The following is a 71,893-nucleotide window of genomic DNA, read 5'->3' as shown; positions in this document are numbered from 1 at the left end:
TTAGGGGGTCTAGGATGCCTGTAAACCCCTTTTTTGGGCCTCCAAAGTTTTCAACATTTTTGAAGGCCTAACATGTGCTTTAAGGCCTTTTCTTGAGCTGCCAACATTTTCTCAACTTTCAGGGGTGTAGGATGCATTTTTCGTGCCAAAAATATTTTTGGGAATTTCAGTGGCTGCAAATGTTTTTGGGACATGCAGAGCTCTCTGACACCATTTTTGGTCCAACAACATTTTCTGGACTTTAGGGGGTCTAGGATGCCTGTAAACCCCTTTTTTGGGCCTCCAAAGTTTTCTAAATGTTTGCAGGCCTAAAATGCATTTTAATGCCTTTTTTGGGCTGCTAACATTTTATGAACGTTCAGGGGTGTAGGATGCATTTTTAGTGGCAAAATATTTTTGGGAATTTCAGTGGTCTAGGATGCGGGTTAATACCCCTTTCAGGTTGCACATGTTTTTGGGACATTCGGAGTTCTCTGACACCATTTTTAGTCCCACAACATTTTCTGGACTTTAGGGGGTCCAGGATGCCTGTAAACGCCTTTTTTGGGCCTCCAAAGTTTTCTAAATTTTTGTAAGCCTAAAATGCATTTTAAGGCCTTCTTTGGGCTGCTAACATATTCTGAGTTTCAGGGGTATAGGATACATTTTTTGTGCACAAAATATTTTTGGGAATTTCAGAGGTCTAGGATGCGGGTTAATGCCCCTTTCAGGCTGCAAATGTTTTTGGGACATTCAGAGCTCTCTGACACCATTTTTGGTCCAACAACATTTTCTGGACTTTAGGGGGTCTAGGATGCCTGTAAACTCCTTTTTTGGGCCTCCAAATTTTTCTAAATTTTTTTAGACCTAAAATGCATTTTAAGGCCTTCTTTGGGCTGCTAACATATTCTGAGTTTCAGGGGTATAGGATGCATTTTTCGTGCACAAAATATTTTTGGGAATTTCAGAGGTCTAGGATGCGGGTTAATGCCCCTTTCAGGCTGCAAATGTTTTTGGGACATTCAGAGCTCTCTGACACCATTTTTGGTCCAACAACATTTTCTGGACTTTAGGGGGTCTAGGATGCCTGTAAACCCCTTTTTTGGGCCTCCAAAGTTTTCTAATTTTTTGCAGGCCTAAAATGCATTTTAATGCCTTTTTTGGGCTGCTAACATATTCTGAATTTTCAGGGGTGTAGTATGAATTTTCTGTGCACAAAATATTTTTGGGAATTTCAGAGGTTTAGAATGCGGGTTAATGCCCCTTTCAGGCTGCAAATGTTTTTGGGACATTCAGAGCTTTCTGACACCGTTTTTGATCCAACAACATTTTCTGGACGTTAGGGGGTCTAGGATGCCTGTAAATCCCTTTTTTGGGCCTCCAAAGTTTTCAACGTTTTTGAAAGCCTAACATGCATTTTAAGGCCTTTTTTGGAGTTGCCAACATTTCTGAACCTGCAGGGGTGTAGGATGCATTTTTCAGGGCAAAAATATTTTTGGGCATTTCAGTGGTCTAGGATGTGGGTTAATGCCCCTTTCAGGCTTCAAATGTTTTTGGGACATTCAGAGCTCTCTGACACCGATTCTGGTCCAACAACATTTTCTGGACTTTAGGGGGTCTAGGATGCCTGTAAACCCCTTTTTTGGGCCTCCAAAGTTTTCAACATTTTTGAAGGCCGAACATGCATTTTAAGGCCTTTTCTTGAGCTGCAAACATTTTCTGAACTTTCAGGGGTGTAGGATGTATTTTTAGTGCCAAAAATATTTTTGGGAATTTCAGTGGTCTGGGATGCGAGTTAATGCCCCTTTCAGGTTGCACATGTTTTTGGGACATTCAGAGCTCTCTGACACCGTTTTTGGTCCAACAAGATTTTCTGGACCTTAGGGGGTCTAGAATGCCTGTAAACCCCTTTTTTGGGCCTCCAAAGTTTTCAACATTTTTGAAGGCCTAACATGTGTTTTAAGGCCTTTTCTTGAGCTGCCAACATTTTCTCAACTTTCAGGGGTGTAGGATGCATTTTTCGTGCCAAAAATATTTTTGGAATTTCAGTGGCTGCAAATGTTTTTGGGACATTCAGAGCTCTCTGACACCGTTTTTGATCCAACAACATTTTCTGGACTTTAGGAGGTCTAGGATGCCTGTAAACCCCTATTTTGTGCCTCCAAAGTTTTCAACATTTTTGAAGGCCTAACATGCATTTTAAGGCCTTTTCTTGAGCTGCCAACATTTTCTGAACTTGCAGGGGTGTAGGATGCATTTTTCATGGCAAATATATTTTTGGGAATTTCAGTGGTCTAGGATGCGGGTTAATGCCCCTTTCAGGTTGCACATGTTTTTGGGACATTCGGAGCTCTCTGACACCGATTTTGGTCCAACAACATTTTCTGGACTTTAGGGGATCTAGGATGCCTGTAAACCCCTTTTTTGGGCCTCCAAAGTTTTCTAAATTTTTGCAGGCCTAAAATGCATTTGAATGCATTTTTTGGGCTTCTAACATATTCTGAACTTTTAGGGGTAGTATGAATTTTTCGTGCACAAAATATTTTTTGGAATTTCAGAGGTCTAGGATGCATTGCAAGGCCTTTTTTGACTTGGCAACATTTCTGGGGTGTTTTCTGAACTTTCAGGGGTGTAGCATGCATTTTTCATGGCAAAAATATTTTGGGAAATTTCAGTGGTCTAGGATGCGTGTTAATGCCCCTTTCAGGCTGCAAATGTTTTTGGGACATTCAGAACTCTCTGACACCATTTTTGGTCCAACAACATTTTCTGGACTTTAGGGGGTCTAGGATGCCTGTAAACCCCTTTTTTGGGCCTCCAAAGTTTTCTAAATTTTTGCAGGCCTAAAATGCATTTTAATGCCTTTTTTGGGCTGCTAACATATTCTGAACTTTCAGGGGTGTAGTATGAATTTTTCATGCCAAAAATATTTTTGGGAATTTCAGTGGTCTAGGATGCGGGTTAATGCCCCTTTCAGGCTGCAAATGTTTTGGGGACAATCAGAGCTCTCTGACACCGATTTTGGTCCAACAACATTTTCTGGACTTTAGGGGGTCTAGGATGCCTGTAAACCCCTTTTTTGGGCCTCCAAAGTTTTCAACATTTTTGAAGGCCTAACATGCATTTTAAGGCCTTTACTTGAGCTGCCAACATTTCTGGGGTGTTTTCTGAACTTTCAGGGGTGTAGCATGCATTTTTCATGGCAAAAATATTTTGGGAAATTTCAGTGGTCTAGGATGCGGGTTAATGCCCCTTTCAGGTTGCAAATGTTTTTGGGACATTCAGAGCTCTCTGACACCGTTTTTGATCCAACAACATTTTCTGGACCTGAAGGGGTCTAGGATGCCTGTAAACCCCTTTTTTGGGCCTCCAAAGTTTTCTAAATTTTTGCAGGCCTAAAATGCATTTTAATGCCTTTTTTGGGCTGCTAACATATTCTGAACTTTCAAGGGTGTAGTATGAATTTTTCGTGCACAAAATATTTTTGGGAATTTCAGAGGTCTAGGATGTGGGTTAATGCCCCTTTCAGGCTGCAAATGTTTTTGGGACATTCAGAGCTCTCTGACACCGTTTTTGATCCAACAACATTTTCTGGACTTTAGGAGGTCTAGGATGCCTGTAAACCCCTATTTTGTGCCTCCAAAGTTTTCAACATTTTTGAAGGCCTAACATGCATTTTAAGGCCTTTTCTTGAGCTGCCAACATTTTCTGAACTTTCAGGGGTGTAGGATGCATTTTTAGTGGCAAAATATTTTTGGGAATTTCAGTGGTCTAGGATGCGGGTTAATGCCCCTTTCAGGTTGCACATGTTTTTGGGACATTCGGAGCTCTCTGACACCATTTTTGATCCACCAACATTTTCTGGTCTTTAGGGGGTCTAGGATGCCCGTAAACGCCTTTTTTGGGCCTCCAAAGTTTTCTAAATTTTTGCAGGCCTAAAATGCATTTTAATGCCTTTTTTGGGCTGCTAACATATTCTGAACTTTCAAGGGTGTAGTATGAATTTTTCGTGCACAAAATATTTTTGGGAATTTCAGAGGTCTAGGATGTGGGTTAATGCCCCTTTCAGGTTGCACATGTTTTTGGGACATTCGGAGCTCTCTGACACCGTTTTTGATCCACCAACATTTTCTGGACTTTAGGGGGTCTAGGATGCCTGTAAACCCCTTTTTTGGGTCTCCAAAGTTTTCAACATTTTTGCAGACCTAAGATGCATGTTAAGGCCTTTTTTGAGCTCACAACATTTCTTGGGTGTTTTCTGAACTTTCAGGGGTGTAGCATGCATTTTTCATGGTAAAAATATTTTGGGAAATTTCAGTGGTCTAGGATGCAGGTTAATGCCCCTTTCAGGCTGCAGATGTTTTTGGGACATTCAGAGCTCTCTGACACCATTTTTGGTCCAACAACATTTTCTGGACTTTAGGGGGTCTAGGATGCCTGTAAACGCCTTTTTTGGGCCTCCAAATTTTTCTAAATTTTTTTAGACCTAAAATGCATTTTAAGGCCTTCTTTGGGCTGCTAACATATTCTAAATTTCAGGGGTATAGGATGCATTTTTCGTGCACAAAATATTTTTGGGAATTTCAGAGGTCTAGGATGCGGGTTAATGCCCCTTTCAGGCTGCAAATGTTTTTGGGACATTCAGAGCTCTCTGACACCATTTTTGGTCCAACAACATTTTCTGGACTTTAGGGGGTCTAGGATGCCTGTAAACCCCTTTTTTGGGCCTCCAAAGTTTTCTAATTTTTTGCAGGCCTAAAATGCATTTTAATGCCTTTTTTGGGCTGCTAACATATTCTGAATTTTCAGGGGTGTAGTATGAATTTTCTGTGCACAAAATATTTTTGGGAATTTCAGAGGTCTAGAATGCGGGTTAATGCCCCTTTCAGGCTGCAAATGTTTTTGGGACATTCAGAGCTTTCTGACACCGTTTTTGATCCAACAACATTTTCTGGACGTTAGGGGGTCTAGGATGCCTGTAAATCCCTTTTTTGGGCCTCCAAAGTTTTCAACGTTTTTGAAGGCCTAACATGCATTTTAAGGCCTTTTTTGGAGTTGCCAACATTTTCTGAACCTGCAGGGGTGTAGGATGCATTTTTCAGGGCAAAAATATTTTTGGGCATTTCAGTGGTCTAGGATGTGGGTTAATGCCCCTTTCAGGCTGCAAATGTTTTTGGGACATTCAGAGCTCTCTGACACCGATTCTGGTCCAACAACATTTTCTGGACTTTAGGGGGTCTAGGATGCCTGTAAACCCCTTTTTTGGGCCTCCAAAGTTTTCAACATTTTTGAAGGCCGAACATGCATTTTAAGGCCTTTTCTTGAGCTGCAAACATTTTCTGAACTTTCAGGGGTGTAGGATGTATTTTTAGTGCCAAAAATATTTTTGGGAATTTCAGTGGTCTGGGATGCGAGTTAATGCCCCTTTCAGGTTGCACATGTTTTTGGGACATTCAGAGCTCTCTGACACCGTTTTTGGTCCAACAAGATTTTCTGGACCTTAGGGGGTCTAGAATGCCTGTAAACCCCTTTTTTGGGCCTCCAAAGTTTTCAACATTTTTGAAGGCCTAACATGTGTTTTAAGGCCTTTTCTTGAGCTGCCAACATTTTCTCAACTTTCAGGGGTGTAGGATGCATTTTTCGTGCCAAAAATATTTTTGGGAATTTCAGTGGCTGCAAATGTTTTTGGGACATTCAGAGCTCTCTGACACCGTTTTTGATCCAACAACATTTTCTGGACTTTAGGAGGTCTAGGATGCCTGTAAACCCCTATTTTGTGCCTCCAAAGTTTTCAACATTTTTGAAGGCCTAACATGCATTTTAAGGCCTTTTCTTGAGCTGCCAACATTTTCTGAACTTGCAGGGGTGTAGGATGCATTTTTCATGGCAAATATATTTTTGGGAATTTCAGTGGTCTAGGATGCGGGTTAATGCCCCTTTCAGGTTGCACATGTTTTTGGGACATTCGGAGCTCTCTGACACCGATTTTGGTCCAACAACATTTTCTGGACTTTAGGGGGTCTAGGATGCCTGTAAACCCCTTTTTTGGGCCTCCAAAGTTTTCTAAATTTTTGCAGGCCTAAAATGCATTTGAATGCATTTTTTGGGCTTCTAACATATTCTGAACTTTTAGGGGTAGTATACATTTTTCGTGCAAAAAATATTTTTGGGAATTTCAGAGGTCAAGGATGCCGGTTAATGCCCCTTTCAGGCTGCAAATGTTTTTGGGACATTCAAAGCTCTCTGACACTATTTTTGGTCCCACAACATTTTCTGGACTTTTGGGGGGTCTAGGATGCCCGTAAACTCCTTTTTTGGGCCTCCAAAGTTTTCTAAATTTTTGTAGGCCTAAAATGAATTTTAAGGCCTTCTTTGGGCTGCTAACATATTCTGAACTTTCAGGGGTGTAGTATGAATTTTTCGTGCACAAAATATTTTTGGGAATTTTAGAGGTCTAGGATGCGGGTTAATGACCCTTTCAGGCTGCAAATGTTTTTGGGACATTCAGAGCTCTCTGACACCGTTTTTGATCCAACAACATTTTCTGGACTTTAGGAGGTCTAGGATGCCTGTAAACCCCTATTTTGCGCCTCCAAAGTTTTCAACATTTTTGCAGGCATAAAATGCATTTTAATGCCTTTTTTGGGCTGCTAACATATTCTGAACTTTCAGGGGTGTAGTATGAATTTTTCGTGCACAAAATATTTTTTGGAATTTCAGAGGTCTAGGGTGCATTTCAAGGCCTTTTTTGACCTGGCAACATTTCTGGGGTGTTTTCTGAACTTTCAGGGGTGTAGCATGCATTTTTCATGGCAAAAATATTTTGGGAAATTTCAGTGGTCTAGGATGCGTGTTAATGCCCCTTTCAGGCTGCAAATGTTTTTGGTACATTCAGAGCTCTCTGACACCATTTTTGGTCCAACAACATTTTCTGGACTTTAGGGGGTCTAGGATGCCTGTAAACCCCTTTTTTGGGCCTCCAAAGTTTTCTAAATTTTTGCAGGCCTAAAATGCATTTTAATGCCCTTTTTGGGCTGCTAACATATTCTGAACTTTCAGGGGTGTAGTATGAAGTTTTCGTGCACAAAATATTTTTTGGAATTTCAGAGGTCTAGGATGTGGGTTAATGCCCCTTTCAGGCTGCAAATGTTTTTGGGACATTCAAAGCTCTCTGACACCGTTTTTGATCCAACAACATTTTCTGGACCTGAAGGGGTCTAGGATGCCTGTAAACCCCTTTTTTGGGCCTCCAAAGTTTTCTAAATTTTTGCAGGCCTAAATTGCATTTTAATGCCTTTTTTGGGCTGCTAACATATTCTGAACTTTCAAGGGTGTAGTATGAATTTTTCGTGCACAAAATATTTTTGGGAATTTCAGAGGTCTAGGATGTGGGTTAATGCCCCTTTCAGGCTGCAAATGTTTTTGGGACATTCAGAGCTCTCTGACACCGTTTTTGATCCAACAACATTTTCTGGACTTTAGGAGGTCCAGGATGCCTGTAAACCCCTATTTTGTGCCTCCAAAGTTTTCAACATTTTTGAAGGCCTAACATGCATTTTAAGGCCTTTTCTTGAGCTGCCAACATTTTCTGAACTTTCAGGGGTGTAGGATGCATTTTTATTGCCAAAAATATTTTTGGGAATTTCAGTGGTCTAGGATGCAGGTTAATGCCCCTTTCAGAGCTCCCTGACACCATTTTTGGTCCCACAACATTTTCTGGACTTTAGGCGGTCTAGGATGCCTGTAAACCCCTTTTTTGGGCCTCCAAAGTTTTCTAAATTTTTGTAGGCCTAAAATGCATTTTAAGGCCTTCTTTGGGCTGCTAATATATTCTGAGTTTCAGGGGTATAGGATGCATTTTTCGTGCACAAAATATTTTTAGGAATTTCAGAGGTCTAGGATGCGGGTTAATGCCCCTTTCAGGCTGCAGATGTTTTTGGGACATTCAGAGCTCTCTGACACCATTTTTGGTCCAACAACATTTTCTGGACTTTAGGGGGTCTAGGATGCCTGTAAACCCCTTTTTTGGGCCTCCAAAGTTTTCAACATTTTGAAGGCCTAACATGCATTTTAAGGCCTTTTCTTGAGATGCCAACATTTTCTGAACTTTCAGGGGTGTAGGATGCATTTTTCGTGCCAAAAATATGTTTGGGAATTTCAGTGGTCTAGGATGCGGGTTAATGCCCCTTTCAGAGCTCTCTGACACCGATTTTGGTCCAACAACATTTTCTGGACTTTAGGGGGTCTAGGATGCCTGTAAACCCCTTTTTTGGGTCTTCAAAGTTTTCAACATTTTTGCAGGTCTAAGATGCATTTTAAGGCCTTTTTTGAGCTGGCAACATTTCTGGGGTGTTTTCTGAACTTTCAGGGGTGTAGCATGCATTTTTCATGCCAAAAATATTTTGGGAAATTTCAGTGGTCTAGGATGCGGGTTAATGCCCCTTTCAGGCTGCAAATGTTTTTGGGACATTCATAGCTCTCTGACACCGATATTGGTCCAACAACATTTTCTGGACTTTAGGGGGTCTAGGATGCCTGTAAACCCCTTTTTTGGGCCTCCAAAGTTTTCAACATTTTTGAAGGCCTAACATGTGCTTTAAGGCCTTTTCTTGAGCTGCCAACATTTTCTCAACTTTCAGGGGTGTAGGATGCATTTTTCGTGCCAAAAATATTTTTGGGAATTTCAGTGGCTGCAAATGTTTTTGGGACATGCAGAGCTCTCTGACACCATTTTTGGTCCAACAACATTTTCTGGACTTTAGGGGGTCTAGGATGCCTGTAAACCCCTTTTTTGGGCCTCCAAAGTTTTCTAAATGTTTGCAGGCCTAAAATGCATTTTAATGCCTTTTTTGGGCTGCTAACATTTTATGAACGTTCAGGGGTGTAGGATGCATTTTTAGTGGCAAAATATTTTTGGGAATTTCAGTGGTCTAGGATGCGGGTTAATACCCCTTTCAGGTTGCACATGTTTTTGGGACATTCGGAGTTCTCTGACACCATTTTTAGTCCCACAACATTTTCTGGACTTTAGGGGGTCCAGGATGCCTGTAAACGCCTTTTTTGGGCCTCCAAAGTTTTCTAAATTTTTGTAAGCCTAAAATGCATTTTAAGGCCTTCTTTGGGCTGCTAACATATTCTGAGTTTCAGGGGTATAGGATACATTTTTTGTGCACAAAATATTTTTGGGAATTTCAGAGGTCTAGGATGCGGGTTAATGCCCCTTTCAGGCTGCAAATGTTTTTGGGACATTCAGAGCTCTCTGACACCATTTTTGGTCCAACAACATTTTCTGGACTTTAGGGGGTCTAGGATGCCTGTAAACTCCTTTTTTGGGCCTCCAAATTTTTCTAAATTTTTTTAGACCTAAAATGCATTTTAAGGCCTTCTTTGGGCTGCTAACATATTCTGAGTTTCAGGGGTATAGGATGCATTTTTCGTGCACAAAATATTTTTGGGAATTTCAGAGGTCTAGGATGCGGGTTAATGCCCCTTTCAGGCTGCAAATGTTTTTGGGACATTCAGAGCTCTCTGACACCATTTTTGGTCCAACAACATTTTCTGGACTTTAGGGGGTCTAGGATGCCTGTAAACCCCTTTTTTGGGCCTCCAAAGTTTTCTAATTTTTTGCAGGCCTAAAATGCATTTTAATGCCTTTTTTGGGCTGCTAACATATTCTGAATTTTCAGGGGTGTAGTATGAATTTTCTGTGCACAAAATATTTTTGGGAATTTCAGAGGTTTAGAATGCGGGTTAATGCCCCTTTCAGGCTGCAAATGTTTTTGGGACATTCAGAGCTTTCTGACACCGTTTTTGATCCAACAACATTTTCTGGACGTTAGGGGGTCTAGGATGCCTGTAAATCCCTTTTTTGGGCCTCCAAAGTTTTCAACGTTTTTGAAAGCCTAACATGCATTTTAAGGCCTTTTTTGGAGTTGCCAACATTTCTGAACCTGCAGGGGTGTAGGATGCATTTTTCAGGGCAAAAATATTTTTGGGCATTTCAGTGGTCTAGGATGTGGGTTAATGCCCCTTTCAGGCTTCAAATGTTTTTGGGACATTCAGAGCTCTCTGACACCGATTCTGGTCCAACAACATTTTCTGGACTTTAGGGGGTCTAGGATGCCTGTAAACCCCTTTTTTGGGCCTCCAAAGTTTTCAACATTTTTGAAGGCCGAACATGCATTTTAAGGCCTTTTCTTGAGCTGCAAACATTTTCTGAACTTTCAGGGGTGTAGGATGTATTTTTAGTGCCAAAAATATTTTTGGGAATTTCAGTGGTCTGGGATGCGAGTTAATGCCCCTTTCAGGTTGCACATGTTTTTGGGACATTCAGAGCTCTCTGACACCGTTTTTGGTCCAACAAGATTTTCTGGACCTTAGGGGGTCTAGAATGCCTGTAAACCCCTTTTTTGGGCCTCCAAAGTTTTCAACATTTTTGAAGGCCTAACATGTGTTTTAAGGCCTTTTCTTGAGCTGCCAACATTTTCTCAACTTTCAGGGGTGTAGGATGCATTTTTCGTGCCAAAAATATTTTTGGAATTTCAGTGGCTGCAAATGTTTTTGGGACATTCAGAGCTCTCTGACACCGTTTTTGATCCAACAACATTTTCTGGACTTTAGGAGGTCTAGGATGCCTGTAAACCCCTATTTTGTGCCTCCAAAGTTTTCAACATTTTTGAAGGCCTAACATGCATTTTAAGGCCTTTTCTTGAGCTGCCAACATTTTCTGAACTTGCAGGGGTGTAGGATGCATTTTTCATGGCAAATATATTTTTGGGAATTTCAGTGGTCTAGGATGCGGGTTAATGCCCCTTTCAGGTTGCACATGTTTTTGGGACATTCGGAGCTCTCTGACACCGATTTTGGTCCAACAACATTTTCTGGACTTTAGGGGATCTAGGATGCCTGTAAACCCCTTTTTTGGGCCTCCAAAGTTTTCTAAATTTTTGCAGGCCTAAAATGCATTTGAATGCATTTTTTGGGCTTCTAACATATTCTGAACTTTTAGGGGTAGTATGAATTTTTCGTGCACAAAATATTTTTTGGAATTTCAGAGGTCTAGGATGCATTGCAAGGCCTTTTTTGACTTGGCAACATTTCTGGGGTGTTTTCTGAACTTTCAGGGGTGTAGCATGCATTTTTCATGGCAAAAATATTTTGGGAAATTTCAGTGGTCTAGGATGCGTGTTAATGCCCCTTTCAGGCTGCAAATGTTTTTGGGACATTCAGAACTCTCTGACACCATTTTTGGTCCAACAACATTTTCTGGACTTTAGGGGGTCTAGGATGCCTGTAAACCCCTTTTTTGGGCCTCCAAAGTTTTCTAAATTTTTGCAGGCCTAAAATGCATTTTAATGCCTTTTTTGGGCTGCTAACATATTCTGAACTTTCAGGGGTGTAGTATGAATTTTTCGTGCACAAAATATTTTTTGGAATTTCAGAGGTCTAGGATGTGGGTTAATGCCCCTTTGAGGCTGCAAATGTTTTTGGGACATTCAAAGCTCTCTGACACCGTTTTTGATCCAACAACATTTTCTGGACTTTAGGAGGTCTAGGATGCCTGTAAACCCTATTTTTGGGCCTCCAAAGTTTTCAACATTTTTGAAGGCCTAACATGCATTTTAAGGCCTTTTTTAGAGTTACCAACATTTTCTGAACTTGCAGGGGTGTAGGATGCATTTTTCATGCCAAAAATATTTTTGGGAATTTCAGTGGTCTAGGATGCGGGGTAATGCCCCTTTCAGGCTGCAAATGTTTTGGGGACAATCAGAGCTCTCTGACACCGATTTTGGTCCAACAACATTTTCTGGACTTTAGGGGGTCTAGGATGCCTGTAAACCCCTTTTTTGGGCCTCCAAAGTTTTCAACATTTTTGAAAGCCTAACATGCATTTTAAGGCCTTTACTTGAGCTGCCAACATTTCTGGGGTGTTTTCTGAACTTTCAGGGGTGTAGCATGCATTTTTCATGGCAAAAATATTTTGGGAAATTTCAGTGGTCTAGGATGCGGGTTAATGCCCCTTTCAGGTTGCAAATGTTTTTGGGACATTCAGAGCTCTCTGACACCGTTTTTGATCCAACAACATTTTCTGGACCTGAAGGGGTCTAGGATGCCTGTAAACCCCTTTTTTGGGCCTCCAAAGTTTTCTAAATTTTTGCAGGCCTAAAATGCATTTTAATGCCTTTTTTGGGCTGCTAACATATTGTGAACTTTCAAGGGTGTAGTATGAATTTTTCGTGCACAAAATATTTTTGGGAATTTCAGCGGTCTAGGATGTGGGTTAATGCCCCTTTCAGGCTGCAAATGTTTTTGGGACATTCAGAGCTCTCTGACACCGTTTTTGATCCAACAACATTTTCTGGACTTTAGGAGGTCTAGGATGCCTGTAAACCCCTATTTTGTGCCTCCAAAGTTTTCAACATTTTTGAAGGCCTAACATGCATTTTAAGGCCTTTTCTTGAGCTGCCAACATTTTCTGAACCTTCAGGGGTGTAGGATGCATTTTTATTGCCAAAAATATTTTTGGGAATTTCAGTGGTCTAGGATGCAGGTTAATGCCCCTTTCAGAGCTCCCTGACACCATTTTTGGTCCCACAACATTTTCTGGACTTTAGGGGGTCTAGGATGCCTGTAAACCCCTTTTTTGGGCCTCCAAAGTTTTCTAAATTTTTGTAGGCCTAAAATGCATTTTAAGGCCTTCTTTGGGCTGCTAACATATTCTGAGTTTCAGGGGTATAGGATGCATTTTTCGTGCACAAAATATTTTTAGGAATTTCAGAGGTCTAGGATGCGGGTTAATGCCCCTTTCAGGCTGCAGATGTTTTTGGGACATTCAGAGCTCTCTGACACCATTTTTGGTCCAACAACATTTTCTGGACTTTAGGGGGTCTAGGATGCCTGTAAACCCCTTTTTTGGGCCTCCAAAGTTTTCAACATTTTGAAGGCCTAACATGCATTTTAAGGCCTTTTCTTGAGCTGCCAGCATTTTCTGAACTTTCAGGGGTGTAGGATGCATTTTTCGTGCCAAAAATATGTTTGGGAATTTCAGTGGTCTAGGATGCGGGTTAATGCCCCTTTCAGAGCTCTCTGACAACGATTTTGGTCCAACAACATTTTCTGGACTTTAGGGGGTCTAGGATGCCTGTAAACCCCTTTTTTGGGTCTTCAAAGTTTTCAACATTTTTGCAGGTCTAAGATGCATTTTAAGGCCTTTTTTGAGCTGGCAACATTTCTGGGGTGTTTTCTGAACTTTCAGGGGTGTAGCATGCATTTTTCGTGCCAAAAATATTTTTGGGAATTTCAGTGGCTGCAAATGTTTTTGGGACATTCAGAGCTCTCTGACACCATTTTTGGTCCAACAACATTTTCTGGACTTTAGGGGGTCTAGGATGCCTGTAAACCCCTTTTTGGGCCTCCAAAGTTTTCTAAATTTTTGCAGGCCTAAAATGCATTTTAATGCCTTTTTTGGGCTGCTAACATATTCTGAACTTTCAAGGGTGTAGTATGAATTTTTCGTGCACAAAATATTTTTGGGAATTTCAGAGGTCTAGGATGTGGGTTAATGCCCCTTTCAGGTTGCACATGTTTTTGGGACATTCGGAGCTCTCTGACACCGTTTTTGATCCACCAACATTTTCTGGTCTTTAGGGGGTCTAGGATGCCTGTAAACCCCTTTTTTGGGCCTCCAAAGTTTTCTAAATTTTTGCAGGCCTAAAATGCATTTTAATGCCTTTTTTGGGCTGCTAACATTTTATGAACGTTCAGGGGTGTAGGATGCATTTTTAGTGGCAAAATATTTTTGGGAATTTCAGTGGTCTAGGATGCGGGTTAATACCCCTTTCAGGTTGCACATGTTTTTGGGACATTCGGAGTTCTCTGACACCATTTTTAGTCCCACAACATTTTCTGGACTTTAGGGGGTCCAGGATGCCTGTAAACGCCTTTTTTGGGCCTCCAAAGTTTTCTAAATTTTTGTAAGCCTAAAATGCATTTTAAGGCCTTCTTTGGGCTGCTAACATATTCTGAGTTTCAGGGGTATAGGATACATTTTTTGTGCACAAAATATTTTTTGGAATTTCAGAGGTCTAGGATGCGGGTTAATGCCCCTTTCAGGCTGCAAATGTTTTTGGGACATTCAGAGCTCTCTGACACCATTTTTGGTCCAACAACATTTTCTGGACTTTAGGGGGTCTAGGATGCCTGTAAACTCCTTTTTTGGGCCTCCAAATTTTTCTAAATTTTTTTAGACCTAAAATGCATTTTAAGGCCTTCTTTGGGCTGCTAACATATTCTGAGTTTCAGGGGTATAGGATGCATTTTTCGTGCACAAAATATTTTTGGGAATTTCAGAGGTCTAGGATGCGGGTTAATGCCCCTTTCAGGCTGCAAATGTTTTTGGGACATTCAGAGCTCTCTGACACCATTTTTGGTCCAACAACATTTTCTGGACTTTAGGGGGTCTAGGATGCCTGTAAACCCCTTTTTTGGGCCTCCAAAGTTTTCTAATTTTTTGCAGGCCTAAAATGCATTTTAATGCCTTTTTTGGGCTGCTAACATATTCTGAATTTTCAGGGGTGTAGTATGAATTTTCTGTGCACAAAATATTTTTGGGAATTTCAGAGGTTTAGAATGCGGGTTAATGCCCCTTTCAGGCTGCAAATGTTTTTGGGACATTCAGAGCTTTCTGACACCGTTTTTGATCCAACAACATTTTCTGGACGTTAGGGGGTCTAGGATGCCTGTAAATCCCTTTTTTGGGCCTCCAAAGTTTTCAACGTTTTTGAAGGCCTAACATGCATTTTAAGGCCTTTTTTGGAGTTGCCAACATTTTCTGAACCTGCAGGGGTGTAGGATGCATTTTTCAGGGCAAAAATATTTTTGGGCATTTCAGTGGTCTAGGATGTGGGTTAATGCCCCTTTCAGGCTTCAAATGTTTTTGGGACATTCAGAGCTCTCTGACACCGATTCTGGTCCAACAACATTTTCTGGACTTTAGGGGGTCTAGGATGCCTGTAAACCCCTTTTTTGGGCCTCCAAAGTTTTCAACATTTTTGAAGGCCGAACATGCATTTTAAGGCCTTTTCTTGAGCTGCAAACATTTTCTGAACTTTCAGGGGTGTAGGATGTATTTTTAGTGCCAAAAATATTTTTGGGAATTTCAGTGGTCTGGGATGCGAGTTAATGCCCCTTTCAGGTTGCACATGTTTTTGGGACATTCAGAGCTCTCTGACACCGTTTTTGGTCCAACAAGATTTTCTGGACCTTAGGGGGTCTAGAATGCCTGTAAACCCCTTTTTTGGGCCTCCAAAGTTTTCAACATTTTTGAAGGCCTAACATGTGTTTTAAGGCCTTTTCTTGAGCTGCCAACATTTTCTCAACTTTCAGGGGTGTAGGATGCATTTTTCGTGCCAAAAATATTTTTGGGAATTTCAGTGGCTGCAAATGTTTTTGGGACATTCAGAGCTCTCTGACACCGTTTTTGATCCAACAACATTTTCTGGACTTTAGGAGGTCTAGGATGCCTGTAAACCCCTATTTTGTGCCTCCAAAGTTTTCAACATTTTTGAAGGCCTAACATGCATTTTAAGGCCTTTTCTTGAGCTGCCAACATTTTCTGAACTTGCAGGGGTGTAGGATGCATTTTTCATGGCAAATATATTTTTGGGAATTTCAGTGGTCTAGGATGCGGGTTAATGCCCCTTTCAGGTTGCACATGTTTTTGGGACATTCGGAGCTCTCTGACACCGATTTTGGTCCAACAACATTTTCTGGACTTTAGGGGATCTAGGATGCCTGTAAACCCCTTTTTTGGGCCTCCAAAGTTTTCTAAATTTTTGCAGGCCTAAAATGCATTTGAATGCATTTTTTGGGCTTCTAACATATTCTGAACTTTTAGGGGTAGTATGAATTTTTCGTGCACAAAATATTTTTTGGAATTTCAGAGGTCTAGGATGCATTGCAAGGCCTTTTTTGACCTGGCAACATTTCTGGGGTGTTTTCTGAACTTTCAGGGGTGTAGCATGCATTTTTCATGGCAAAAATATTTTGGGAAATTTCAGTGGTCTAGGATGCGGGTTAATGCCCCTTTCAGGTTGCAAATGTTTTTGGGACATTCAGAGCTCTCTGACACCGTTTTTGATCCAACAACATTTTCTGGACCTGAAGGGGTCTAGGATGCCTGTAAACCCCTTTTTTGGGCCTCCAAAGTTTTCTAAATTTTTGCAGGCCTAAAATGCATTTTAATGCCTTTTTTGGGCTGCTAACATATTCTGAACTTTCAAGGGTGTAGTATGAATTTTTCGTGCACAAAATATTTTTGGGAATTTCAGAGGTCTAGGATGTGGGTTAATGCCCCTTTCAGGCTGCAAATGTTTTTGGGACATTCAGAGCTCTCTGACACCGTTTTTGATCCAACAACATTTTCTGGACTTTAGGAGGTCTAGGATGCCTGTAAACCCCTATTTTGTGCCTCCAAAGTTTTCAACATTTTTGAAGGCCTAACATGCATTTTAAGGTCTTTTCTTGAGCTGCCAACATTTTCTGAACCTTCAGGGGTGTAGGATGCATTTTTATTGCCAAAAATATTTTTGGGAATTTCAGTGGTCTAGGATGCAGGTTAATGCCCCTTTCAGAGCTCCCTGACACCATTTTTGGTCCCACAACATTTTCTGGACTTTAGGGGGTCTAGGATGCCTGTAAACCCCTTTTTGGGCCTCCAAAGTTTTCTAAATTTTTGTAGGCCTAAAATGCATTTTAAGGCCTTCTTTGGGCTGCTAACATATTCTGAGTTTCAGGGGTATAGGATACATTTTTTGTGCACAAAATATTTTTTGGAATTTCAGAGGTCTAGGATGCGGGTTAATGCCCTTTCAGGCTGCAAATGTTTTTGGGACATTCAGAGCTCTCTGACACCATTTTTGGTCCAACAACATTTTCTGGACTTTAGGGGGTCTAGGATGCCTGTAAACCCCTTTTTTGGGCCTCCAAAGTTTTCAACATTTTTGAAGGCCTAACATGCATTTTAAGGCGTTTTCTTGAGCTGCCAACATTTTCTGAACTTTCAGGGGTGTAGGATGCATTTTTCGTGCCAAAAATATTTTTGTGAATTTCAGTGGTCTAGGATGCAGGTTAATGCCCCTTTCAGAGCTCCCTGACACCATTTTTGGTCCCACAACATTTTCTGGACTTTAGGGGGTCTAGGATGCCTGTAAACCCCTTTTTTGGGCCTCCAAAGTTTTCTAAATTTTTGCAGGCCTAAAATGCATTTTAATGCCTTTTTTGGGCTGCTAACATTTTATGAACGTTCAGGGGTGTAGGATGCATTTTTAGTGGCAAAATAATTTTGGGCATTTCAGTGGTCTAGGATGCGGGTTAATGCCCCTTTCAGGTTGCACATGTTTTTGGGACATTCGGAGCTCTCTGACACCATTTTTAGTCCCACAACATTTTCTGGACTTTAGGGGGTCTAGGATGCCTGTAAACGCCTTTTTTGGGCCTCCAAAGTTTTCTAAATTTTTGTAGGCCTAAAATGCATTTTAAGGCCTTCTTTGGGCTGCTAACATATTCTGAGTTTCAGGGGTATAGGATACATTTTTTGTGCACAAAATATTTTTTGGAATTTCAGAGGTCTAGGATGCGGGTTAATGCCCCTTTCAGGCTGCAAATGTTTTTGGGACATTCACAGCTCTCTGACACCATTTTTGGTCCAACAACATTTTCTGGACTTTAGGGGGTCTAGGATGCCTGTAAACCCCTTTTTTGGGCCTCCAAAGTTTTCAACATTTTTGAAGGCCTAACATGCACTTTAAGGCCTTTTCTTGAGCTGCCAACATTTTCTGAACTTTCAGGGGTGTAGGATGCATTTTTCGTGCCAAAAATATTTTTGTGAATTTCAGTGGTCTAGGATGCAGGTTAATGCCCCTTTCAGAGCTCCCTGACACCATTTTTGGTCCCACAACATTTTCTGGACTTTAGGGGGTCTAAGATGCCTGTAAACCCCTTTTTTGGGCCTCCAAAGTTTTCTAAATTTTTGTAGGCCTAAAATGCATTTAAAGGCCTTCTTTGGGCTGCTAACATATTCTGAGTTTCAGGGGTATAGGATGCATTTTTCGTGCACAAAATATTTTTAGGAATTTCAGAGGTCTAGGATGCGGGTTAATGCCCCTTTCAGGCTGCAGATGTTTTTGGGACATTCAGAGCTCTCTGACACCATTTTTGGTCCAACAACATTTTCTGGACTTTAGGGGGTCTAGGATACCTGTAAACCCCTTTTTTGGGCCTCCAAAGTTTTCTAAATTTTTGCACGCCTAAAATGCATTTTAATGCCTTTTTTGGGCTGCTAACATTTTATGAACGTTCAGGGGTGTAGGATGCATTTTTAGTGGCAAAATATTTTTGGGAATTTCAGTGGTCTAGGATGCGGGTTAATGCCCCTTTCAGGTTGCACATGTTTTTGGGACATTCGGAGCTCTCTGACACCATTTTTAGTCCCACAACATTTTCTGGACTTTAGGGGGTCTAGGATGCCTGTAAACGCCTTTTTTGGGCCTCCAAAGTTTTCTAAATTTTTGAAGGCCTAACATGCATTTTAAGGCCTTTTCTTGAGCTGCCAACATTTTCTGAACTTTCAGGGGTGTAGGATGCATTTTTCGTGCCAAAAATATTTTTGTGAATTTCAGTGGTCTAGGATGCAGGTTAATGCCCCTTTCAGAGCTCCCTGACACCATTTTTGGTCCCACAACATTTTCTGGACTTTAGGGGGTCTAGGATGCCTGTAAACCCCTTTTTTGGGCCTCCAAAGTTTTCTAAATTTTTGCAGGCCTAAAATGCATTTTAATGCCTTTTTTGGGCTGCTAACATTTTATGAACGTTCAGGGGTGTAGGATGCATTTTTAGTGGCAAAATATTTTTGGGAATTTCAGTGGTCTAGGATGCGGGTTAATGCCCCTTTCAGGATGCACATGTTTTTGGGACATTCGGAGCTCTCTGACACCATTTTTAGTCCCACAATATTTTCTGGACTTTAGGGGGTCTAGGATGCCTGTAAACGCCTTTTTTGGGCCTTCAAAGTTTTCTAAATTTTTGTAGGCCTAAAATGCATTTTAAGGCCTTCTTTGGGCTGCTAACATATTCTGAGTTTCAGGGGTATAGGATGCATTTTTAGTGCACAAAATATTTTTAGGAATTTCAGAGGTCTAGGATGCGGGTTAATGCCCCTTTCAGGCTGCAGATGTTTTTGGGACATTCAGAACTCTCTGACACCATTTTTGGTCCAACAATATTTTCTGGACTTTAGGGGGTCTAGGATGCCTGTAAACCCCTTTTTTGGGCCTCCAAAGTTTTCTAAATTTTTGCAGGCCTAAAATGCATTTTAATGCCTTTTTTGGGCTGCTAACATTTTATGAACGTTCAGGGGTGTAGGATGCATTTTTAGTGGCAAAATAATTTTGGGAATTTCAGTGGTCTAGGATGCGGGTTAATGCCCCTTTCAGGTTGCACATGTTTTTGGGACATTCGGAGCTCTCTGACACCATTTTTAGTCCCACAACATTTTCTGGACTTTAGGGGGTCTAGGAAGCCTGTAAACGCCTTTTTTGGGCCTCCAAAGTTTTCTAAATTTTTGTAGGCCTAAAATGCATTTTAAGGCCTTCTTTGGGCTGCTAACATATTCTGAGTTTCAGGGGTATAGGATACATTTTTTGTGCACAAAATATTTTTTGGAATTTCAGAGGTCTAGGATGCGGGTTAATGCCCCTTTCAGGCTGCAAATGTTTTTGGGACATTCAGAGCTCTCTGACACCATTTTTGGTCCAACAACATTTTCTGGACTTTAGGGGGTCTAGGATGCCTGTAAACCCCTTTTTTGGGCCTCCAAAGTTTTCTAAATTTTTGCAGGCCTAAAATGCATTTTAATGCCTTTTTTGGGCTGCTAACATTTTATGAACGTTCAGGGGTGTAGGATGCATTTTTAGTGGCAAAATATTTTTGGGAATTTCAGTGGTCTAGGATGCGGGTTAATGCCCCTTTCAGGTTGCACATGTTTTTGGGACATTCGGAGTTCTCTGACACCATTTTTAGTCCCACAACATTTTTGGACTTTAGGGGGTCTAGGATGCCTGTAAACGCCTTTTTTGGGCCTCCAAAGTTTTCTAAATTTTTGTAGGCCTAAAGTGCATTTTAAGGCCTTCTTTGGGCTGCTAACATATTCTGAGTTTCAGGGGTATAGGATACATTTTTTGTGCACAAAATATTTTTTGGAATTTCAGAGGTCTAGGATGCGGGTTAATGCCCCTTTCAGGCTGCAAATGTTTTTGGGACATTCAGAGCTCTCTGACACCATTTTTGGTCCAACAACATTTTCTGGACTTTAGGGGGTCTAGGATGCCTGTAAACCCCTTTTTTGGGCCTCCAAAGTTTTCAACATTTTTGAAGGCCTAACATGCATTTTAAGGCCTTTTCTTGAGCTGCCAACATTTTCTGAACTTTCAGGGGTGTAGGATGCATTTTTCGTGCCAAAAATATTTTTGTGAATTTCAGTGGTCTAGGATGCAGGTTAATGCCCCTTTCAGAGCTCCCTGACACCATTTTTGGTCCCACAACATTTTCTGGACTTTAGGGGGTCTAGGATGCCTGTAAACCCCTTTTTTGGGCCTCCAAAGTGTTCTAAATTTTTGTAGGCCTAAAATGCATTTTAAGGCCTTCTTTGGGCTGCTAACATATTCTGAGTTTCAGGGGTATAGGATGCATTTTTAGTGCACAAAATATTTTTAGGAATTTCAGAGGTCTAGGATGCGGGTTAATGCCCCTTTCAGGCTGCAGATGTTTTTGGGACATTCAGAACTCTCTGACACCATTTTTGGTCCAACAATATTTTCTGGACTTTAGGGGGTCTAGGATGCCTGTAAACCCCTTTTTTGGGCCTCCAAAGTTTTCTAAATTTTTGCAGGCCTAAAATGCATTTTAATGCCTTTTTTGGGCTGCTAACATTTTATGAACGTTCAGGGGTGTAGGATGCATTTTTAGTGGCAAAATAATTTTGGGAATTTCAGTGGTCTAGGATACGGGTTAATGCCCCTTTCAGGTTGCACATGTTTTTGGGACATTCGGAGCTCTCTGACACCATTTTTAGTCCCACAACATTTTCTGGACTTTAGGGGGTCTAGGAAGCCTGTAAACGCCTTTTTTGGGCCTCCAAAGTTTTCTAAATTTTTGTAGGCCTAAAATGCATTTTAAGGCCTTCTTTGGGCTGCTAACATATTCTGAGTTTCAGGGGTATAGGATACATTTTTTGTGCACAAAATATTTTTTGGAATTTCAGAGGTCTAGGATGCGGGTTAATGCCCCTTTCAGGCTGCAAATGTTTTTGGGACATTCAGAGCTCTCTGACACCATTTTTGGTCCAACAACATTTTCTGGACTTTAGGGGGTCTAGGATGCCTGTAAACCCCTTTTTTGGGCCTCCAAAGTTTTCTAAATTTTTGCAGGCCTAAAATGCATTTTAATGCCTTTTTTGGGCTGCTAACATTTTATGAACGTTCAGGGGTGTAGGATGCATTTTTAGTGGCAAAATATTTTTGGGAATTTCAGTGGTCTAGGATGCGGGTTAATGCCCCTTTCAGGTTGCACATGTTTTTGGGACATTCGGAGTTCTCTGACACCATTTTTAGTCCCACAACATTTTTGGACTTTAGGGGGTCTAGGATGCCTGTAAACGCCTTTTTTGGGCCTCCAAAGTTTTCTAAATTTTTGTAGGCCTAAAGTGCATTTTAAGGCCTTCTTTGGGCTGCTAACATATTCTGAGTTTCAGGGGTATAGGATACATTTTTTGTGCACAAAATATTTTTTGGAATTTCAGAGGTCTAGGATGCGGGTTAATGCCCCTTTCAGGCTGCAAATGTTTTTGGGACATTCAGAGCTCTCTGACACCATTTTTGGTCCAACAACATTTTCTGGACTTTAGGGGGTCTAGGATGCCTGTAAACCCCTTTTTTGGGCCTCCAAAGTTTTCAACATTTTTGAAGGCCTAACATGCATTTTAAGGCCTTTTCTTGAGCTGCCAACATTTTCTGAACTTTCAGGGGTGTAGGATGCATTTTTCGTGCCAAAAATATTTTTGTGAATTTCAGTGGTCTAGGATGCAGGTTAATGCCCCTTTCAGAGCTCCCTGACACCATTTTTGGTCCCACAACATTTTCTGGACTTTAGGGGGTCTAGGATGCCTGTAAACCCCTTTTTTGGGCCTCCAAAGTGTTCTAAATTTTTGTAGGCCTAAAATGCATTTTAAGGCCTTCTTTGGGCTACTAACATATTCTGAGTTTCAGGGGTATAGGATGCATTTTTCATGCACAATATATTTTTAGGAATTTCAGAGGTCTAGGATGCGGGTTAATGCCCCTTTCAGGCTGCAAATGTTTTTGGGACATTCAGAGCTCTCTGACACCATTTTTGGTCCAACAACATTTTCTGGACTTTAGGGGGTCTAGGATGCCTGTAAACCCCTTTTTTGGGCCTCCAAAGTTTTCTAAATTTTTGCAGGCCTAAAATGCATTTTAATGCCTTTTTTGGGCTGCTAACATTTTATGAACGTTCAGGGGTGTAGGATGCATTTTTAGTGGCAAAATATTTTTTGGAATTTCAGAGGTCTAGGATGCGGGTTAATGCCCCTTTCAGGCTGCAAATGTTTTTGGGACATTCAGAGCTCTCTGACACCATTTTTGGTCCAACAACATTTTCTGGACTTTAGGGGGTCTAGGATGCCTGTAAACCCCTTTTTTGGGCCTCCAAAGTTTTCTACATTTTTGCAGGCCTAAAATGCATTTTAATGCCTTTTTTGGGCTGCTAACATTTTATGAACGTTCAGGGGTGTAGGATGCATTTTTAGTGGCAAAATATTTTTGGGAATTTCAGTGGTCTAGGATGCGGGTTAATACCCCTTTCAGGTTGCACATGTTTTTGGGACATTCGGAGCTCTCTGACACCATTTTTAGTCCCACAACATTTTCTGGACTTTAGGGGGTCTAGGATGCCTGTAAACGCCTTTTTTGGGCCTCCAAAGTTTTCTAAATTTTTGAAGGCCTAACATGCATTTTAAGGCCTTTTCTTGAGCTGCCAACATTTTCTGAACTTTCAGGGGTGTAGGATGCATTTTTCGTGCCAAAAATATTTTTGTGAATTTCAGTGGTCTAGGATGCAGGTTAATGCCCCTTTCAGAGCTCCCTGACACCATTTTTGGTCCCACAACATTTTCTGGACTTTAGGGGGTCTAGGATGCCTGTAAACCCCTTTTTTGGGCCTCCAAAGTTTTCTAAATTTTTGCAGGCCTAAAATGCATTTTAATGCCTTTTTTGGGCTGCTAACATTTTATGAACGTTCAGGGGTGTAGGATGCATTTTTAGTGGCAAAATATTTTTGGGAATTTCAGTGGTCTAGGATGCGGGTTAATGCCCCTTTCAGGATGCACATGTTTTTGGGACATTCGGAGCTCTCTGACACCATTTTTAGTCCCACAATATTTTCTGGACTTTAGGGGGTCTAGGATGCCTGTAAACGCCTTTTTTGGGCCTTCAAAGTTTTCTAAATTTTTGTAGGCCTAAAATGCATTTTAAGGCCTTCTTTGGGCTGCTAACATATTCTGAGTTTCAGGGGTATAGGATGCATTTTTAGTGCACAAAATATTTTTAGGAATTTCAGAGGTCTAGGATGCGGGTTAATGCCCCTTTCAGGCTGCAGATGTTTTTGGGACATTCAGAACTCTCTGACACCATTTTTGGTCCAACAATATTTTCTGGACTTTAGGGGGTCTAGGATGCCTGTAAACCCCTTTTTTGGGCCTCCAAAGTTTTCTAAATTTTTGCAGGCCTAAAATGCATTTTAATGCCTTTTTTGGGCTGCTAACATTTTATGAACGTTCAGGGGTGTAGGATGCATTTTTAGTGGCAAAATAATTTTGGGAATTTCAGTGGTCTAGGATGCGGGTTAATGCCCCTTTCAGGTTGCACATGTTTTTGGGACATTCGGAGCTCTCTGACACCATTTTTAGTCCCACAACATTTTCTGGACTTTAGGGGGTCTAGGATGCCTGTAAACGCCTTTTTTGGGCCTCCAAAGTTTTCTAAATTTTTGTAGGCCTAAAATGCATTTTAAGGCCTTCTTTGGGCTGCTAACATATTCTGAGTTTCAGGGGTATAGGATACATTTTTTGTGCACAAAATATTTTTTGGAATTTCAGAGGTCTAGGATGCGGGTTAATGCCCCTTTCAGGCTGCAAATGTTTTTGGGACATTCAGAGCTCTCTGACACCATTTTTGGTCCAACAACATTTTCTGGACTTTAGGGGGTCTAGGATGCCTGTAAACCCCTTTTTTGGGCCTCCAAAGTTTTCTGAATTTTTGCAGGCCTAAAATGCATTTTAATGCCTTTTTTGGGCTGCTAACATTTTATGAACGTTCAGGGGTGTAGGATGCATTTTTAGTGGCAAAATATTTTTGGGAATTTCAGTGGTCTAGGATGCGGGTTAATGCCCCTTTCAGGTTGCACATGTTTTTGGGACATTCGGAGTTCTCTGACACCATTTTTAGTCCCACAACATTTTTGGACTTTAGGGGGTCTAGGATGCCTGTAAACGCCTTTTTTGGGCCTCCAAAGTTTTCTAAATTTTTGTAGGCCTAAAGTGCATTTTAAGGCCTTCTTTGGGCTGCTAACATATTCTGAGTTTCAGGGGTATAGGATACATTTTTTGTGCACAAAATATTTTTTGGAATTTCAGAGGTCTAGGATGCGGGTTAATGCCCCTTTCAGGCTGCAAATGTTTTTGGGACATTCAGAGCTCTCTGACACCATTTTTGGTCCAACAACATTTTCTGGACTTTAGGGGGTCTAGGATGCCTGTAAACCCCTTTTTTGGGCCTCCAAAGTTTTCAACATTTTTGAAGGCCTAACATGCATTTTAAGGCCTTTTCTTGAGCTGCCAACATTTTCTGAACTTTCAGGGGTGTAGGATGCATTTTTCGTGCCAAAAATATTTTTGTGAATTTCAGTGGTCTAGGATGCAGGTTAATGCCCCTTTCAGAGCTCCCTGACACCATTTTTGGTCCCACAACATTTTCTGGACTTTAGGGGGTCTAGGATGCCTGTAAACCCCTTTTTTGGGCCTCCAAAGTGTTCTAAATTTTTGTAGGCCTAAAATGCATTTTAAGGCCTTCTTTGGGCTACTAACATATTCTGAGTTTCAGGGGTATAGGATGCATTTTTCGTGCACAATATATTTTTAGGAATTTCAGAGGTCTAGGATGCGGGTTAATGCCCCTTTCAGGCTGCAGATGTTTTTGGGACATTCAGAGCTCTCTGACACCATTTTTGGTCCAACAACATTTTCTGGACTTTAGGGGGTCTAGGATGCCTGTAAACCCCTTTTTTGGGCCTCCAAAGTTTTCTAAATTTTTGCAGGCCTAAAATGCATTTTAATGCCTTTTTTGGGCTGCTAACATTTTATGAACGTTCAGGGGTGTAGGATGCATTTTTAGTGGCAAAATATTTTTGGGAATTTCAGTGGTCTAGGATGCGGGTTAATGCCCCTTTCAGGTTGCACATGTTTTTGGGATATTCGGAGCTCTCTGACACCATTTTTAGTCCCACAACATTTTCTGGACTTTAGGGGGTCTAGGATGCCTGTAAACCCCTTTTTTGGGCCTCCAAAGTTTTCTAAATTTTTGTAGGCCTAAAATGCATTTTAAGGCCTTCTTTGGGCTGCTAACATATTCTGAGTTTCAGGGGTATAGTATACATTTTTTGTGCACAAAATATTTTTTGGAATTTCAGAGGTCTAGGATGCGGGTTAATGCCCCTTTCAGGCTGCAAATGTTTTTGGGACATTCAGAGCTCTCTGACACCATTTTTGGTCCAACAACATTTTCTGGACTTTAGGGGGTCTAGGATGCCTGTAAACCCCTTTTTGGGCCTCCAAAGTTTTCTAAATTTTTGCAGGCCTAAAATGCATTTTAATGCCTTTTTTGGGCTGCTAACATATTCTGAACTTTCAAGGGTGTAGTATGAATTTTTCGTGCACAAAATAGTTTTGGGAATTTCAGAGGTCTAGGATGTGGGTTAATGCCCCTTTCAGGTTGCACATGTTTTTGGGACATTCGGAGCTCTCTGACACCGTTTTTGATCCACCAACATTTTCTGGTCTTTAGGGGGTCTAGGATGCCTGTAAACCCCTTTTTTGGGCCTCCAAAGTTTTCTAAATTTTTGCAGGCCTAAAATGCATTTTAATGCCTTTTTTGGGCTGCTAACATTTTATGAACGTTCAGGGGTGTAGGATGCATTTTTAGTGGCAAAATATTCTTGGGAATTTCAGTGGTCTAGGATGCGGGTTAATGCCCCTTTCAGGATGCACATGTTTTTGGGACATTCGGAGCTCTCTGACACCATTTTTAGTCCCACAATATTTTCTGGACTTTAGGGGGTCTAGGATGCCTGTAAACGCCTTTTTTGGGCCTTCAAAGTTTTCTAAATTTTTGTAGGCCTAAAATGCATTTTAAGGCCTTCTTTGGGCTGCTAACATATTCTGAGTTTCAGGGGTATAGGATGCATTTTTCGTGCACAAAATATTTTTAGGAATTTCAGAGGTCTAGGATGCGGGTTAATGCCCCTTTCAGGCTGCAGATGTTTTTGGGACATTCAGAACTCTCTGACACCATTTTTGGTCCAACAATATTTTCTGGACTTTAGGGGGTCTAGGATGCCTGTAAACCCCTTTTTTGGGCCTCCAAAGTTTTCTAAATTTTTGCAGGCCTAAAATGCATTTTAATGCCTTTTTTGGGCTGCTAACATTTTATGAACGTTCAGGGGTGTAGGATGCATTTTTAGTGGCAAAATAATTTTGGGAATTTCAGTGGTCTAGGATGCGGGTTAATGCCCCTTTCAGGTTGCACATGTTTTTGGGACATTCGGAGCTCTCTGACACCATTTTTAGTCCCACAACATTTTCTGGACTTTAGGGGGTCTCGGATGCCTGTAAACGCCTTTTTTGGGCCTCCAAAGTTTTCTAAATTTTTGTAGGCCTAAAATGCATTTTAAGGCCTTCTTTGGGCTGCTAACATATTCTGAGTTTCAGGGGTATAGGATACATTTTTTGTGCACAAAATATTTTTTGGAATTTCAGAGGTCTAGGATGCGGGTTAATGCCCCTTTCAGGCTGCAAATGTTTTTGGGACATTCAGAGCTCTCTGACACCATTTTTGGTCCAACAACATTTTCTGGACTTTAGGGGGTCTAGGATGCCTGTAAACCCCTTTTTTGGGCCTCCAAAGTTTTCTAAATTTTTGCAGGCCTAAAATGCATTTTAATGCCTTTTTTGGGCTGCTAACATTTTATGAACGTTCAGGGGTGTAGGATGCATTTTTAGTGGCAAAATATTTTTGGGAATTTCAGTGGTCTAGGATGCGGGTTAATGCCCCTTTCAGGTTGCACATGTTTTTGGGACATTCGGAGTTCTCTGACACCATTTTTAGTCCCACAACATTTTTGGACTTTATGGGGTCTAGGATGCCTGTAAACGCCTTTTTTGGGCCTCCAAAGTTTTCTAAATTTTTGTAGGCCTAAAGTGCATTTTAAGGCCTTCTTTGGGCTGCTAACATATTCTGAGTTTCAGGGGTATAGGATACATTTTTTGTGCACAAAATATTTTTTGGAATTTCAGAGGTCTAGGATGCGGGTTAATGCCCCTTTCAGGCTGCAAATGTTTTTGGGACATTCAGAGCTCTCTGACACCATTTTTGGTCCAACAACATTTTCTGGACTTTAGGGGGTCTAGGATGCCTGTAAACCCCTTTTTTGGGCCTCCAAAGTTTTCAACATTTTTGAAGGCCTAACATGCATTTTAAGGCCTTTTCTTGAGCTGCCAACATTTTCTGAACTTTCAGGGGTGTAGGATGCATTTTTCGTGCCAAAAATATTTTTGTGAATTTCAGTGGTCTAGGATGCAGGTTAATGCCCCTTTCAGAGCTCCCTGACACCATTTTTGGTCCCACAACATTTTCTGGACTTTAGGGGGTCTAGGATGCCTGTAAACCCCTTTTTTGGGCCTCCAAAGTGTTCTAAATTTTTGTAGGCCTAAAATGCATTTTAAGGCCTTCTTTGGGCTACTAACATATTCTGAGTTTCAGGGGTATAGGATGCATTTTTCATGCACAATATATTTTTAGGAATTTCAGAGGTCTAGGATGCGGGTTAATGCCCCTTTCAGGCTGCAAATGTTTTTGGGACATTCAGAGCTCTCTGACACCATTTTTGGTCCAACAACATTTTCTGGACTTTAGGGGGTCTAGGATGCCTGTAAACCCCTTTTTTGGGCCTCCAAAGTTTTCTAAATTTTTGCAGGCCTAAAATGCATTTTAATGCCTTTTTTGGGCTGCTAACATTTTATGAACGTTCAGGGGTGTAGGATGCATTTTTAGTGGCAAAATATTTTTTGGAATTTCAGAGGTCTAGGATGCGGGTTAATGCCCCTTTCAGGCTGCAAATGTTTTTGGGACATTCAGAGCTCTCTGACACCATTTTTGGTCCAACAACATTTTCTGGACTTTAGGGGGTCTAGGATGCCTGTAAACCCCTTTTTTGGGCCTCCAAAGTTTTCTACATTTTTGCAGGCCTAAAATGCATTTTAATGCCTTTTTTGGGCTGCTAACATTTTATGAACGTTCAGGGGTGTAGGATGCATTTTTAGTGGCAAAATATTTTTGGGAATTTCAGTGGTCTAGGATGCGGGTTAATACCCCTTTCAGGTTGCACATGTTTTTGGGACATTCGGAGCTCTCTGACACCATTTTTAGTCCCACAACATTTTCTGGACTTTAGGGGGTCTAGGATGCCTGTAAACGCCTTTTTTGGGCCTCCAAAGTTTTCTAAATTTTTGAAGGCCTAACATGCATTTTAAGGCCTTTTCTTGAGCTGCCAACATTTTCTGAACTTTCAGGGGTGTAGGATGCATTTTTCGTGCCAAAAATATTTTTGTGAATTTCAGTGGTCTAGGATGCAGGTTAATGCCCCTTTCAGAGCTCCCTGACACCATTTTTGGTCCCACAACATTTTCTGGACTTTAGGGGGTCTAGGATGCCTGTAAACCCCTTTTTTGGGCCTCCAAAGTTTTCTAAATTTTTGCAGGCCTAAAATGCATTTTAATGCCTTTTTTGGGCTGCTAACATTTTATGAACGTTCAGGGGTGTAGGATGCATTTTTAGTGGCAAAATATTTTTGGGAATTTCAGTGGTCTAGGATGCGGGTTAATGCCCCTTTCAGGATGCACATGTTTTTGGGACATTCGGAGCTCTCTGACACCATTTTTAGTCCCACAATATTTTCTGGACTTTAGGGGGTCTAGGATGCCTGTAAACGCCTTTTTTGGGCCTTCAAAGTTTTCTAAATTTTTGTAGGCCTAAAATGCATTTTAAGGCCTTCTTTGGGCTGCTAACATATTCTGAGTTTCAGGGGTATAGGATGCATTTTTAGTGCACAAAATATTTTTAGGAATTTCAGAGGTCTAGGATGCGGGTTAATGCCCCTTTCAGGCTGCAGATGTTTTTGGGACATTCAGAACTCTCTGACACCATTTTTGGTCCAACAATATTTTCTGGACTTTAGGGGGTCTAGGATGCCTGTAAACCCCTTTTTTGGGCCTCCAAAGTTTTCTAAATTTTTGCAGGCCTAAAATGCATTTTAATGCCTTTTTTGGGCTGCTAACATTTTATGAACGTTCAGGGGTGTAGGATGCATTTTTAGTGGCAAAATAATTTTGGGAATTTCAGTGGTCTAGGATGCGGGTTAATGCCCCTTTCAGGTTGCACATGTTTTTGGGACATTCGGAGCTCTCTGACACCATTTTTAGTCCCACAACATTTTCTGGACTTTAGGGGGTCTAGGATGCCTGTAAACGCCTTTTTTGGGCCTCCAAAGTTTTCTAAATTTTTGTAGGCCTAAAATGCATTTTAAGGCCTTCTTTGGGCTGCTAACATATTCTGAGTTTCAGGGGTATAGGATACATTTTTTGTGCACAAAATATTTTTTGGAATTTCAGAGGTCTAGGATGCGGGTTAATGCCCCTTTCAGGCTGCAAATGTTTTTGGGACATTCAGAGCTCTCTGACACCATTTTTGGTCCAACAACATTTTCTGGACTTTAGGGGGTCTAGGATGCCTGTAAACCCCTTTTTTGGGCCTCCAAAGTTTTCTGAATTTTTGCAGGCCTAAAATGCATTTTAATGCCTTTTTTGGGCTGCTAACATTTTATGAACGTTCAGGGGTGTAGGATGCATTTTTAGTGGCAAAATATTTTTGGGAATTTCAGTGGTCTAGGATGCGGGTTAATGCCCCTTTCAGGTTGCACATGTTTTTGGGACATTCGGAGTTCTCTGACACCATTTTTAGTCCCACAACATTTTTGGACTTTAGGGGGTCTAGGATGCCTGTAAACGCCTTTTTTGGGCCTCCAAAGTTTTCTAAATTTTTGTAGGCCTAAAGTGCATTTTAAGGCCTTCTTTGGGCTGCTAACATATTCTGAGTTTCAGGGGTATAGGATACATTTTTTGTGCACAAAATATTTTTTGGAATTTCAGAGGTCTAGGATGCGGGTTAATGCCCCTTTCAGGCTGCAAATGTTTTTGGGACATTCAGAGCTCTCTGACACCATTTTTGGTCCAACAACATTTTCTGGACTTTAGGGGGTCTAGGATGCCTGTAAACCCCTTTTTTGGGCCTCCAAAGTTTTCAACATTTTTGAAGGCCTAACATGCATTTTAAGGCCTTTTCTTGAGCTGCCAACATTTTCTGAACTTTCAGGGGTGTAGGATGCATTTTTCGTGCCAAAAATATTTTTGTGAATTTCAGTGGTCTAGGATGCAGGTTAATGCCCCTTTCAGAGCTCCCTGACACCATTTTTGGTCCCACAACATTTTCTGGACTTTAGGGGGTCTAGGATGCCTGTAAACCCCTTTTTTGGGCCTCCAAAGTGTTCTAAATTTTTGTAGGCCTAAAATGCATTTTAAGGCCTTCTTTGGGCTACTAACATATTCTGAGTTTCAGGGGTATAGGATGCATTTTTCGTGCACAATATATTTTTAGGAATTTCAGAGGTCAAGGATGCGGGTTAATGCCCCTTTCAGGCTGCAGATGTTTTTGGGACATTCAGAGCTCTCTGACACCATTTTTGGTCCAACAACATTTTCTGGACTTTAGGGGGTCTAGGATGCCTGTAAACCCCTTTTTTGGGCCTCCAAAGTTTTCTAAATTTTTGCAGGCCTAAAATGCATTTTAATGCCTTTTTTGGGCTGCTAACATTTTATGAACGTTCAGGGGTGTAGGATGCATTTTTAGTGGCAAAATATTTTTGGGAATTTCAGTGGTCTAGGATGCGGGTTAATGCCCCTTTCAGGTTGCACATGTTTTTGGGATATTCGGAGCTCTCTGACACCATTTTTAGTCCCACAACATTTTCTGGACTTTAGGGGGTCTAGGATGCCTGTAAACCCCTTTTTTGGGCCTCCAAAGTTTTCTAAATTTTTGTAGGCCTAAAATGCATTTTAAGGCCTTCTTTGGGCTGCTAACATATTCTGAGTTTCAGGGGTATAGTATACATTTTTTGTGCACAAAATATTTTTTGGAATTTCAGAGGTCTAGGATGCGGGTTAATGCCCCTTTCAGGCTGCAAATGTTTTTGGGACATTCAGAGCTCTCTGACACCATTTTTGGTCCAACAACATTTTCTGGACTTTAGGGGGTCTAGGATGCCTGTAAACCCCTTTTTGGGCCTCCAAAGTTTTCTAAATTTTTGCAGGCCTAAAATGCATTTTAATGCCTTTTTTGGGCTGCTAACATATTCTGAACTTTCAAGGGTGTAGTATGAATTTTTCGTGCACAAAATAGTTTTGGGAATTTCAGAGGTCTAGGATGTGGGTTAATGCCCCTTTCAGGTTGCACATGTTTTTGGGACATTCGGAGCTCTCTGACACCGTTTTTGATCCACCAACATTTTCTGGTCTTTAGGGGGTCTAGGATGCCTGTAAACCCCTTTTTTGGGCCTCCAAAGTTTTCTAAATTTTTGCAGGCCTAAAATGCATTTTAATGCCTTTTTTGGGCTGCTAACATTTTATGAACGTTCAGGGGTGTAGGATGCATTTTTAGTGGCAAAATATTCTTGGGAATTTCAGTGGTCTAGGATGCGGGTTAATGCCCCTTTCAGGATGCACATGTTTTTGGGACATTCGGAGCTCTCTGACACCATTTTTAGTCCCACAATATTTTCTGGACTTTAGGGGGTCTAGGATGCCTGTAAACGCCTTTTTTGGGCCTTCAAAGTTTTCTAAATTTTTGTAGGCCTAAAATGCATTTTAAGGCCTTCTTTGGGCTGCTAACATATTCTGAGTTTCAGGGGTATAGGATGCATTTTTCGTGCACAAAATATTTTTAGGAATTTCAGAGGTCTAGGATGCGGGTTAATGCCCCTTTCAGGCTGCAGATGTTTTTGGGACATTCAGAACTCTCTGACACCATTTTTGGTCCAACAATATTTTCTGGACTTTAGGGGGTCTAGGATGCCTGTAAACCCCTTTTTTGGGCCTCCAAAGTTTTCTAAATTTTTGCAGGCCTAAAATGCATTTTAATGCCTTTTTTGGGCTGCTAACATTTTATGAACGTTCAGGGGTGTAGGATGCATTTTTAGTGGCAAAATAATTTTGGGAATTTCAGTGGTCTAGGATGCGGGTTAATGCCCCTTTCAGGTTGCACATGTTTTTGGGACATTCGGAGCTCTCTGACACCATTTTTAGTCCCACAACATTTTCTGGACTTTAGGGGGTCTCGGATGCCTGTAAACGCCTTTTTTGGGCCTCCAAAGTTTTCTAAATTTTTGTAGGCCTAAAATGCATTTTAAGGCCTTCTTTGGGCTGCTAACATATTCTGAGTTTCAGGGGTATAGGATACATTTTTTGTGCACAAAATATTTTTTGGAATTTCAGAGGTCTAGGATGCGGGTTAATGCCCCTTTCAGGCTGCAAATGTTTTTGGGACATTCAGAGCTCTCTGACACCATTTTTGGTCCAACAACATTTTCTGGACTTTAGGGGGTCTAGGATGCCTGTAAACCCCTTTTTTGGGCCTCCAAAGTTTTCTAAATTTTTGCAGGCCTAAAATGCATTTTAATGCCTTTTTTGGGCTGCTAACATTTTATGAACGTTCAGGGGTGTAGGATGCATTTTTAGTGGCAAAATATTTTTGGGAATTTCAGTGGTCTAGGATGCGGGTTAATGCCCCTTTCAGGTTGCACATGTTTTTGGGACATTCGGAGTTCTCTGACACCATTTTTAGTCCCACAACATTTTTGGACTTTATGGGGTCTAGGATGCCTGTAAACGCCTTTTTTGGGCCTCCAAAGTTTTCTAAATTTTTGTAGGCCTAAAGTGCATTTTAAGGCCTTCTTTGGGCTGCTAACATATTCTGAGTTTCAGGGGTATAGGATACATTTTTTGTGCACAAAATATTTTTTGGAATTTCAGAGGTCTAGGATGCGGGTTAATGCCCCTTTCAGGCTGCAAATGTTTTTGGGACATTCAGAGCTCTCTGACACCATTTTTGGTCCAACAACATTTTCTGGACTTTAGGGGGTCTAGGATGCCTGTAAACCCCTTTTTTGGGCCTCCAAAGTTTTCAACATTTTTGAAGGCCTAACATGCATTTTAAGGCCTTTTCTTGAGCTGCCAACATTTTCTGAACTTTCAGGGGTGTAGGATGCATTTTTCGTGCCAAAAATATTTTTGTGAATTTCAGTGGTCTAGGATGCAGGTTAATGCCCCTTTCAGAGCTCCCTGACACCATTTTTGGTCCCACAACATTTTCTGGACTTTAGGGGGTCTAGGATGCCTGTAAACCCCTTTTTTGGGCCTCCAAAGTGTTCTAAATTTTTGTAGGCCTAAAATGCATTTTAAGGCCTTCTTTGGGCTACTAACATATTCTGAGTTTCAGGGGTATAGGATGCATTTTTCGTGCACAATATATTTTTAGGAATTTCAGAGGTCTAGGATGCGGGTTAATGCCCCTTTCAGGCTGCAGATGTTTTTGGGACATTCAGAGCTCTCTGACACCATTTTTGGTCCAACAACATTTTCTGGACTTTAGGGGGTCTAGGATGCCTGTAAACCCCTTTTTTGGGCCTCCAAAGTTTTCTAAATTTTTGCAGGCCTAAAATGCATTTTAATGCCTTTTTTGGGCTGCTAACATTTTATGAACGTTCAGGGGTGTAGGATGCATTTTTAGTGGCAAAATATTTTTGGGAATTTCAGTGGTCTAGGATGCGGGTTAATGCCCCTTTCAGGTTGCACATGTTTTTGGGATATTCGGAGCTCTCTGACACCATTTTTAGTCCCACAACATTTTCTGGACTTTAGGGGGTCTAGGATGCCTGTAAACCCCTTTTTTGGGCCTCCAAAGTTTTCTAAATTTTTGTAGGCCTAAAATGCATTTTAAGGCCTTCTTTGGGCTGCTAACATATTCTGAGTTTCAGGGGTATAGTATACATTTTTTGTGCACAAAATATTTTTTGGAATTTCAGAGGTCTAGGATGCGGGTTAATGCCCCTTTCAGGCTGCAAATGTTTTTGGGACATTCAGAGCTCTCTGACACCGTTTTTGATCCACCAACATTTTCTGGTCTTTAGGGGGTCTAGGATGCCTGTAAACCCCTTTTTTGGGCCTCCAAAGTTTTCTAAATTTTTGCAGGCCTAAAATGCATTTTAATGCCTTTTTTGGGCTGCTAACATTTTATGAACGTTCAGGGGTGTAGGATGCATTTTTAGTGGCAAAATATTTTTGGGAATTTCAGTGGTCTAGGATGCGGGTTAATGCCCCTTTCAGGATGCACATGTTTTTGGGACATTCGGAGCTCTCTGACACCATTTTTAGTCCCACAATATTTTCTGGACTTTAGGGGGTCTAGGATGCCTGTAAACGCCTTTTTTGGGCCTTCAAAGTTTTCAAAATTTTTGTAGGCCTAAAATGCATTTTAAGGCCTTCTTTGGGCTGCTAACATATTCTGAGTTTCAGGGGTATAGGATGCATTTTTCGTGCACAAAATATTTTTAGGAATTTCAGAGGTCTAGGATGCGGGTTAATGCCCCTTTCAGGCTGCAGATGTTTTTGGGACATTCAGAACTCTCTGACACCATTTTTGGTCCAACAATATTTTCTGGACTTTAGGGGGTCTAGGATGCCTGTAAACCCCTTTTTTGGGCCTCCAAAGTTTTCTAAATTTTTGTAGGCCTAAAATGCATTTTGAGGCCTTCTTTGGGCTGCTAACATATTCTGAGTTTCAGGGGTATAGGATACATTTTTTGTGCACAAAATATTTTTTGGAATTTCAGAGGTCTAGGATGCGGGTTAATGCCCCTTTCAGGCTGCAAATGTTTTTGGGACATTCAGAGCTCTCTGACACCATTTTTGGTCCAACAACATTTTCTGGACTTTAGGGGGTCTAGGATGCCTGTAAACCCCTTTTTTGGGCCTCCAAAGTTTTCTAAATTTTTGCAGGCCTAAAATGCATTTTAATGCCTTTTTTGGGCTGCTAACATTTTATGAACGTTCAGGGGTGTAGGATGCATTTTTAGTGGCAAAATATTTTTGGGAATTTCAGTGGTCTAGGATGCGGGTTAATGCCCCTTTCAGGTTGCACATGTTTTTGGGACATTCGGAGTTCTCTGACACCATTTTTAGTCCCACAACATTTTTGGACTTTAGGGGGTCTAGGATGCCTGTAAACGCCTTTTTTGGGCCTCCAAAGTTTTCTAAATTTTTGTAGGCCTAAAGTGCATTTTAAGGCCTTCTTTGGGCTGCTAACATATTCTGAGTTTCAGGGGTATAGGATACATTTTTTGTGCACAAAATATTTTTTGGAATTTCAGAGGTCTAGGATGCGGGTTAATGCCCCTTTCAGGCTGCAAATGTTTTTGGGACATTCAGAGCTCTCTGACACCATTTTTGGTCCAACAACATTTTCTGGACTTTAGGGGGTCTAGGATGCCTGTAAACCCCTTTTTTGGGCCTCCAAAGTTTTCTAAATTTTTGCAGGCCTAAAATGCATTTTAATGCCTTTTTTGGGCTGCTAACATTTTATGAACGTTCAGGGGTGTAGGATGCATTTTTAGTGGCAAAATATTTTTGGGAATTTCAGTGGTCTAGGATGCGGGTTAATGCCCCTTTCAGGTTGCACATGTTTTTGGGACATTCGGAGTTCTCTGACACCATTTTTAGTCCCACAACATTTTTGGACTTTATGGGGTCTAGGATGCCTGTAAACGCCTTTTTTGGGCCTCCAAAGTTTTCTAAATTTTTGTAGGCCTAAAGTGCATTTTAAGGCCTTCTTTGGGCTGCTAACATATTCTGAGTTTCAGGGGTATAGGATACATTTTTTGTGCACAAAATATTTTTTGGAATTTCAGAGGTCTAGGATGCGGGTTAATGCCCCTTTCAGGCTGCAAATGTTTTTGGGACATTCAGAGCTCTCTGACACCATTTTTGGTCCAACAACATTTTCTGGACTTTAGGGGGTCTAGGATGCCTGTAAACCCCTTTTTTGGGCCTCCAAAGTTTTCAACATTTTTGAAGGCCTAACATGCATTTTAAGGCCTTTTCTTGAGCTGCCAACATTTTCTGAACTTTCAGGGGTGTAGGATGCATTTTTCGTGCCAAAAATATTTTTGTGAATTTCAGTGGTCTAGGATGCAGGTTAATGCCCCTTTCAGAGCTCCCTGACACCATTTTTGGTCCCACAACATTTTCTGGACTTTAGGGGGTCTAGGATGCCTGTAAACCCCTTTTTTGGGCCTCCAAAGTGTTCTAAATTTTTGTAGGCCTAAAATGCATTTTAAGGCCTTCTTTGGGCTGCTAACATATTCTGAGTTTCAGGGGTATAGTATACATTTTTTGTGCACAAAATATTTTTTGGAATTTCAGAGGTCTAGGATGCGGGTTAATGCCCCTTTCAGGCTGCAAATGTTTTTGGGACATTCAGAGCTCTCTGACACCATTTTTGGTCCAACAACATTTTCTGGACTTTAGGGGGTCTAGGATGCCTGTAAACCCCTTTTTGGGCCTCCAAAGTTTTCTAAATTTTTGCAGGCCTAAAATGCATTTTAATGCCTTTTTTGGGCTGCTAACATATTCTGAACTTTCAAGGGTGTAGTATGAATTTTTCGTGCACAAAATATTTTTGGGAATTTCAGAGGTCTAGGATGTGGGTTAATGCCCCTTTCAGGTTGCACATGTTTTTGGGACATTCGGAGCTCTCTGACACCGTTTTTGATCCACCAACATTTTCTGGTCTTTAGGGGGTCTAGGATGCCTGTAAACCCCTTTTTTGGGCCTCCAAAGTTTTCTAAATTTTTGCAGGCCTAAAATGCATTTTAATGCCTTTTTTGGGCTGCTAACATTTTATGAACGTTCAGGGGTGTAGGATGCATTTTTAGTGGCAAAATATTTTTGGGAATTTCAGTGGTCTAGGATGCGGGTTAATGCCCCTTTCAGGATGCACATGTTTTTGGGACATTCGGAGCTCTCTGACACCATTTTTAGTCCCACAATATTTTCTGGACTTTAGGGGGTCTAGGATGCCTGTAAACGCCTTTTTTGGGCCTTCAAAGTTTTCAAAATTTTTGTAGGCCTAAAATGCATTTTAAGGCCTTCTTTGGGCTGCTAACATATTCTGAGTTTCAGGGGTATAGGATGCATTTTTCGTGCACAAAATATTTTTAGGAATTTCAGAGGTCTAGGATGCGGGTTAATGCCCCTTTCAGGCTGCAGATGTTTTTGGGACATTCAGAACTCTCTGACACCATTTTTGGTCCAACAATATTTTCTGGACTTTAGGGGGTCTAGGATGCCTGTAAACCCCTTTTTTGGGCCTCCAAAGTTTTCTAAATTTTTGTAGGCCTAAAATGCATTTTAAGGCCTTCTTTGGGCTGCTAACATATTCTGAGTTTCAGGGGTATAGGATACATTTTTTGTGCACAAAATATTTTTTGGAATTTCAGAGGTCTAGGATGCGGGTTAATGCCCCTTTCAGGCTGCAAATGTTTTTGGGACATTCAGAGCTCTCTGACACCATTTTTGGTCCAACAACATTTTCTGGACTTTAGGGGGTCTAGGATGCCTGTAAACCAGTTTTTTTGGGCCTCCAAAGTTTTCTAAATTTTTGCAGGCCTAAAATGCATTTTAATGCCTTTTTTGGGCTGCTAACATTTTATGAACGTTCAGGGGTGTAGGATGCATTTTTAGTGGCAAAATATTTTTGGGAATTTCAGTGGTCTAGGATGCGGGTTAATGCCCCTTTCAGGTTGCACATGTTTTTGGGACATTCGGAGTTCTCTGACACCATTTTTAGTCCCACAACATTTTTGGACTTTAGGGGGTCTAGGATGCCTGTAAACGCCTTTTTTGGGCCTCCAAAGTTTTCTAAATTTTTGTAGGCCTAAAGTGCATTTTAAGGCCTTCTTTGGGCTGCTAACATATTCTGAGTTTCAGGGGTATAGGATACATTTTTTGTGCACAAAATATTTTTTGGAATTTCAGAGGTCTAGGATGCGGGTTAATGCCCCTTTCAGGCTGCAAATGTTTTTGGGACATTCAGAGATCTCTGACACCATTTTTGGTCCAACAACATTTTCTGGACTTTAGGGGGTCTAGGATGCCTGTAAACCCCTTTTTTGGGCCTCCAAAGTTTTCAACATTTTTGAAGGCCTAACATGCATTTTAAGGCCTTTTCTTGAGCTGCCAACATTTTCTGAACTTTCAGGGGTGTAGGATGCATTTTTCGTGCCAAAAATATTTTTGTGAATTTCAGTGGTCTAGGATGCAGGTTAATGCCCCTTTCAGAGCTCCCTGACACCATTTTTGGTCCCACAACATTTTCTGGACTTTAGGGGGTCTAGGATGCCTGTAAACCCCTTTTTTGGGCCTCCAAAGTGTTCTAAATTTTTGTAGGCCTAAAATGCATTTTAAGGCCTTCTTTGGGCTACTAACATATTCTGAGTTTCAGGGGTATAGGATGCATTTTTCGTGCACAATATATTTTTAGGAATTTCAGAGGTCTAGGATGCGGGTTAATGCCCCTTTCAGGCTGCAGATGTTTTTGGGACATTCAGAGCTCTCTGACACCATTTTTGGTCCAACAACATTTTCTGGACTTTAGGGGGTCTAGGATGCCTGTAAACCCCTTTTTTGGGCCTCCAAAGTTTTCTAAATTTTTGCAGGCCTAAAATGCATTTTAATGCCTTTTTTGGGCTGCTAACATTTTATGAACATTCAGGGGTGTAGGATGCATTTTTAGTGGCAAAATATTTTTGGGAATTTCAGTGGTCTAGGATGCGGGTTAATGCCCCTTTCAGGTTGCACATGTTTTTGGGATATTCGGAGCTCTCTGACACCATTTTTAGTCCCACAACATTTTCTGGACTTTAGGGGGTCTAGGATGCCTGTAAACCCCTTTTTTGGGCCTCCAAAGTTTTCTAAATTTTTGTAGGCCTAAAATGCATTTTAAGGCCTTCTTTGGGCTGCTAACATATTCTGAGTTTCAGGGGTATAGTATACATTTTTTGTGCACAAAATATTTTTTGGAATTTCAGAGGTCTAGGATGCGGGTTAATGCCCCTTTCAGGCTGCAAATGTTTTTGGGACATTCAGAGCTCTCTGACACCATTTTTGGTCCAACAACATTTTCTGGACTTTAGGGGGTCTAGGATGCCTGTAAACCCCTTTTTGGGCCTCCAAAGTTTTCTAAATTTTTGCAGGCCTAAAATGCATTTTAATGCCTTTTTTGGGCTGCTAACATATTCTGAACTTTCAAGGGTGTAGTATGAATTTTTCGTGCACAAAATATTTTTGGGAATTTCAGAGGTCTAGGATGTGGGTTAATGCCCCTTTCAGGCTGCAAATGTTTTTGGGACATTCAGAGCTCTCTGACACCGTTTTTGATCCAACAACATTTTCTGGACTTTAGGAGGTCTAGGATGCCTGTAAACCCCTATTTTGTGCCTCCAAAGTTTTCAACATTTTTGAAGGCCTAACATGCATTTTAAGGCCTTTTCTTGAGCTGCCAACATTTTCTGAACCTTCAGGGGTGTAGGATGCATTTTTATTGCCAAAAATATTTTTGGGAATTTCAGTGGTCTAGGATGCAGGTTAATGCCCCTTTCAGAGCTCCCTGACACCATTTTTGGTCCCACAACATTTTCTGGACTTTAGGGGATCTAGGATGCCTGTAAACCCCTTTTTTGGGCCTCCAAAGTTTTCTAAATTTTTGTAGGCCTAAAATGCATTTTAAGGCCTTCTTTGGGCTGCTAACATATTCTGAGTTTCAGGGGTATAGGATGCATTTTTCGTGCACAAAATATTTTTAGGAATTTCAGAGGTCTAGGATGCGGGTTAATGCCCCTTTCAGGCTGCAGATGTTTTTGGGACATTCAGAGCTCTCTGACACCATTTTTGGTCCAACAACATTTTCTGGACTTTAGGGGGTCTAGGATGCCTGTAAACCCCTTTTTTGGGCCTCCAAAGTTTTCTAAATTTTTGCAGGCCTAAAATGTATTTTAATGCCTTTTTTGGGCTGCTAACATTTTATGAACGTTCAGGGGTGTAGGATGCATTTTTAGTGGCAAAATATTTTTGGGAATTTCAGTGGTCTAGGATGCGGGTTAATGCCCCTTTCAGGTTGCACATGTTTTTGGGATATTCGGAGCTCTCTGACACCATTTTTAGTCCCACAACATTTTCTGGACTTTAGGGGGTCTAGGATGCCTGTAAACCCCTTTTTTGGGCCTCCAAAGTTTTCTAAATTTTTGTAGGCCTAAAATGCATTTTAAGGCCTTCTTTGGGCTGCTAACATATTCTGAGTTTCAGGGGTATAGTATACATTTTTTGTGCACAAAATATTTTTTGGAATTTCAGAGGTCTAGGATGCGGTTTAATGCCCCTTTCAGGCTGCAAATGTTTTTGGGACATTCAGAGCTCTCTGACACCATTTTTGGTCCAACAACATTTTCTGGACTTTAGGGGGTCTAGGATGCCTGTAAACCCCTTTTTGGGCCTCCAAAGTTTTCTAAATTTTTGCAGGCCTAAAATGCATTTTAATGCCTTTTTTGGGCTGCTAACATATTCTGAACTTTCAAGGGTGTAGTATGAATTTTTCGTGCACAAAATATTTTTGGGAATTTCAGAGGTCTAGGATGTGGGTTAATGCCCCTTTCAGGTTGCACATGTTTTTGGGACATTCGGAGCTCTCTGACACCGTTTTTGATCCACCAACATTTTCTGGTCTTTCGGGGGTCTAGGATGCCTGTAAACCCCTTTTTTGGGCCTCCAAAGTTTTCTAAATTTTTGCAGGCCTAAAATGCATTTTAATGCCTTTTTTGGGCTGCTAACATTTTATGAACGTTCAGGGGTGTAGGATGCATTTTTAGTGGCAAAATATTTTTGGGAATTTCCGTGGTCTAGGATGCGGGTTAATGCCCCTTTCAGGATGCACATGTTTTTGGGACATTCGGAGCTCTCTGACACCATTTTTAGTCCCACAATATTTTCTGGACTTTAGGGGGTCTAGGATGCCTGTAAACGCCTTTTTTGGGCCTTCAAAGTTTTCAAAATTTTTGTAGGCCTAAAATGCATTTTAAGGCCTTCTTTGGGCTGCTAACATATTCTGAGTTTCAGGGGTATAGGATGCATTTTTCGTGCACAAAATATTTTTAGGAATTTCAGAGGTCTAGGATGCGGGTTAATGCCCCTTTCAGGCTGCAGATTTTTTGGGACATTCAGAACTCTCTGACACCATTTTTGGTCCAACAACATTTTCTGGACTTTAGGGGGTCTAGGATGCCTGTAAACCCCTTTTTTGGGCCTCCAAAGTTTTCTAAATTTTTGCAGGCCTAAAATGCATTTTAATGCCTTTTTTGGGCTGCTAACATTTTATGAACGTTCAGGGGTGTAGGATGCATTTTTAGTGGCAAAATAATTTTGGGCATTTCAGTGGTCTAGGATGCGGGTTAATGCCCCTTTCAGGTTGCACATGTTTTTGGGACATTCGGAGCTCTCTGACACCATTTTTAGTCCCACAACATTTTCTGGACTTTAGGGGGTCTAGGATGCCTGTAAACGCCTTTTTTGGGCCTCCAAAGTTTTCTAAATTTTTGTAGGCCTAAAATGCATTTTAAGGCCTTCTTTGGGCTGCTAACATATTCTGAGTTTCAGGGGTATAGGATACATTTTTTGTGCACAAAATATTTTTTGGAATTTCAGAGGTCTAGGATGCGGGTTAATGCCCCTTTCAGGCTGCAAATGTTTTTGGGACATTCAGAGCTCTCTGACACCATTTTTGGTCCAACAACATTTTCTGGACTTTAGGGGGTCTAGGATGCCTGTAAACCCCTTTTTTGGGCCTCCAAAGTTTTCAACATTTTTGAAGGCCTAACATGCACTTTAAGGCCTTTTCTTGAGCTGCCAACATTTTCTGAACTTTCAGGGGTGTAGGATGCATTTTTCGTGCCAAAAATATTTTTGTGAATTTCAGTGGTCTAGGATGCAGGTTAATGCCCCTTTCAGAGCTCCCTGACACCATTTTTGGTCCAACAACATTTTCTGGACTTTAGGGGGTCTAGGATGCCTGTAAACCCCTTTTTTGGGCCTCCAAAGTTTTCTAAATTTTTGTAGGCCTAAAATGCATTTAAAGGCCTTCTTTGGGCTGCTAACATATTCTGAGTTTCAGGGGTATAGGATGCATTTTTCGTGCACAAAATATTTTTAGGAATTTCAGAGGTCTAGGATGCGGGTTAATGCCCCTTTCAGGCTGCAGATGTTTTTGGGACATTCAGAGCTCTCTGACACCATTTTTGGTCCAACAACATTTTCTGGACTTTAGGGGGTCTAGGATACCTGTAAACCCCTTTTTTGGGCCTCCAAAGTTTTCTAAATTTTTGCAGGCCTAAAATGCATTTTAATGCCTTTTTTGGGCTGCTAACATTTTATGAACGTTCAGGGGTGTAGGATGCATTTTTAGTGGCAAAATATTTTTGGGAATTTCAGTGGTCTAGGATGCGGGTTAATGCCCCTTTCAGGTTGCACATGTTTTTGGGACATTCGGAGCTCTCTGACACCATTTTTAGTCCCACAACATTTTCTGGACTTTAGGGGGTCTAGGATGCCTGTAAACGCCTTTTTTGGGCCTCCAAAGTTTTCTAAATTTTTGAAGGCCTAACATGCATTTTAAGGCCTTTTCTTGAGCTGCCAACATTTTCTGAACTTTCAGGGGTGTAGGATGCATTTTTCGTGCCAAAAATATTTTTGTGAATTTCAGTGGTCTAGGATGCAGGTTAATGCCCCTTTCAGAGCTCCCTGACACCATTTTTGGTCCCACAACATTTTCTGGACTTTAGGGGGTCTAGGATGCCTGTAAACCCCTTTTTTGGGCCTCCAAAGTTTTCTAAATTTTTGCAGGCCTAAAATGCATTTTAATGCCTTTTTTGGGCTGCTAACATTTTATGAACGTTCAGGGGTGTAGGATGCATTTTTAGTGGCAAAATATTTTTGGGAATTTCAGTGGTCTAGGATGCGGGTTAATGCCCCTTTCAGGATGCACATGTTTTTGGGACATTCGGAGCTCTCTGACACCATTTTTAGTCCCACAATATTTTCTGGACTTTAGGGGGTCTAGGATGCCTGTAAACGCCTTTTTTGGGCCTTCAAAGTTTTCTAAATTTTTGTAGGCCTAAAATGCATTTTAAGGCCTTCTTTGGGCTGCTAACATATTCTGAGTTTCAGGGGTATAGGATGCATTTTTCGTGCACAAAATATTTTTAGGAATTTCAGAGGTCTAGGATGCGGGTTAATGCCCCTTTCAGGCTGCAGATGTTTTTGGGACATTCAGAACTCTCTGACACCATTTTTGGTCCAACAATATTTTCTGGACTTTAGGGGGTCTAGGATGCCTGTAAACCCCTTTTTTGGGCCTCCAAAGTTTTCTAAATTTTTGCAGGCCTAAAATGCATTTTAATGCCTTTTTTGGGCTGCTAACATTTTATGAACGTTCAGGGGTGTAGGATGCATTTTTAGTGGCAAAATAATTTTGGGAATTTCAGTGGTCTAGGATGCGGGTTAATGCCCCTTTCAGGTTGCACATGTTTTTGGGACATTCGGAGCTCTCTGACACCATTTTTAGTCCCACAACATTTTCTGGACTTTAGGGGGTCTAGGATGCCTGTAAACGCCTTTTTTGGGCCTCCAAAGTTTTCTAAATTTTTGTAGGCCTAAAATGCATTTTAAGGCCTTCTTTGGGCTGCTAACATATTCTGAGTTTCAGGGGTATAGGATACATTTTTTGTGCACAAAATATTTTTTGGAATTTCAGAGGTCTAGGATGCGGGTTAATGCCCCTTTCAGGCTGCAAATGTTTTTGGGACATTCAGAGCTCTCTGACACCATTTTTGGTCCAACAACATTTTCTGGACTTTAGGGGGTCTAGGATGCCTGTAAACCCCTTTTTTGGGCCTCCAAAGTTTTCTAAATTTTTGCAGGCCTAAAATGCATTTTAATGCCTTTTTTGGGCTGCTAACATTTTATGAACGTTCAGGGGTGTAGGATGCATTTTTAGTGGCAAAATATTTTTGGGAATTTCAGTGGTCTAGGATGCGGGTTAATGCCCCTTTCAGGTTGCACATGTTTTTGGGACATTCGGAGTTCTCTGACACCATTTTTAGTCCCACAACATTTTTGGACTTTAGGGGGTCTAGGATGCCTGTAAACGCCTTTTTTGGGCCTCCAAAGTTTTCTAAATTTTTGTAGGCCTAAAGTGCATTTTAAGGCCTTCTTTGGGCTGCTAACATATTCTGAGTTTCAGGGGTATAGGATACATTTTTTGTGCACAAAATATTTTTTGGAATTTCAGAGGTCTAGGATGCGGGTTAATGCCCCTTTCAGGCTGCAAATGTTTTTGGGACATTCAGAGCTCTCTGACACCATTTTTGGTCCAACAACATTTTCTGGACTTTAGGGGGTCTAGGATGCCTGTAAACCCCTTTTTTGGGCCTCCAAAGTTTTCAACATTTTTGAAGGCCTAACATGCATTTTAAGGCCTTTTCTTGAGCTGCCAACATTTTCTGAACTTTCAGGGGTGTAGGATGCATTTTTCGTGCCAAAAATATTTTTGTGAATTTCAGTGGTCTAGGATGCAGGTTAATGCCCCTTTCAGAGCTCCCTGACACCATTTTTGGTCCCACAACATTTTCTGGACTTTAGGGGGTCTAGGATGCCTGTAAACCCCTTTTTTGGGCCTCCAAAGTGTTCTAAATTTTTGTAGGCCTAAAATGCATTTTAAGGCCTTCTTTGGGCTACTAACATATTCTGAGTTTCAGGGGTATAGGATGCATTTTTCGTGCACAATATATTTTTAGGAATTTCAGAGGTCTAGGATGTGGGTTAATGCCCCTTTCAGGTTGCACATGTTTTTGGGACATTCGGAGCTCTCTGACACCGTTTTTGATCCACCAACATTTTCTGGTCTTTAGGGGGTCTAGGATGCCTGTAAACCCCTTTTTTGGGCCTCCAAAGTTTTCTAAATTTTTGCAGGCCTAAAATGCATTTTAATGCCTTTTTTGGGCTGCTAACATTTTATGAACGTTCAGGGGTGTAGGATGCATTTTTAGTGGCAAAATATTTTTGGGAATTTCAGTGGTCTAGGATGCGGGTTAATGCCCCTTTCAGGATGCACATGTTTTTGGGACATTCGGAGCTCTCTGACACCATTTTTAGTCCCACAATATTTTCTGGACTTTAGGGGGTCTAGGATGCCTGTAAACGCCTTTTTTGGGCCTTCAAAGTTTTCTAAATTTTTGTAGGCCTAAAATGCATTTTAAGGCCTTCTTTGGGCTGCTAACATATTCTGAGTTTCAGGGGTATAGGATGCATTTTTCGTGCACAAAATATTTTTAGGAATTTCAGAGGTCTAGGATGCGGGTTAATGCCCCTTTCAGGCTGCAGATGTTTTTGGGACATTCAGAACTCTCTGACACCATTTTTGGTCCAACAATATTTTCTGGACTTTAGGGGGTCTAGGATGCCTGTAAACCCCTTTTTTGGGCCTCCAAAGTTTTCTAAATTTTTGCAGGCCTAAAATGCATTTTAATGCCTTTTTTGGGCTGCTAACATTTTATGAACGTTCAGGGGTGTAGGATGCATTTTTAGTGGCAAAATAATTTTGGGAATTTCAGTGGTCTAGGATGCGGGTTAATGCCCCTTTCAGGTTGCACATGTTTTTGGGACATTCGGAGCTCTCTGACACCATTTTTAGTCCCACAACATTTTCTGGACTTTAGGGGGTCTAGGATGCCTGTAAACGCCTTTTTTGGGCCTCCAAAGTTTTCTAAATTTTTGTAGGCCTAAAATGCATTTTAAGGCCTTCTTTGGGCTGCTAACATATTCTGAGTTTCAGGGGTATAGGATACATTTTTTGTGCACAAAATATTTTTTGGAATTTCAGAGGTCTAGGATGCGGGTTAATGCCCCTTTCAGGCTGCAAATGTTTTTGGGACATTCAGAGCTCTCTGACACCATTTTTGGTCCAACAACATTTTCTGGACTTTAGGGGGTCTAGGATGCCTGTAAACCCCTTTTTTGGGCCTCCAAAGTTTTCTAAATTTTTGCAGGCCTAAAATGCATTTTAATGCCTTTTTTGGGCTGCTAACATTTTATGAACGTTCAGGGGTGTAGGATGCATTTTTAGTGGCAAAATATTTTTGGGAATTTCAGTGGTCTAGGATGCGGGTTAATGCCCCTTTCAGGTTGCACATGTTTTTGGGACATTCGGAGTTCTCTGACACCATTTTTAGTCCCACAACATTTTTGGACTTTAGGGGGTCTAGGATGCCTGTAAACCCCTTTTTTGGGCCTCCAAAGTTTTCTAAATTTTTGCAGGCCTAAAATGCATTTTAATGCCTTTTTTGGGCTGCTAACATTTTATGAACGTTCAGGGGTATAGGATACATTTTTTGTGCACAAAATATTTTTTGGAATTTCAGAGGTCTAGGATGCGGGTTAATGCCCCTTTCAGGCTGCAAATGTTTTTGGGACATTCAGAGCTCTCTGACACCATTTTTGGTCCAACAACATTTTCTGGACTTTACGGGGTCTAGGATGCCTGTAAACCCCTTTTTTGGGCCTCCAAAGTTTTCAACATTTTTGAAGGCCTAACATGCATTTTAAGGCCTTTTCTTGAGCTGCCAACATTTTCTGAACTTTCAGGGGTGTAGGATGCATTTTTCGTGCCAAAAATATTTTTGTGAATTTCAGTGGTCTAGGATGCAGGTTAATGCCCCTTTCAGAGCTCCCTGACACCATTTTTGGTCCCACAACATTTTCTGGACTTTAGGGGGTCTAGGATGCCTGTAAACCTCTTTTTTGGGCCTCCAAAGTGTTCTAAATTTTTGTAGGCCTAAAATGCATTTTAAGGCCTTCTTTGGGCTACTAACATATTCTGAGTTTCAGGGGTATAGGATGCATTTTTCGTGCACAATATATTTTTAGGAATTTCAGAGGTCTAGGATGCGGGTTAATGCCCCTTTCAGGCTGCAGATGTTTTTGGGACATTCAGAGCTCTCTGACACCATTTTTGGTCCAACAACATTTTCTGGACTTTAGGGGGTCTAGGATGCCTGTAAACCCCTTTTTTGGGCCTCCAAAGTTTTCTAAATTTTTGCAGGCCTAAAATGCATTTTAATGCCTTTTTTGGGCTGCTAACATTTTATGAACGTTCAGGGGTGTAGGATGCATTTTTAGTGGCAAAATATTTTTGGGAATTTCAGTGGTCTAGGATGCGGGTTAATGCCCCTTTCAGGTTGCACATGTTTTTGGGATATTCGGAGCTCTCTGACACCATTTTTAGTCCCACAACATTTTCTGGACTTTAGGGGGTCTAGGATGCCTGTAAACCCCTTTTTTGGGCCTCCAAAGTTTTCTAAATTTTTGTAGGCCTAAAATGCATTTTAAGGCCTTCTTTGGGCTGCTAACATATTCTGAGTTTCAGGGGTATAGTATACATTTTTTGTGCACAAAATATTTTTTGGAATTTCAGAGGTCTAGGATGCGGGTTAATGCCCCTTTCAGGCTGCAAATGTTTTTGGGACATTCAGAGCTCTCTGACACCATTTTTGGTCCAACAACATTTTCTGGACTTTAGGGGGTCTAGGATGCCTGTAAACCCCTTTTTGGGCCTCCAAAGTTTTCTAAATTTTTGCAGGCCTAAAATGCATTTTAATGCCTTTTTTGGGCTGCTAACATATTCTGAACTTTCAAGGGTGTAGTATGAATTTTTCGTGCACAAAATATTTTTGGGAATTTCAGAGGTCTAGGATGTGGGTTAATGCCCCTTTCAGGTTGCACATGTTTTTGGGACATTCGGAGCTCTCTGACACCGTTTTTGATCCACCAACATTTTCTGGTCTTTAGGGGGTCTAGGATGCCTGTAAACCCCTTTTTTGGGCCTCCAAAGTTTTCTAAATTTTTGCAGGCCTAAAATGCATTTTAATGCCTTTTTTGGGCTGCTAACATTTTATGAACGTTCAGGGGTGTAGGATGCATTTTTAGTGGCAAAATATTTTTGGGAATTTCAGTGGTCTAGGATGCGGGTTAATGCCCCTTTCAGGATGCACATGTTTTTGGGACATTCGGAGCTCTCTGACACCATTTTTAGTCCCACAATATTTTCTGGACTTTAGGGGGTCTAGGATGCCTGTAAACGCCTTTTTTGGGCCTTCAAAGTTTTCTAAATTTTAGTAGGCCTAAAATGCATTTTAAGGCCTTCTTTGGGCTGCTAACATATTCTGAGTTTCAGGGGTATAGGATGCATTTTTCGTGCACAAAATATTTTTAGGAATTTCAGAGGTCTAGGATGCGGGTTAATGCCCCTTTCAGGCTGCAGATGTTTTTGGGACATTCAGAACTCTCTGACACCATTTTTGGTCCAACAATATTTTCTGGACTTTAGGGGGTCTAGGATGCCTGTAAACCCCTTTTTTGGGCCTCCAAAGTTTTCTAAATTTTTGTAGGCCTAAAATGCATTTTAAGGCCTTCTTTGGGCTGCTAACATATTCTGAGTTTCAGGGGTATAGGATACATTTTTTGTGCACAAAATATTTTTTGGAATTTCAGAGGTCTAGGATGCGGTTTAATGCCCCTTTCAGGCTGCAAATGTTTTTGGGACATTCAGAGCTCTCTGACACCATTTTTGGTCCAACAACATTTTCTGGACTTTAGGGGGTCTAGGATGCCTGTAAACCCCTTTTTTGGGCCTCCAAAGTTTTCTAAATTTTTGCAGGCCTAAAATGCATTTTAATGCCTTTTTTGGGCTGCTAACATTTTATGAACGTTCAGGGGTGTAGGATGCATTTTTAGTGGCAAAATATTTTTGGGAATTTCAGTGGTCTAGGATGCGGGTTAATGCCCCTTTCAGGATGCACATGTTTTTGGGACATTCGGAGCTCTCTGACACCATTTTTAGTCCCACAATATTTTCTGGACTTTAGGGGGTCTAGGATGCCTGTAAACGCCTTTTTTGGGCCTTCAAAGTTTTCTAAATTTTTGTAGGCCTAAAATGCATTTTAAGGCCTTCTTTGGGCTGCTAACATATTCTGAGTTTCAGGGGTATAGGATGCATTTTTCGTGCACAAAATATTTTTAGGAATTTCAGAGGTCTAGGATGCGGGTTAATGCCTCTTTCAGGCTGCAGATGTTTTTGGGACATTCAGAACTCTCTGACACCATTTTTGGTCCAACAATATTTTCTGGACTTTAGGGTGTCTAGGATGCCTGTAAACCCCTTTTTTGGGCCTCCAAAGTTTTCTAAATTTTTGTAGGCCTAAAATGCATTTTAAGGCCTTCTTTGGGCTGCTAACATATTCTGAGTTTCAGGGGTATAGGATACATTTTTTGTGCACAAAATATTTTTTGGAATTTCAGAGGTCTAGGATGCGGGTTAATGCCCCTTTCAGGCTGCAAATGTTTTTGGGACATTCAGAGCTCTCTGACACCATTTTTGGTCCAACAACATTTTCTGGACTTTAGGGGGTCTAGGATGCCTGTAAACCCCTTTTTTGGGCCTCCAAAGTTTTCTAAATTTTTGCAGGCCTAAAATGCATTTTAATGCCTTTTTTGGGCTGCTAACATTTTATGAACGTTCAGGGGTGTAGGATGCATTTTTAGTGGCAAAATATTTTTGGGAATTTCAGTGGTCTAGGATGCGGGTTAATGCCCCTTTCAGGTTGCACATGTTTTTGGGACATTCGGAGTTCTCTGACACCATTTTTAGTCCCACAACATTTTTGGACTTTAGGGGGTCTAGGATGCCTGTAAACGCCTTTTTTGGGCCTCCAAAGTTTTCTAAATTTTTGTAGGCCTAAAGTGCATTTTAAGGCCTTCTTTGGGCTGCTAACATATTCTGAGTTTCAGGGGTATAGGATACATTTTTTGTGCACAAAATATTTTTTGGAATTTCAGAGGTCTAGGATGCGGGTTAATGCCCCTTTCAGGCTGCAAATGTTTTTGGGACATTCAGAGCTCTCTGACACCATTTTTGGTCCAACAACATTTTCTGGACTTTAGGGGGTCTAGGATGCCTGTAAACCCCTTTTTTGGGCCTCCAAAGTTTTCAACATTTTTGAAGGCCTAACATGCATTTTAAGGCCTTTTCTTGAGCTGCCAACATTTTCTGAACTTTCAGGGGTGTAGGATGCATTTTTCGTGCCAAAAATATTTTTGTGAATTTCAGTGGTCTAGGATGCAGGTTAATGCCCCTTTCAGAGCTCCCTGACACCATTTTTGGTCCCACAACATTTTCTGGACTTTAGGGGGTCTAGGATGCCTGTAAACCCCTTTTTTGGGCCTCCAAAGTGTTCTAAATTTTTGTAGGCCTAAAATGCATTTTAAGGCCTTCTTTGGGCTACTAACATATTCTGAGTTTCAGGGGTATAGGATGGATTTTTCGTGCACAATATATTTTTAGGAATTTCAGAGGTCTAGGATGCGGGTTAATGCCCCTTTCAGGCTGCAGATGTTTTTGGGACATTCAGAGCTCTCTGACACCATTTTTGGTCCAACAACATTTTCTGGACTTTAGGGGGTCTAGGATGCCTGTAAACCCCTTTTTTGGGCCTCCAAAGTTTTCTAAATTTTTGCAGGCCTAAAATGCATTTTAATGCCTTTTTTGGGCTGCTAACATTTTATGAACGTTCAGGGGTGTAGGATGCATTTTTAGTGGCAAAATATTTTTGGGAATTTCAGTGGTCTAGGATGCGGGTTAATGCCCCTTTCAGGTTGCACATGTTTTTGGGATATTCGGAGCTCTCTGACACCATTTTTAGTCCCACAACATTTTCTGGACTTTAGGGGGTCTAGGATGCCTGTAAACCCCTTTTTTGGGCCTCCAAAGTTTTCTAAATTTTTGTAGGCCTAAAATGCATTTTAAGGCCTTCTTTGGGCTGCTAACATATTCTGAGTTTCAGGGGTATAGTATACATTTTTTGTGCACAAAATATTTTTTGGAATTTCAGAGGTCTAGGATGCGGGTTAATGCCCCTTTCAGGCTGCAAATGTTTTTGGGACATTCAGAGCTCTCTGACACCATTTTTGGTCCAACAACATTTTCTGGACTTTAGGGGGTCTAGGATGCCTGTAAACCCCTTTTTGGGCCTCCAAAGTTTTCTAAATTTTTGCAGGCCTAAAATGCATTTTAATGCCTTTTTTGGGCTGCTAACATATTCTGAACTTTCAAGGGTGTAGTATGAATTTTTCGTGCACAAAATATTTTTGGGAATTTCAGAGGTCTAGGATGTGGGTTAATGCCCCTTTCAGGTTGCACATGTTTTTGGGACATTCGGAGCTCTCTGACACCGTTTTTGATCCACCAACATTTTCTGGTCTTTAGGGGGTCTAGGATGCCTGTAAACCCCTTTTTTGGGCCTCCAAAGTTTTCTAAATTTTTGCAGGCCTAAAATGCATTTTAATGCCTTTTTTGGGCTGCTAACATTTTATGAACGTTCAGGGGTGTAGGATGCATTTTTAGTGGCAAAATATTCTTGGGAATTTCAGTGGTCTAGGATGCGGGTTAATGCCCCTTTCAGGATGCACATGTTTTTGGGACATTCGGAGCTCTCTGACACCATTTTTAGTCCCACAATATTTTCTGGACTTTAGGGGGTCTAGGATGCCTGTAAACGCCTTTTTTGGGCCTTCAAAGTTTTCTAAATTTTTGTAGGCCTAAAATGCATTTTAAGGCCTTCTTTGGGCTGCTAACATATTCTGAGTTTCAGGGGTATAGGATGCATTTTTCGTGCACAAAATATTTTTAGGAATTTCAGAGGTCTAGGATGCGGGTTAATGCCCCTTTCAGGCTGCAGATGTTTTTGGGACATTCAGAACTCTCTGACACCATTTTTGGTCCAACAATATTTTCTGGACTTTAGGGGGTCTAGGATGCCTGTAAACCCCTTTTTTGGGCCTCCAAAGTTTTCTAAATTTTTGCAGGCCTAAAATGCATTTTAATGCCTTTTTTGGGCTGCTAACATTTTATGAACGTTCAGGGGTGTAGGATGCATTTTTAGTGGCAAAATAATTTTGGGAATTTCAGTGGTCTAGGATGCGGGTTAATGCCCCTTTCAGGATGCACATGTTTTTGGGACATTCGGAGCTCTCTGACACCATTTTTAGTCCCACAATATTTTCTGGACTTTAGGGGGTCTAGGATGCCTGTAAACGCCTTTTTTGGGCCTTCAAAGTTTTCAAAATTTTTGTAGGCCTAAAATGCATTTTAAGGCCTTCTTTGGGCTGCTAACATATTCTGAGTTTCAGGGGTATAGGATGCATTTTTCGTGCACAAAATATTTTTAGGAATTTCAGAGGTCTAGGATGCGGGTTAATGCCCCTTTCAGGCTGCAGATGTTTTTAGGACATTCAGAACTCTCTGACACCATTTTTGGTCCAACAATATTTTCTGGACTTTAGGGGGTCTAGGATGCCTGTAAACCCCTTTTTTGGGCCTCCAAAGTTTTCTAAATTTTTGTAGGCCTAAAATGCATTTTAAGGCCTTCTTTGGGCTGCTAACATATTCTGAGTTTCAGGGGTATAGGATACATTTTTTGTGCACAAAATATTTTTTGGAATTTCAGAGGTCTAGGATGCGGGTTAATGCCCCTTTCAGGCTGCAAATGTTTTTGGGACATTCAGAGCTCTCTGACACCATTTTTGGTCCAACAACATTTTCTGGACTTTAGGGGGTCTAGGATGCCTGTAAACCCCTTTTTTGGGCCTCCAAAGTTTTCTAAATTTTTGCAGGCCTAAAATGCATTTTAATGCCTTTTTTGGGCTGCTAACATTTTATGAACGTTCAGGGGTGTAGGATGCATTTTTAGTGGCAAAATATTTTTGGGAATTTCAGTGGTCTAGGATGCGGGTTAATGCCCCTTTCAGGTTGCACATGTTTTTGGGACATTCGGAGTTCTCTGACACCATTTTTAGTCCCACAACATTTTTGGACTTTAGGGGGTCTAGGATGCCTGTAAACGCCTTTTTTGGGCCTCCAAAGTTTTCTAAATTTTTGTAGGCCTAAAGTGCATTTTAAGGCCTTCTTTGGGCTGCTAACATATTCTGAGTTTCAGGGGTATAGGATACATTTTTTGTGCACAAAATATTTTTTGGAATTTCAGAGGTCTAGGATGCGGGTTAATGCCCCTTTCAGGCTGCAAATGTTTTTGGGACATTCAGAGCTCTCTGACACCATTTTTGGTCCAACAACATTTTCTGGACTTTAGGGGGTCTAGGATGCCTGTAAACCCCTTTTTTGGGCCTCCAAAGTTTTCTAAATTTTTGCAGGCCTAAAATGCATTTTAATGCCTTTTTTGGGCTGCTAACATTTTATGAACGTTCAGGGGTGTAGGATGCATTTTTAGTGGCAAAATATTTTTGGGAATTTCAGTGGTCTAGGATGCGGGTTAATGCCCCTTTCAGGTTGCACATGTTTTTGGGATATTCGGAGCTCTCTGACACCATTTTTAGTCCCACAACATTTTCTGGACTTTAGGGGGTCTAGGATGCCTGTAAACCCCTTTTTTGGGCCTCCAAAGTTTTCTAAATTTTTGTAGGCCTAAAATGCATTTTAAGGCCTTCTTTGGGCTGCTAACATATTCTGAGTTTCAGGGGTATAGTATACATTTTGTGTGCACAAAATATTTTTTGGAATTTCAGAGGTCTAGGATGCGGGTTAACGCCCCTTTCAGGCTGCAAATGTTTTTGGGACATTCAGAGCTCTCTGACACCATTTTTGGTCCAACAACATTTTCTGGACTTTAGGGGGTCTAGGATGCCTGTAAACCCCTTTTTGGGCCTCCAAAGTTTTCTAAATTTTTGCAGGCCTAAAATGCATTTTAATGCCTTTTTTGGGCTGCTAACATATTCTGAACTTTCAAGGGTGTAGTATGAATTTTTCGTGCACAAAATATTTTTGGGAATTTCAGAGGTCTAGGATGTGGGTTAATGCCCCTTTCAGGTTGCACATGTTTTTGGGACATTCGGAGCTCTCTGACACCGTTTTTGATCCACCAACATTTTCTGGTCTTTAGGGGGTCTAGGATGCCTGTAAACCCCTTTTTTGGGCCTCCAAAGTTTTCTAAATTTTTGCAGGCCTAAAATGCATTTTAATGCCTTTTTTGGGCTGCTAACATTTTATGAACGTTCAGGGGTGTAGGATGCATTTTTAGTGGCAAAATATTTTTGGGAATTTCAGTGGTCTAGGATGCGGGTTAATGCCCCTTTCAGGATGCACATGTTTTTGGGACATTCGGAGCTCTCTGACACCATTTTTAGTCCCACAATATTTTCTGGACTTTAGGGGGTCTAGGATGCCTGTAGACGCCTTTTTTGGGCCTTCAAAGTTTTCAAAATTTTTGTAGGCCTAAAATGCATTTTAAGGCCTTCTTTGGGCTGCTAACATATTCTGAGTTTCAGGGGTATAGGATGCATTTTTCGTGCACAAAATATTTTTAGGAATTTCAGAGGTCTAGGATGCGGGTTAATGCCCCTTTCAGGCTGCAGATGTTTTTGGGACATTCAGAACTCTCTGACACCATTTTTGGTCCAACAATATTTTCTGGACTTTAGGGGGTCTAGGATGCCTGTAAACCCCTTTTTTGGGCCTCCAAAGTTTTCTAAATTTTTGTAGGCCTAAAATGCATTTTAAGGCCTTCTTTGGGCTGCTAACATATTCTGAGTTTCAGGGGTATAGGATACATTTTTTGTGCACAAAATATTTTTTGGAATTTCAGAGGTCTAGGATGCGGGTTAATGCCCCTTTCAGGCTGCAAATGTTTTTGGGACATTCAGAGCTCTCTGACACCATTTTTGGTCCAACAACATTTTCTGGACTTTAGGGGGTCTAGGATGCCTGTAAACCCCTTTTTTGGGCCTCCAAAGTTTTCTAAATTTTTGCAGGCCTAAAATGCATTTTAATGCCTTTTTTGGGCTGCTAACATTTTATGAACGTTCAGGGGTGTAGGATGCATTTTTAGTGGCAAAATATTTTTGGGAATTTCAGTGGTCTAGGATGCGGGTTAATGCCCCTTTCAGGTTGCACATGTTTTTGGGACATTCGGAGTTCTCTGACACCATTTTTAGTCCCACAACATTTTTGGACTTTAGGGGGTCTAGGATGCCTGTAAACGCCTTTTTTGGGCCTCCAAAGTTTTCTAAATTTTTGTAGGCCTAAAGTGCATTTTAAGGCCTTCTTTGGGCTGCTAACATATTCTGAGTTTCAGGGGTATAGGATACATTTTTTGTGCACAAAATATTTTTTGGAATTTCAGAGGTCTAGGATGCGGGTTAATGCCCCTTTCAGGCTGCAAATGTTTTTGGGACATTCAGAGATCTCTGACACCATTTTTGGTCCAACAACATTTTCTGGACTTTAGGGGGTCTAGGATGCCTGTAAACCCCTTTTTTGGGCCTCCAAAGTTTTCAACATTTTTGAAGGCCTAACATGCATTTTAAGGCCTTTTCTTGAGCTGCCAACATTTTCTGAACTTTCAGGGGTGTAGGATGCATTTTTCGTGCCAAAAATATTTTTGTGAATTTCAGTGGTCTAGGATGCAGGTTAATGCCCCTTTCAGAGCTCCCTGACACCATTTTTGGTCCCACAACATTTTCTGGACTTTAGGGGGTCTAGGATGCCTGTAAACCCCTTTTTTGGGCCTCCAAAGTGTTCTAAATTTTTGTAGGCCTAAAATGCATTTTAAGGCCTTCTTTGGGCTACTAACATATTCTGAGTTTCAGGGGTATAGGATGCATTTTTCGTGCACAATATATTTTTAGGAATTTCAGAGGTCTAGGATGCGGGTTAATGCCCCTTTCAGGCTGCAGATGTTTTTGGGACATTCAGAGCTCTCTGACACCATTTTTGGTCCAACAACATTTTCTGGACTTTAGGGGGTCTAGGATGCCTGTAAACCCCTTTTTTGGGCCTCCAAAGTTTTCTTAATTTTTGCAGGCCTAAAATGCATTTTAATGCCTTTTTTGGGCTGCTAACATTTTATGAACATTCAGGGGTGTAGGATGCATTTTTAGTGGCAAAATATTTTTGGGAATTTCAGTGGTCTAGGATGCGGGTTAATGCCCCTTTCAGGTTGCACATGTTTTTGGGATATTCGGAGCTCTCTGACACCATTTTTAGTCCCACAACATTTTCTGGACTTTAGGGGGTCTAGGATGCCTGTAAACCCCTTTTTTGGGCCTCCAAAGTTTTCTAAATTTTTGTAGGCCTAAAATGCATTTTAAGGCCTTCTTTGGGCTGCTAACATATTCTGAGTTTCAGGGGTATAGTATACATTTTTTGTGCACAAAATATTTTTTGGAATTTCAGAGGTCTAGGATGCGGGTTAATGCCCCTTTCAGGCTGCAAATGTTTTTGGGACATTCAGAGCTCTCTGACACCATTTTTGGTCCAACAACATTTTCTGGACTTTAGGGGGTCTAGGATGCCTGTAAACCCCTTTTTGGGCCTCCAAAGTTTTCTAAATTTTTGCAGGCCTAAAATGCATTTTAATGCCTTTTTTGGGCTGCTAACATATTCTGAACTTTCAAGGGTGTAGTATGAATTTTTCGTGCACAAAATATTTTTGGGAATTTCAGAGGTCTAGGATGTGGGTTAATGCCCCTTTCAGGCTGCAAATGTTTTTGGGACATTCAGAGCTCTCTGACACCGTTTTTGATCCAACAACATTTTCTGGACTTTAGGAGGTCTAGGATGCCTGTAAACCCCTATTTTGTGCCTCCAAAGTTTTCAACATTTTTGAAGGCCTAACATGCATTTTAAGGCCTTTTCTTGAGCTGCCAACATTTTCTGAACCTTCAGGGGTGTAGGATGCATTTTTATTGCCAAAAATATTTTTGGGAATTTCAGTGGTCTAGGATGCAGGTTAATGCCCCTTTCAGAGCTCCCTGACACCATTTTTGGTCCCACAACATTTTCTGGACTTTAGGGGATCTAGGATGCCTGTAAACCCCTTTTTTGGGCCTCCAAAGTTTTCTAAATTTTTGTAGGCCTAAAATGCATTTTAAGGCCTTCTTTGGGCTGCTAACATATTCTGAGTTTCAGGGGTATAGGATGCATTTTTCGTGCACAAAATATTTTTAGGAATTTCAGAGGTCTAGGATGCGGGTTAATGCCCCTTTCAGGCTGCAGATGTTTTTGGGACATTCAGAGCTCTCTGACACCATTTTTGGTCCAACAACATTTTCTGGACTTTAGGGGGTCTAGGATGCCTGTAAACCCCTTTTTTGGGCCTCCAAAGTTTTCTAAATTTTTGCAGGCCTAAAATGCATTTTAATGCCTTTTTTGGGCTGCTAACATTTTATGAACGTTCAGGGGTGTAGGATGCATTTTTAGTGGCAAAATATTTTTGGGAATTTCAGTGGTCTAGGATGCGGGTTAATGCCCCTTTCAGGTTGCACATGTTTTTGGGATATTCGGAGCTCTCTGACACCATTTTTAGTCCCACAACATTTTCTGGACTTTAGGGGGTCTAGGATGCCTGTAAACCCCTTTTTTGGGCCTCCAAAGTTTTCTAAATTTTTGTAGGCCTAAAATGCATTTTAAGGCCTTCTTTGGGCTGCTAACATATTCTGAGTTTCAGGGGTATAGTATACATTTTTTGTGCACAAAATATTTTTTGGAATTTCAGAGGTCTAGGATGCGGGTTAATGCCCCTTTCAGGCTGCAAATGTTTTTGGGACATTCAGAGCTCTCTGACACCATTTTTGGTCCAACAACATTTTCTGGACTTTAGGGGGTCTAGGATGCCTGTAAACCCGTTTTTGGGCCTCCAAAGTTTTCTAAATTTTTGCAGGCCTAAAATGCATTTTAATGCCTTTTTTGGGCTGCTAACATATTCTGAACTTTCAAGGGTGTAGTATGAATTTTTCGTGCACAAAATATTTTTGGGAATTTCAGAGGTCTAGGATGTGGGTTAATGCCCCTTTCAGGTTGCACATGTTTTTGGGACATTCGGAGCTCTCTGACACCGTTTTTGATCCACCAACATTTTCTGGTCTTTCGGGGGTCTAGGATGCCTGTAAACCCCTTTTTTGGGCCTCCAAAGTTTTCTAAATTTTTGCAGGCCTAAAATGCATTTTAATGCCTTTTTTGGGCTGCTAACATTTTATGAACGTTCAGGGGTGTAGGATGCATTTTTAGTGGCAAAATATTTTTGGGAATTTCAGTGGTCTAGGATGCGGGTTAATGCCCCTTTCAGGATGCACATGTTTTTGGGACATTCGGAGCTCTCTGACACCATTTTTAGTCCCACAATATTTTCTGGACTTTAGGGGGTCTAGGATGCCTGTAAACGCCTTTTTTGGGCCTTCAAAGTTTTCAAAATTTTTGTAGGCCTAAAATGCATTTTAAGGCCTTCTTTGGGCTGCTAACATATTCTGAGTTTCAGGGGTATAGGATGCATTTTTCGTGCACAAAATATTTTTAGGAATTTCAGAGGTCTAGGATGCGGGTTAATGCCCCTTTCAGGCTGCAGATTTTTTGGGACATTCAGAACTCTCTGACACCATTTTTGGTCCAACAACATTTTCTGGACTTTAGGGGGTCTAGGATGCCTGTAAACCCCTTTTTTGGGCCTCCAAAGTTTTCTAAATTTTTGCAGGCCTAAAATGCATTTTAATGCCTTTTTTGGGCTGCTAACATTTTATGAACGTTCAGGGGTGTAGGATGCATTTTTAGTGGCAAAATAATTTTGGGCATTTCAGTGGTCTAGGATGCGGGTTAATGCCCCTTTCAGGTTGCACATGTTTTTGGGACATTCGGAGCTCTCTGACACCATTTTTAGTCCCACAACATTTTCTGGACTTTAGGGGGTCTAGGATGCCTGTAAACGCCTTTTTTGGGCCTCCAAAGTTTTCTAAATTTTTGTAGGCCTAAAATGCATTTTAAGGCCTTCTTTGGGCTGCTAACATATTCTGAGTTTCAGGGGTATAGGATACATTTTTTGTGCACAAAATATTTTTTGGAATTTCAGAGGTCTAGGATGCGGGTTAATGCCCCTTTCAGGCTGCAAATGTTTTTGGGACATTCAGAGCTCTCTGACACCATTTTTGGTCCAACAACATTTTCTGGACTTTAGGGGGTCTAGGATGCCTGTAAACCCCTTTTTTGGGCCTCCAAAGTTTTCAACATTTTTGAAGGCCTAACATGCACTTTAAGGCCTTTTCTTGAGCTGCCAACATTTTCTGAACTTTCAGGGGTGTAGGATGCATTTTTCGTGCCAAAAATATTTTTGGGAATTTCAGTGGCTGCAAATGTTTTTGGGACATTCAGAGCTCTCTGACACCATTTTTGGTCCCACAACATTTTCTGGACTTTAGGGGGTCTAGGATGCCTGTAAACCCCTTTTTTGGGCCTCCAAAGTTTTCTAAATTTTTGTAGGCCTAAAATGCATTTAAAGGCCTTCTTTGGGCTGCTAACATATTCTGAGTTTCAGGGGTATAGGATGCATTTTTCGTGCACAAAATATTTTTAGGAATTTCAGAGGTCTAGGATGCGGGTTAATGCCCCTTTCAGGCTGCAGATGTTTTTGGGACATTCAGAGCTCTCTGACACCATTTTTGGTCCAACAACATTTTCTGGACTTTAGGGGGTCTAGGATACCTGTAAACCCCTTTTTTGGGCCTCCAAAGTTTTCTAAATTTTTGCAGGCCTAAAATGCATTTTAATGCCTTTTTTGGGCTGCTAACATTTTATGAACGTTCAGGGGTGTAGGATGCATTTTTAGTGGCAAAATATTTTTGGGAATTTCAGTGGTCTAGGATGCGGGTTAATGCCCCTTTCAGGTTGCACATGTTTTTGGGACATTCGGAGCTCTCTGACACCATTTTTAGTCCCACAACATTTTCTGGACTTTAGGGGGTCTAGGATGCCTGTAAACGCCTTTTTTGGGCCTCCAAAGTTTTCTAAATTTTTGAAGGCCTAACATGCATTTTAAGGCCTTTTCTTGAGCTGCCAACATTTTCTGAACTTTCAGGGGTGTAGGATGCATTTTTCGTGCCAAAAATATTTTTGTGAATTTCAGTGGTCTAGGATGCAGGTTAATGCCCCTTTCAGAGCTCCCTGACACCATTTTTGGTCCCACAACATTTTCTGGACTTTAGGGGGTCTAGGATGCCTGTAAACCCCTTTTTTGGGCCTCCAAAGTTTTCTAAATTTTTGCAGGCCTAAAATGCATTTTAATGCCTTTTTTGGGCTGCTAACATTTTATGAACGTTCAGGGGTGTAGGATGCATTTTTAGTGGCAAAATATTTTTGGGAATTTCAGTGGTCTAGGATGCGGGTTAATGCCCCTTTCAGGATGCACATGTTTTTGGGACATTCGGAGCTCTCTGACACCATTTTTAGTCCCACAATATTTTCTGGACTTTAGGGGGTCTAGGATGCCTGTAAACGCCTTTTTTGGGCCTTCAAAGTTTTCTAAATTTTTGTAGGCCTAAAATGCATTTTAAGGCCTTCTTTGGGCTGCTAACATATTCTGAGTTTCAGGGGTATAGGATGCATTTTTCGTGCACAAAATATTTTTAGGAATTTCAGAGGTCTAGGATGCGGGTTAATGCCCCTTTCAGGCTGCAGATGTTTTTGGGACATTCAGAACTCTCTGACACCATTTTTGGTCCAACAATATTTTCTGGACTTTAGGGGGTCTAGGATGCCTGTAAACCCCTTTTTTGGGCCTCCAAAGTTTTCTAAATTTTTGCAGGCCTAAAATGCATTTTAATGCCTTTTTTGGGCTGCTAACATTTTATGAACGTTCAGGGGTGTAGGATGCATTTTTAGTGGCAAAATAATTTTGGGAATTTCAGTGGTCTAGGATGCGGGTTAATGCCCCTTTCAGGTTGCACATGTTTTTGGGACATTCGGAGCTCTCTGACACCATTTTTAGTCCCACAACATTTTCTGGACTTTAGGGGGTCTAGGATGCCTGTAAACGCCTTTTTTGGGCCTCCAAAGTTTTCTAAATTTTTGTAGGCCTAAAATGCATTTTAAGGCCTTCTTTGGGCTGCTAACATATTCTGAGTTTCAGGGGTATAGGATACATTTTTTGTGCACAAAATATTTTTTGGAATTTCAGAGGTCTAGGATGCGGGTTAATGCCCCTTTCAGGCTGCAAATGTTTTTGGGACATTCAGAGCTCTCTGACACCATTTTTGGTCCAACAACATTTTCTGGACTTTAGGGGGTCTAGGATGCCTGTAAACCCCTTTTTTGGGCCTCCAAAGTTTTCTAAATTTTTGCAGGCCTAAAATGCATTTTAATGCCTTTTTTGGGCTGCTAACATTTTATGAACGTTCAGGGGTGTAGGATGCATTTTTAGTGGCAAAATATTTTTGGGAATTTCAGTGGTCTAGGATGCGGGTTAATGCCCCTTTCAGGTTGCACATGTTTTTGGGACATTCGGAGTTCTCTGACACCATTTTTAGTCCCACAACATTTTTGGACTTTAGGGGGTCTAGGATGCCTGTAAACGCCTTTTTTGGGCCTCCAAAGTTTTCTAAATTTTTGTAGGCCTAAAGTGCATTTTAAGGCCTTCTTTGGGCTGCTAACATATTCTGAGTTTCAGGGGTATAGGATACATTTTTTGTGCACAAAATATTTTTTGGAATTTCAGAGGTCTAGGATGCGGGTTAATGCCCCTTTCAGGCTGCAAATGTTTTTGGGACATTCAGAGCTCTCTGACACCATTTTTGGTCCAACAACATTTTCTGGACTTTAGGGGGTCTAGGATGCCTGTAAACCCCTTTTTTGGGCCTCCAAAGTTTTCAACATTTTTGAAGGCCTAACATGCATTTTAAGGCCTTTTCTTGAGCTGCCAACATTTTCTGAACTTTCAGGGGTGTAGGATGCATTTTTCGTGCCAAAAATATTTTTGTGAATTTCAGTGGTCTAGGATGCAGGTTAATGCCCCTTTCAGAGCTCCCTGACACCATTTTTGGTCCCACAACATTTTCTGGACTTTAGGGGGTCTAGGATGCCTGTAAACCCCTTTTTTGGGCCTCCAAAGTGTTCTAAATTTTTGTAGGCCTAAAATGCATTTTAAGGCCTTCTTTGGGCTACTAACATATTCTGAGTTTCAGGGGTATAGGATGCATTTTTCGTGCACAATATATTTTTAGGAATTTCAGAGGTCTAGGATGCGGGTTAATGCCCCTTTCAGGCTGCAGATGTTTTTGGGACATTCAGAGCTCTCTGACACCATTTTTGGTCCAACAACATTTTCTGGACTTTAGGGGGTCTAGGATGCCTGTAAACCCCTTTTTTGGGCCTCCAAAGTTTTCTAAATTTTTGCAGGCCTAAAATGCATTTTAATGCCTTTTTTGGGCTGCTAACATTTTATGAACGTTCAGGGGTGTAGGATGCATTTTTAGTGGCAAAATATTTTTGGGAATTTCAGTGGTCTAGGATGCGGGTTAATGCCCCTTTCAGGTTGCACATGTTTTTGGGATATTTGGAGCTCTCTGACACCATTTTTAGTCCCACAACATTTTCTGGACTTTAGGGGGTCTAGGATGCCTGTAAACCCCTTTTTTGGGCCTCCAAAGTTTTCTAAATTTTTGTAGGCCTAAAATGCATTTTAAGGCCTTCTTTGGGCTGCTAACATATTCTGAGTTTCAGGGGTATAGGATGCATTTTTCGTGCACAAAATATTTTTAGGAATTTCAGAGGTCTAGGATGCGGGTTAATGCCCCTTTCAGGCTGCAGATGTTTTTGGGACATTCAGAACTCTCTGACACCATTTTTGGTCCAACAATATTTTCTGGACTTTAGGGGGTCTAGGATGCCTGTAAACCCCTTTTTTGGGCCTCCAAAGTTTTCTAAATTTTTGCAGGCCTAAAATGCATTTTAATGCCTTTTTTGGGCTGCTAACATTTTATGAACGTTCAGGGGTGTAGGATGCATTTTTAGTGGCAAAATAATTTTGGGAATTTCAGTGGTCTAGGATGCGGGTTAATGCCCCTTTCAGGTTGCACATGTTTTTGGGACATTCGGAGCTCTCTGACACCATTTTTAGTCCCACAACATTTTCTGGACTTTAGGGGGTCTAGGATGCCTGTAAACGCCTTTTTTGGGCCTCCAAAGTTTTCTAAATTTTTCTAGGCCTAAAATGCATTTTAAGGCCTTCTTTGGGCTGCTAACATATTCTGAGTTTCAGGGGTATAGGATACATTTTTTGTGCACAAAATATTTTTTGGAATTTCAGAGGTCTAGGATGCGGGTTAATGCCCCTTTCAGGCTGCAAATGTTTTTGGGACATTCAGAGCTCTCTGACACCATTTTTGGTCCAACAACATTTTCTGGACTTTAGGGGGTCTAGGATGCCTGTAAACCCCTTTTTGGGCCTCCAAAGTTTTCTAAATTTTTGCAGGCCTAAAATGCATTTTAATGCCTTTTTTGGGCTGCTAACATATTCTGAACTTTCAAGGGTGTAGTATGAATTTTTCGTGCACAAAATATTTTTGGGAATTTCAGAGGTCTAGGATGTGGGTTAATGCCCCTTTCAGGTTGCACATGTTTTTGGGACATTCGGAGCTCTCTGACACCGTTTTTGATCCACCAACATTTTCTGGTCTTTAGGGGGTCTAGGATGCCTGTAAACCCCTTTTTTGGGCCTCCAAAGTTTTCTAAATTTTTGCAGGCCTAAAATGCATTTTAATGCCTTTTTTGGGCTGCTAACATTTTATGAACGTTCAGGGGTGTAGGATGCATTTTTAGTGGCAAAATATTTTTGGGAATTTCAGTGGTCTAGGATGCGGGTTAATGCCCCTTTCAGGATGCACATGTTTTTGGGACATTCGGAGCTCTCTGACACCATTTTTAGTCCCACAATATTTTCTGGACTTTAGGGGGTCTAGGATGCCTGTAAACGCCTTTTTTGGGCCTTCAAAGTTTTCTAAATTTTTGTAGGCCTAAAATGCATTTTAAGGCCTTCTTTGGGCTGCTAACATATTCTGAGTTTCAGGGGTATAGGATGCATTTTTCGTGCACAAAATATTTTTAGGAATTTCAGAGGTCTAGGATGCGGGTTAATGCCCCTTTCAGGCTGCAGATGTTTTTGGGACATTCAGAACTCTCTGACACCATTTTTGGTCCAACAATATTTTCTGGACTTTAGGGGGTCTAGGATGCCTGTAAACCCCTTTTTTGGGCCTCCAAAGTTTTCTAAATTTTTGCAGGCCTAAAATGCATTTTAATGCCTTTTTTGGGCTGCTAACATTTTATGAACGTTCAGGGGTGTAGGATGCATTTTTAGTGGCAAAATAATTTTGGGAATTTCAGTGGTCTAGGATGCGGGTTAATGCCCCTTTCAGGTTGCACATGTTTTTGGGACATTCGGAGCTCTCTGACACCATTTTTAGTCCCACAACATTTTCTGGACTTTAGGGGGTCTAGGATGCCTGTAAACGCCTTTTTTGGGCCTCCAAAGTTTTCTAAATTTTTGTAGGCCTAAAATGCATTTTAAGGCCTTCTTTGGGCTGCTAACATATTCTGAGTTTCAGGGGTATAGGATACATTTTTTGTGCACAAAATATTTTTTGGAATTTCAGAGGTCTAGGATGCGGGTTAATGCCCCTTTCAGGCTGCAAATGTTTTTGGGACATTCAGAGCTCTCTGACACCATTTTTGGTCCAACAACATTTTCTGGACTTTAGGGGGTCTAGGATGCCTGTAAACCCCTTTTTTGGGCCTCCAAAGTTTTCTAAATTTTTGCAGGCCTAAAATGCATTTTAATGCCTTTTTTGGGCTGCTAACATTTTATGAACGTTCAGGGGTGTAGGATGCATTTTTAGTGGCAAAATATTTTTGGGAATTTCAGTGGTCTAGGATGCGGGTTAATGCCCCTTTCAGGTTGCACATGTTTTTGGGATATTCGGAGCTCTCTGACACCATTTTTAGTCCCACAACATTTTCTGGACTTTAGGGGGTCTAGGATGCCTGTAAACCCCTTTTTTGGGCCTCCAAAGTTTTCTAAATTTTTGTAGGCCTAAAATGCATTTTAAGGCCTTCTTTGGGCTGCTAACATATTCTGAGTTTCAGGGGTATAGTATACATTTTTTGTGCACAAAATATTTTTTGGAATTTCAGAGGTCTAGGATGCGGGTTAATGCCCCTTTCAGGCTGCAAATGTTTTTGGGACATTCAGAGCTCTCTGACACCATTTTTGGTCCAACAACATTTTCTGGACTTTAGGGGGTCTAGGATGCCTGTAAACCCCTTTTTGGGCCTCCAAAGTTTTCTAAATTTTTGCAGGCCTAAAATGCATTTTAATGCCTTTTTTGGGCTGCTAACATATTCTGAACTTTCAAGGGTGTAGTATGAATTTTTCGTGCACAAAATATTTTTGGGAATTTCAGAGGTCTAGGATGTGGGTTAATGCCCCTTTCAGGTTGCACATGTTTTTGGGACATTCGGAGCTCTCTGACACCGTTTTTGATCCACCAACATTTTCTGGTCTTTAGGGGGTCTAGGATGCCTGTAAACCCCTTTTTTGGGCCTCCAAAGTTTTCTAAATTTTTGCAGGCCTAAAATGCATTTTAATGCCTTTTTTGGGCTGCTAACATTTTATGAACGTTCAGGGGTGTAGGATGCATTTTTAGTGGCAAAATATTTTTGGGAATTTCAGTGGTCTAGGATGCGGGTTAATGCCCCTTTCAGGATGCACATGTTTTTGGGACATTCGGAGCTCTCTGACACCATTTTTAGTCCCACAATATTTTCTGGACTTTAGGGGGTCTAGGATGCCTGTAAACGCCTTTTTTGGGCCTTCAAAGTTTTCTAAATTTTAGTAGGCCTAAAATGCATTTTAAGGCCTTCTTTGGGCTGCTAACATATTCTGAGTTTCAGGGGTATAGGATGCATTTTTCGTGCACAAAATATTTTTAGGAATTTCAGAGGTCTAGGATGCGGGTTAATGCCCCTTTCAGGCTGCAGATGTTTTTGGGACATTCAGAACTCTCTGACACCATTTTTGGTCCAACAATATTTTCTGGACTTTAGGGGGTCTAGGATGCCTGTAAACCCCTTTTTTGGGCCTCCAAAGTTTTCTAAATTTTTGTAGGCCTAAAATGCATTTTAAGGCCTTCTTTGGGCTGCTAACATATTCTGAGTTTCAGGGGTATAGGATACATTTTTTGTGCACAAAATATTTTTTGGAATTTCAGAGGTCTAGGATGCGGGTTAATGCCCCTTTCAGGCTGCAAATGTTTTTGGGACATTCAGAGCTCTCTGACACCATTTTTGGTCCAACAACATTTTCTGGACTTTAGGGGGTCTAGGATGCCTGTAAACCCCTTTTTTGGGCCTCCAAAGTTTTCTAAATTTTTGCAGGCCTAAAATGCATTTTAATGCCTTTTTTGGGCTGCTAACATTTTATGAACGTTCAGGGGTGTAGGATGCATTTTTAGTGGCAAAATATTTTTGGGAATTTCAGTGGTCTAGGATGCGGGTTAATGCCCCTTTCAGGATGCACATGTTTTTGGGACATTCGGAGCTCTCTGACACCATTTTTAGTCCCACAATATTTTCTGGACTTTAGGGGGTCTAGGATGCCTGTAAACGCCTTTTTTGGGCCTCCAAAGTTTTCTAAATTTTTGAAGGCCTAACATGCATTTTAAGGCCTTTTCTTGAGCTGCCAACATTTTCTGAACTTTCAGGGGTGTAGGATGCATTTTTCGTGCCAAAAATATTTTTGTGAATTTCAGTGGTCTAGGATGCAGGTTAATGCCCCTTTCAGAGCTCCCTGACACCATTTTTGGTCCCACAACATTTTCTGGACTTTAGGGGGTCTAGGATGCCTGTAAACCCCTTTTTTGGGCCTCCAAAGTTTTCTAAATTTTTGCAGGCCTAAAATGCATTTTAATGCCTTTTTTGGGCTGCTAACATTTTATGAACGTTCAGGGGTGTAGGATGCATTTTTAGTGGCAAAATATTTTTGGGAATTTCAGTGGTCTAGGATGCGGGTTAATGCCCCTTTCAGGATGCACATGTTTTTGGGACATTCGGAGCTCTCTGACACCATTTTTAGTCCCACAATATTTTCTGGACTTTAGGGGGTCTAGGATGCCTGTAAACGCCTTTTTTGGGCCTTCAAAGTTTTCTAAATTTTTGTAGGCCTAAAATGCATTTTAAGGCCTTCTTTGGGCTGCTAACATATTCTGAGTTTCAGGGGTATAGGATGCATTTTTCGTGCACAAAATATTTTTAGGAATTTCAGAGGTCTAGGATGCGGGTTAATGCCCCTTTCAGGCTGCAGATGTTTTTGGGACATTCAGAACTCTCTGACACCATTTTTGGTCCAACAATATTTTCTGGACTTTAGGGGGTCTAGGATGCCTGTAAACCCCTTTTTTGGGCCTCCAAAGTTTTCTAAATTTTTGCAGGCCTAAAATGCATTTTAATGCCTTTTTTGGGCTGCTAACATTTTATGAACGTTCAGGGGTGTAGGATGCATTTTTAGTGGCAAAATAATTTTGGGAATTTCAGTGGTCTAGGATGCGGGTTAATGCCCCTTTCAGGTTGCACATGTTTTTGGGACATTCGGAGCTCTCTGACACCATTTTTAGTCCCACAACATTTTCTGGACTTTAGGGGGTCTAGGATGCCTGTAAACGCCTTTTTTGGGCCTCCAAAGTTTTCTAAATTTTTGTAGGCCTAAAATGCATTTTAAGGCCTTCTTTGGGCTGCTAACATATTCTGAGTTTCAGGGGTATAGGATACATTTTTTGTGCACAAAATATTTTTTGGAATTTCAGAGGTCTAGGATGCGGGTTAATGCCCCTTTCAGGCTGCAAATGTTTTTGGGACATTCAGAGCTCTCTGACACCATTTTTGGTCCAACAACATTTTCTGGACTTTAGGGGGTCTAGGATGCCTGTAAACCCCTTTTTTGGGCCTCCAAAGTTTTCTAAATTTTTGCAGGCCTAAAATGCATTTTAATGCCTTTTTTGGGCTGCTAACATTTTATGAACGTTCAGGGGTGTAGGATGCATTTTTAGTGGCAAAATATTTTTGGGAATTTCAGTGGTCTAGGATGCGGGTTAATGCCCCTTTCAGGTTGCACATGTTTTTGGGACATTCGGAGTTCTCTGACACCATTTTTAGTCCCACAACATTTTTGGACTTTAGGGGGTCTAGGATGCCTGTAAACGCCTTTTTTGGGCCTCCAAAGTTTTCTAAATTTTTGTAGGCCTAAAGTGCATTTTAAGGCCTTCTTTGGGCTGCTAACATATTCTGAGTTTCAGGGGTATAGGATACATTTTTTGTGCACAAAATATTTTTTGGAATTTCAGAGGTCTAGGATGCGGGTTAATGCCCCTTTCAGGCTGCAAATGTTTTTGGGACATTCAGAGCTCTCTGACACCATTTTTGGTCCAACAACATTTTCTGGACTTTAGGGGGTCTAGGATGCCTGTAAACCCCTTTTTTGGGCCTCCAAAGTTTTCAACATTTTTGAAGGCCTAACATGCATTTTAAGGCCTTTTCTTGAGCTGCCAACATTTTCTGAACTTTCAGGGGTGTAGGATGCATTTTTCGTGCCAAAAATATTTTTGTGAATTTCAGTGGTCTAGGATGCAGGTTAATGCCCCTTTCAGAGCTCCCTGACACCATTTTTGGTCCCACAACATTTTCTGGACTTTAGGGGGTCTAGGATGCCTGTAAACCCCTTTTTTGGGCCTCCAAAGTGTTCTAAATTTTTGTAGGCCTAAAATGCATTTTAAGGCCTTCTTTGGGCTACTAACATATTCTGAGTTTCAGGGGTATAGGATGCATTTTTCGTGCACAATATATTTTTAGGAATTTCAGAGGTCTAGGATGCGGGTTAATGCCCCTTTCAGGCTGCAGATGTTTTTGGGACATTCAGAGCTCTCTGACACCATTTTTGGTCCAACAACATTTTCTGGACTTTAGGGGGTCTAGGATGCCTGTAAACCCCTTTTTTGGGCCTCCAAAGTTTTCTAAATTTTTGCAGGCCTAAAATGCATTTTAATGCCTTTTTTGGGCTGCTAACATTTTATGAACGTTCAGGGGTGTAGGATGCATTTTTAGTGGCAAAATATTTTTGGGAATTTCAGTGGTCTAGGATGCGGGTTAATGCCCCTTTCAGGTTGCACATGTTTTTGGGATATTTGGAGCTCTCTGACACCATTTTTAGTCCCACAACATTTTCTGGACTTTAGGGGGTCTAGGATGCCTGTAAACCCCTTTTTTGGGCCTCCAAAGTTTTCTAAATTTTTGTAGGCCTAAAATGCATTTTAAGGCCTTCTTTGGGCTGCTAACATATTCTGAGTTTCAGGGGTATAGGATGCATTTTTCGTGCACAAAATATTTTTAGGAATTTCAGAGGTCTAGGATGCGGGTTAATGCCCCTTTCAGGCTGCAGATGTTTTTGGGACATTCAGAACTCTCTGACACCATTTTTGGTCCAACAATATTTTCTGGACTTTAGGGGGTCTAGGATGCCTGTAAACCCCTTTTTTGGGCCTCCAAAGTTTTCTAAATTTTTGCAGGCCTAAAATGCATTTTAATGCCTTTTTTGGGCTGCTAACATTTTATGAACGTTCAGGGGTGTAGGATGCATTTTTAGTGGCAAAATAATTTTGGGAATTTCAGTGGTCTAGGATGCGGGTTAATGCCCCTTTCAGGTTGCACATGTTTTTGGGACATTCGGAGCTCTCTGACACCATTTTTAGTCCCACAACATTTTCTGGACTTTAGGGGGTCTAGGATGCCTGTAAACGCCTTTTTTGGGCCTCCAAAGTTTTCTAAATTTTTCTAGGCCTAAAATGCATTTTAAGGCCTTCTTTGGGCTGCTAACATATTCTGAGTTTCAGGGGTATAGGATACATTTTTTGTGCACAAAATATTTTTTGGAATTTCAGAGGTCTAGGATGCGGGTTAATGCCCCTTTCAGGCTGCAAATGTTTTTGGGACATTCAGAGCTCTCTGACACCATTTTTGGTCCAACAACATTTTCTGGACTTTAGGGGGTCTAGGATGCCTGTAAACCCCTTTTTGGGCCTCCAAAGTTTTCTAAATTTTTGCAGGCCTAAAATGCATTTTAATGCCTTTTTTGGGCTGCTAACATATTCTGAACTTTCAAGGGTGTAGTATGAATTTTTCGTGCACAAAATATTTTTGGGAATTTCAGAGGTCTAGGATGTGGGTTAATGCCCCTTTCAGGTTGCACATGTTTTTGGGACATTCGGAGCTCTCTGACACCGTTTTTGATCCACCAACATTTTCTGGTCTTTAGGGGGTCTAGGATGCCTGTAAACCCCTTTTTTGGGCCTCCAAAGTTTTCTAAATTTTTGCAGGCCTAAAATGCATTTTAATGCCTTTTTTGGGCTGCTAACATTTTATGAACGTTCAGGGGTGTAGGATGCATTTTTAGTGGCAAAATATTTTTGGGAATTTCAGTGGTCTAGGATGCGGGTTAATGCCCCTTTCAGGATGCACATGTTTTTGGGACATTCGGAGCTCTCTGACACCATTTTTAGTCCCACAATATTTTCTGGACTTTAGGGGGTCTAGGATGCCTGTAAACGCCTTTTTTGGGCCTTCAAAGTTTTCTAAATTTTTGTAGGCCTAAAATGCATTTTAAGGCCTTCTTTGGGCTGCTAACATATTCTGAGTTTCAGGGGTATAGGATGCATTTTTCGTGCACAAAATATTTTTAGGAATTTCAGAGGTCTAGGATGCGGGTTAATGCCCCTTTCAGGCTGCAGATGTTTTTGGGACATTCAGAACTCTCTGACACCATTTTTGGTCCAACAATATTTTCTGGACTTTAGGGGGTCTAGGATGCCTGTAAACCCCTTTTTTGGGCCTCCAAAGTTTTCTAAATTTTTGCAGGCCTAAAATGCATTTTAATGCCTTTTTTGGGCTGCTAACATTTTATGAACGTTCAGGGGTGTAGGATGCATTTTTAGTGGCAAAATAATTTTGGGAATTTCAGTGGTCTAGGATGCGGGTTAATGCCCCTTTCAGGTTGCACATGTTTTTGGGACATTCGGAGCTCTCTGACACCATTTTTAGTCCCACAACATTTTCTGGACTTTAGGGGGTCTAGGATGCCTGTAAACGCCTTTTTTGGGCCTCCAAAGTTTTCTAAATTTTTGTAGGCCTAAAATGCATTTTAAGGCCTTCTTTGGGCTGCTAACATATTCTGAGTTTCAGGGGTATAGGATACATTTTTTGTGCACAAAATATTTTTTGGAATTTCAGAGGTCTAGGATGCGGGTTAATGCCCCTTTCAGGCT

The sequence above is a fragment of the Ambystoma mexicanum genome, chromosome 9 (assembly GCF_040938575.1).
Source record: "Ambystoma mexicanum isolate Mex_15411 chromosome 9, UKY_AmexF1_1, whole genome shotgun sequence".
In the NCBI taxonomy this organism is placed as follows: domain Eukaryota; kingdom Metazoa; phylum Chordata; class Amphibia; order Caudata; family Ambystomatidae; genus Ambystoma; species Ambystoma mexicanum.
The sequence above is the reverse complement of the archived record's forward strand: the minus strand, read 5'-3'. Positions refer to the sequence as shown.